The sequence below is a fragment of the Protomyctophum bolini genome (genome assembly GCF_963924005.1).
Source record: "Protomyctophum bolini genome assembly, chromosome: 21".
In the NCBI taxonomy this organism is placed as follows: Eukaryota; Metazoa; Chordata; class Actinopteri; order Myctophiformes; family Myctophidae; genus Protomyctophum; species Protomyctophum bolini.
In genome coordinates, this window is record NC_137882.1 from 25,136,304 (window position 1) to 25,208,392 (window position 72,089).

The following is a 72,089-nucleotide window of genomic DNA, read 5'->3' on the forward strand; positions in this document are numbered from 1 at the left end:
CACTCTTTATGTGATGCTCCGCAGGTCTAGCGACGCGCCATGCCTCGTGGCCCGTGATTAACCCACTCTGGGCAGGAACCCCTTTTGGTGTTTTAACTAAGCATTATGTTATACTTTAGCTATTGAAAAATAGCAGATCTACAAGCTGCTACAAGCTTGTATGTCTGCTATTTTAGAAAAATCGTGAAAATGTGGTCCAAATGTTTGAATATATATATTCTTTCAGAGCGACTGTTTTTAACTCAAATCTTTGCTTCTGGGGGGGGGTCCCTAGAACTACATATTTTGAGATTGTGGTCCGGGGCCAATTACATACAATTCTGGGGTCCTTGACATGAAATAGTTTGAGAACCACAGACAGAAGTGTTTTTGTGAAAACTGTCATGATTTAGAAGACATTTGTAGAATCGAACTTGGGTCAAAACGGGTTAAAGTGAATGTCATGATTCAAAGTCAAATCTACCTTGGCCGTGCAGCAGGAACCTGTCATCTCGCATGCTTTAGGAATCAAATGAGTTCCAAGAAGAAGCCTCCCCCCGTTCCCCTCTACAGTATACTGTACCATCGCAGCACTTAGTCAAAATGTTTTCAAGAGGCACCCAAGAGGACAAAAACGACAACATAGCCATTATGGGCTTTTCTTTTGAAACCTGAACTGCCGTCTTGAAAGAACTCCAAAGAGTCTTTTGGAGTGATTAAATAGCCATGATGTAACCCACAAAACAAGTTTTAAGAGAAGCAAGCAAGTCCGCCCGGCAATTAAGCAAAAGCACGGCTTTGTCAAAAAGCAAACACAAAAACAAAGAAAAACAAAACAGACCACGGTGGATAATGCATTTCACAAATGTTTAATTAGTCCATCTTAATTAAAGGCTTTCCTCTTCCCTTTCCGTGCATTTCTAACCCCCCCCCCTCCTCCCCCCCACGCGTGCTTTCTCTCTCTCTCTTCCTCTTCCCTCTCTTTTTTTTTTGCGATAGATGTGCAGCGTGACCCCCAGTTAATTGAAACCCAGGAGACTCTTCTTGCATAAAATCAGATTTATCTATCCATAAAAGGATTTCGTTAAAAATAGCCCAAATCCAGTGGCTCACAACTAAAGGCCTGCAGCTACCGAGGCGAGCCTGGCTCCAACCCCTTTCGCCCTCGCTCTCTCGCAGTCGTCATGCTGAAGCAAGTGCTGCCTACTGCTAACTAGCTGGGGACCCATTAATTAATTGCAGGAAAACACAGACATTATGTCTATGGGGCAGAATTGTTCTTCTCCAAAAAAGAATGGGAATTTGTGTGTGTGTGTGTGTGTGTGTGTGTGTGTGTGTGTGTGTGTGTGTGTGTGTGTGTGTGTGTGTGTGTGTGCGTGTGCGTGTGTGCGTCCGTGTGTGCGCGTGTGCTTCCGCACACAAGCTTGCACGCGTGCATGCATTCAGTATGCATGCATGCATGCGTGCGCGCGCGCATGTGTGGTGTCCCTCATCCAACTCTCTTTGGAACTGTCTCTTGAAAATGTCCCCCAGACAATAATAAGAGGAAAGTACCGATTGGATGTAGCGATAATGGGAAAACATGCAGATTCCATTGGACGGGTCAAATGAGTAGTTAAGGCAGCCCACTGTGCCTGGTGGCAGGCCATTGGTGGGTTAAGTGGTACATTATTAGTAGCTTCCTTGGGCCTTTCCCTTGATCACAGGTGAAGAAGACTTACTAAACAAAATGTCAGTCCACCCTTTGAATGTTGTCTGTGGCAGTGATTTGTAAATGTGTACGATTAACGAAGTTATTTTATTTCGGGAGGTATTTTCTTTTTAAATGGGATAAAATATCTCATTCAAGATGTTCCGTCTTATGTTTCCGTCTTTAGCAGGCCTACAGTATGTTCTGTCCGTGTGCTTGTATATTAAAGCCTGAATACAAGAAGAATTGGAAACCTAAACACAGGCATTGTATGGCTGACATGAACAAAATGAACACATACTTTAAAATCTAATTTGATTGTAAAGGGAAAACCTGTGACCTGTGACTTACTAACTATAAATTTGGAACCAACATGTCATTTGGTGACAAATTATATATTAATATCCCTCAAAATCAACATGTTTTAGACACAGTATATGATATGATTTTATTTTTTTATTTTTTTATTATTATTTATTCAATCCACATTAGCTTACTGTAGGCCTACTGTTAGAGCAGCTAGTACTCTTCCTTGGGTCTCAACCAGCATCATCATCATCAACAACAACACATTATTTATTTTATTATAATTTTAGCAATAAATATATTTATATATTACAGCATGATGAAAACATCCTTTGTGTGTGTTGCATACTGTTCTCTGCTGCATGGGGATGCAGTAGTAGTCAAAGGGAATGAAGCGCTGGAGCATCACAGATGATTAAATTCTTATTTATTGACATGGTGCTAAATGCTGCAGCAGTGAGTGGCGTTTTGATGCCAAGTGCATCTTCACCATGCAGAGCCATCTAATGCAGAACTAGTGTTCTGATAGCCTAGTAGGAAAGTCTGTGAAAGATTTCACGTAGATTGCACGCTGCATTCATGATTTGAGGCTTTTTGTTCAAAACGGGCAAATCCTGCAAACTTTGAAAGCCAATTTAGCCAATTAGGATGGAATATGAAATATCGCACATATCCGTCTTGAACACATGACTATCTGGTGTGTAACGATTTGCAGGATTTTTGGACAGAATCTGGAGGAGTAATATAACGTCGGCCTCCTGGTGGCGCTATAACAGGCCGTTCTGGAAAATTTGAGGCAGAGGTTCATCGTTGGCATCCAGGGAGTGTGTGTGCAAAGTTTGGCATCGACCGGGTTAACTAGCTGGTAACAGACCAAACATACTCTCTCCCCATCCCTTCGGCCTGGTGGAGACAATAAGGTAATGCAACATTTCTCAAATGATCAGGTCGGCAGGTAATTATCTGGCCACCCTAGTGAGGGTTTTAAGCACTTTAATTGTTAAACCCTATAAACTACATTGACCAGGTCTCCCACTGCCCAGGGGTCTTTACCCTTGCTTCTGTCCCTCAACACCACATCTTTCTACCGACAATAAGCCTACAAGCTCACATTGTGCATGTCACAACCCACCATGATGTGAGCTCGCGCAGATTGACTATTTTGGTCTGAATGTTCTTCTTTGTTTGTTTTTTGCCAAGTAAAGTGTTAGCCTATTATCACGTGCAGAAAGTAGGGGGACGCTAGGGGTTCATGTGGTTAAACCAAAAAAAATCCCTCCTGGGGTGGAGCCCCATACTGTGCAGTAAACATGCAATATATATATTTTGTTACAGCGTTCTATTGGCCATGTTGTTGTTTTTGGTGTCTTGCCAATGCCCCTGGGTGCCTACAGTAGTACCTACGACCACCGTGGTCTGGTGGGACCAGCAACCGTTTCTGGTCTACGTCCAAATACCTCTGGATTTATCATGCTACCGCATGACCTTTTCCTCTTTTATGTCTATCTATCTCTCTTTGTGTGCCCATTTCTCTTTCTGTCTCTCATTGTACCCCCCCCTCTCTCTCTCTCTCTCTGTCTCTCTCCCCCTCTCCCTATTGCTTTTCCTCCCATGGCGGCGTGCAGGGTGTTGTTGTTGTCTGGATCCGTGCCAGAGATACCGATGGTGTCATGCCTTCTGCAGTTGTTTGTGAATCAGGGGATGGGTCAGACGTTGTATACCTAATTACAGCGTACTGGGATTTTCCAGTGCATGCATATAGCAACGGCAAGCTAGGAGCCCCCTGCCTTGCCTGTGGGGCTTATTATTGATGCGAGGCCCTAAGGACAAGTTCCACATATGGGCCACTCTATCTCTAAGCCTTCCTTATTAATTCACTATCATTAGACATAATCCATGCCACCTTCCTCTCCTCTCCCATGCATCCACTGACATTGTGAGAATCAATGGCATGATTAAAATTGTGGTGGCGTTGTGTTTGCCACTACTTTGTGCATTTTCCCTATAGGCTTTGCGCATGCACATCCAGTCATCCACGTATATTTATGCACGTAGGTATGCTGTGTCTGTGAGTGTGTGCATTTTCTTGTGTGTGTGTGTCTTGTTGGGCTGCAAAGTGATACACGATGCGTCCATGTTGTCCCTCCGATCGGCGCTCATGGGCTCCCCCCCCTCCCGCTCCTTCTACGGGAAATTAATAGGCGACCGCCACTGATGCGTTAAATTGCTTTGCGTTCGGCACCGCAGACAACTAGATTATTTATTCTTTATACCCCCCCCCCCCCACACCCCACATTAGAACAACTGCCTTCTGCTCGGCTATTGTTTTTAAATGAGATCTCGTTTCCCCAGCGTTGCGTTAAAAGATGTGCAATTGTTCAAAAACATTCACATGGTTTAAGGTACGGCGCTCCGTCTTACAATGGTTGAGCGGATATTCCTTTTGACGTCAATAATTGTCGTGAGCTCTGCATTATACAGTACGTGTCTTCGGTGCATTGCTGAGCATTATGGTCTTCTACATTAATGTACAGCAAAGCTAATTCAAATGATTTTTTTATTGGTTTGATTTTTTTTTACCCAGGTTGCCTACATGCATGTGTTCAAAAGAAAGAAAAAAAATGACATTCAATTCCCACTCCCTGACGATTATCAGAGATGGAAAAAGATCATCTTTCAAAATGAAGCATCCAATTTAGTTTTCTTGTTTAATATATGTTATTTATTTGCATATATTGTACAATCTGAGACTTGTCTGAGGTTGAATGAACTGCCTGATAAAGTCTGTTTGTTTGGAAATGTACGAAACCAAGTAGAAATAAAACTCAATGCACAACATTGAGACACTTTGGACTTAGCTTTGGGCTAATGTCATGAATTTTATTTAATTTATATTGTGTGTGTTTCCTCTGTCCAGACATCCATTCCATTGTTGCATCCTGCCAGGTTGTCGATCCTTGTAAATAAGAATATACAGTATATTTTTAGTCCATTCTTGGTTACATAATAGTAAATTCTTTGTTGTTGCTGTTTTTTGTGGCTTCTAGTAGACTCTTATCCAGAGTGACTTACAAAGTGCAAGGTTGGAGTTTATGCCATGCCTTTTGTCATAGCCTACAGTACAGTACATGTCGTTGCTGTCGGGTGGAAACCTCATGTCCAAAACAGTATTTTTTTCAAATATAGCAGATCCACATAAAGCTCAAGCTGTGCGGCATTTTGATCTTGATTATAGCTATTTTGTGTGATATTGTAGTATGATCAAGCGGGCCATTAATTTACAAAAACACAAAGTAAACATAAAGTAAAAAGTGGTTTCTGCAACAATATGCGTACACTGTAGGAGTTTAGGCTAAGGATCTGCAAATCAAACCAGCACCCATCTAAAAACAACATACAGTACACATAGTATGTAGATGTTTAACCTACTAAGAAAACTCTCCTACACATACTGTGCTGTACTGTACCCTCCTCCATCCACTGTCACTGCCAAGCATCGCTATTGGTCTTTTTCCAAATCCTCTCCCTCCTCCTCTGCCCTTTGCTCTACCTTGAAGCCATGAGGGGCCATGCCATCCCTCCTCTCTCTGTCTCTCCATGTATTCAAAACCACCCCCTCTCTCTCACACACACACACACACACACACACACACACACACACACACACACACAGACACACACACACACACACACACACACACACACACACGCTTATTGCTTTTGCCATTCAGTGCAGAGGACCTCTCTTTTTTTCTTATCTTGCATGTGGAGCCCCCCCCCCCCCCCCCCCCCACCACACACGAGACACACACACACACACACACACACACACACACACACACACACACAGACAGACCACTGTCGTTAGGCATCTCCCTCAAACCTCTGCTGCTGCTGGCCCGGCCTAACACCGCCTCACAGCGCCTCTCCGCACATATGCATGTCATGCGGTGTCAGCGCTAAAGGTGGGCTCTGACGTTATGGGCCCTGATGGTAGCATATTCCCCAGCTGATAGTGGCAGATTGCCGTGCCCAGGTATCCGTTCTGTGCGTGTGTGCACGTGAGTGAGTGTGTGTGCGCGCGCGCTTCTGTGTGTGTTTCTTTCTTTGGCCGCGTGCGCCTCAGTGCCCTCTGAGTCCACCCTTCATGTTCTGGGTCTATGCCTGAGCCGACTGGCTGGCCTCTGCTCCTCTGTGTCTCTGCTCTGAGGATTCAACATGGCAGCGCAGGGTTTCTAAAGGCTGGTGACCTCCCTTTCCCTTGTTCTCCATGCTCTATTTCACCTGCCTTTTTTTTCTCCTGTTCGTCCCCCCGATTCTTTCTACCTCTCCGTCCCCTAACCCCTTCAGTTTTTCCAAATGGCTGAGCTTGGAGTAGAAGGGAGGTGACTCACACACTGCGACCAGTGTGTGAAGGATCACTGGGGCTTCGTTGCTCCATTTTGTGTCCCCGGTTGGGTTGAAAACGAATGCCTGGTAGGGAGGGATGCAAAACTGAATACTGGGGGGGCCCGGTGACATGATTAAAAAGGAAATGGTAGCTAGATAGATGGCATTGGTGAATCCCATGCCATTAAGACTTCTTTTCTGTTACAATTAGGACCACAATGCAAAGGAGCCTTGACTTTCATGCATCGCCCTTCATCTCATACATTTTCTGCAAATAGCACATGTACAGTTCGGCCAAATTGCCACAGCTAGGATAGAAAAGACCTTCACTGATCCATCTATAGCGCCATTGGGTGGAATCCTGTCAGACCTATATTTTAGACGAGAGCTATACAATCGGCTTTCCTTTTGTATTAAAAGGGAAGAAAACAGCGCTGAGTAATATTCAAGTTAAGTTTGATTTAATGCAAAGCTTAGTAGGAGATTCTCCTCCTCTCACGGTGCAAACCAGAGGGCACCCATGGGACTCTCCTCGCCCGTCGCTTGCCGTTAACCCATTCTGACCTGAGATCAGATTCATACGAGGTTTCCACTGGACACACAACTGGTCTGATTAACCCATTCTGACCTGAGATCAGATTCTAAAAATGTCAGTCGTTCTTCGATTTTTCAAAAATAGCAGACCTACAAGCTCACACCAAACACCAAAAGGGGTTCCCGCCCAGAATGGGTTAACATTCTGCATTGGTCCGCCCCCCCCCCGTAATTTATTGTATCTCATCTGTAACAGGCCGTCCGGACTCTGATTTATATATTGATTTGAAAAAATAAATAAAAAGTGATAGGAACCTGCATTGGGGTGTAATGATGGACTGTGTCGACATGCAGGAGTAGGGATATGAAACATTGTGAGGAAATTAGATATTATGCCCTGAAGACAACGGCAGCCGGCAGCACATTCATTATTGGCTGGATATTTATTATTAAGAATTCCTCTTCATGAGTGACTGCTGCAGAATATTTCGGCCCAGCTCTCGCCGCTGCTGAAGTCCTCACAGGAGCGTGCGTGCACATGCGCGAGTGTGTGTGTGTGTGTGTGTGTGTGTGTGTGTGTGTGTGTGTGTGTGTGTGTGTGACTGTGTGTGTGTGAGAGAGAGAGAGAATGTTTGTGGAGATCATTGCTGCTGTGTTGTTTGGCAGATGCTGACAGTGCAAATATCATGATGATTTGTCATATGCTCTGGTCCTTATTGTAACACAGACACGCATGCACACACACACAGCAGCAGCACTAGCTCCTATAGCTAGAGAATGAAAAATACTACACAGTTAAAAACTCCTGGCCTTTAGTAGTGAATTTTCAATGCATGTACACTACAGTAGCCTAGAATAAAGTTCCTATAGCAGCGGTTATGCAATGCATAATCACACATTACGCAAGTGTATACTTCAACTTCACTGGACCACATTCATAGAGATATGAGGGGAAAAAAGGAAAAAACATAAACTAGACAGCTGTTAAAAATGAAAAGTCCTTGCCAAGGAGTTTTCCTTTTCACCAGCTTAGTGCTCTGCAGCATTTTTTAATCACAGCGCAGTCATTTTCCAACAACGCTACAGAAAGGGGGCTGCGGTCCAAGCCCCCCCCCCCCCCCCCCCACCTCCTCGCTCTAACCCATTCTGACCTGAGATCAGATTCTATAAATGTCTTCTACATCCTGACAGTTTTCTGAAAAAGCTATGTTTCTATGTCGGTCGTTCTTCTTCGATTTTTCAAAAATAGCAGACCTACAAGCTCGTAGCGCGCCACTCGGTGGCGCGCTATGAGCTTGTAGATCTGCTATTTTTCCAATAGCTAAAGCATAACGTAATGCTATGAACACCAAAAGGGGATCCCGCCCAAAATGGGCTAATCCACTTCAATTATGTTTCCTCCCATTTCTCCTGATCACTTTACGGCGCGGCAGCACCTGTGCTAATTGTATAGCGGTGATGGTGGCTGATATGTTTTGCATCCTTACAGGAGTTTGAGAGAGGAGGATGATGGATAAACATTCAGCCCGGGGGCTTTTGGGAAGCATGGCTCAGCCTAGCAGATGGCCATCATATTATGTGTGTGTGTGTGTGTGTGTGTGTGTGTGTGTGTGCGGAGGTGGGGGGTAGAGACAGTGTTGCCATGTCTGCTTATTGTAAGCAACAACTTTGGGCTTCTTTTTCTGTAAAGTTGCTCGTAGATATTGGTAGTTGCGGTTCTCTATTCTTCAGGAAGGAGCTGAAATGAAACGAGTAAGGAAGGGCTGGGACAAAAGTGTTTGTTCACTGTGTTTCAGAGTTTGGCAACTTTATTATAATTTTTTTGCAATATACCAATCACATTAAAGGCAGATTTCATTAAAAAAGGAGTAAAAAGGAGTGCTACATGACAAGAATATGCAAGAAATGTATCTAACGAATAGGAGGAACAAACCACTGTGTGTGTGTGTGTGTGTGTGTGTGTGTGTGTGTGTGTGTGGCTTCAGTTCTGATATCCTAGTAGTATCAGTCAGATTGATAACATCTCCCAACTATCAAAAATAAATCAATAATACAGTCTAACCTCTGCGGTCGCCACTCCCAACAGTAAGCTACCTTATGTGCGAGTGTATCTCTTCTTTAATACCCTATCTGGGCCCAAGGACAAGTGAGACTGTGTGTGTGTGTGTGTGTGTGTGTGTGTGTGTGTGTGTGTGTGTGTGTGTGTGTGTGAGTCCACATAATTCCCCCAATGATCCTGTGTGCGTGCACGCATGTGCGTACAAGTGTGAGTGTGTATCTCTCACCTAGCCACTTTGCCCACCTCCCCCTCTCTGCTGAAGTGCCGTGCACCCATAATGAATGGGCTGCCAGCCCTCCCCGCTGTGGCCATTCCACTGGACCACATATTATATGGCAGCCTCTCTGAAGTGGACCCGCATATTATATAGCATCCTATTTGCTGCGGTGATGAGCCCCGGACAACCTCCCATTATTTATTAGGAAGGGCCACAGCCAGACGAGAGCAGAGGTCGGCTGGCCCAGGTAAACGGCTGACATTAAGAAAAGGTGTGTGTGTGTGTGTGTGTGTGTGTGTGTGTGTGTGTGTGTGTGCGCGCGTGTGCGTGTGCGTGTGCGTGTGTGTGCGCGTGCGCGTGTGCGTGTGTGCGCGTGCAGGCGGGTATGATGGAAAAAGGTGGAGTGTAAGAAGGATGAAAGGAAAGAGAGGGAAGGAGAGGACAGGGAGAAAATATGGGAGGGGAGGGGATGGAAGGCGGAAGGAGAGAGGGAGAGAGAATGAGATAGGGAAAAGAGATTTTATCAACACAATACCAGCCTTTACAGGTTAGAACTGAACATTCTAATGTAACTGTTGATTTCACAGTGGCTACTTTCCAGTTATAGACTGGTAGAATTACAAGGTTATATGTTTACGAGAAGGGAAGTGCTCATCCCATAATTGCCAAAATTATTATCATTAACTAAAACTCTTTGCACTATATCAAGACAAATTTCAGTGTGAACTGACATTAAAGTACTATATCATATCTACCGGTATTCTTGGGGGGGAACATTCAGCAAAGAAATGCCGATCTACACATTGTATATTGACAATTTTTGCACCAAGTACACTCTTTTTTTGCTGAGCTGGATATATGCAGCTCATCAAAAACTACCGTAATTGATTCCAGTGTATGACAGAGTAGAGGACATCTGCAAATATGATTAACGTGAACGTTTTGTATCACGGTAAATTATTATTGTCCCATCCCATATCTGGAACAGGCCACATCTTTCACTCTTTCACTTCGTCATGTTTGTAATATCAATGATTTAGTCAAAAGTTATGTTCATGTTCAATTTATATCCTCTCCACTCCACACATTTTGATACGATGATGAAGACGGACACGGTAGAACCCACAGAGGCATTTTTCCAATTTGAGCGACCTGGAGAAAATCACTCGAGTGATTACTGCACTGCTAGTCTTTTGCACGGCAAACAATGCTGTAAGAGAGGCCCTGACATGATTTTGAAAAATGAGCGAAAATCCGAAGCGTTCTAACAGGGGTCAGCCTTCTTTTGTTAGGAGGCGTGTTCCAATGGCGGCGAAGACAAATGATGTACTTTGCCGTGGGTCAACTGGGCATTCCTATCCCATAATGACCTTTCAGGGAGCTGGGAGAGGAATGACCCGTTCCCCCAGCATTGAAGAAGTATGGCGTACTGCAACTCTAAGGTGTGTATAATGGGACTGTGTAAAATGTAACACGTCTCCAGCACCAGTGGACTCTTTTTCTCAGTCGCAGAAAAGCATTAGTTTAGTAGACTACTACTACAGTACGGTGCATCATACAGCATTATAAAAAAAATAACTTGGGAACCTGGGAAATATGTTATTTTAGATACGGGACAGTATATGTGACTGCTAAATGTTCAGCCCAAACAAGCACACATCCCATAGCGATTTCGTGTTGTTTTTTTACCGGGTGACACGGTGCCAATGTGTGGAAAGGAAAGGTACTATGTTTACCCAGGGTAACTGGACTAAGCTCAAGAACTGGTTTACAGCCAGGCCCTGCTCATAGAACATTTCATGTTAGGGGTTCAATGCCTTGTCCAAGGGCACTTCAGCGGTGGTAATTTTAACGTGCCGGTCCGGGGATACGAACTAGCGACCTTCCGATATCAAGACCACTGTGAAACCGTATACTCATTTTGCGTTGAAACAAAAAACTGAACGGTCGTCTGTGTGTGTGTGTATATGTGCATTATGTCTTCTGATCTACTGTAGCTGTGAGCCAAGGGGCCCCTAGAGCAGAAAGGCCCTCTGTCAGCTTGTCATCCTGTGGAAGCTGCCAAGTTTTTATGAAAAACCAAATTACTAATTGGCCCAGTGTTGGGTTTCCCGCCTGGAAGTCAAGACTGTAATATCTGGGCCTCTATTAGGATCACAGACAGAGCCACGCTCTGCCACCCCCTGCCGAGCTGGCAAATCTCTGTCATTTCACACCAAGTTATGGCAGTCAGTCAGGGACATGCCCACACACACACGCCATCATCAAGGACAAAACAAAAGACTTTCTCAAACACTTCCAACCCCCGCCAACTCGATTATTTGCTTTGTTGGACCTTTTGATGGTTTACAACCAATTACTTATCACACATGCCTTGCTTGGCTACCATGTAATTAGCTTAGGACAGGGGATTCTTTTTTTTTGTTGTTGCCATTTTCAGGAACTGAATGAGAAATTGTATGTCACCTAAAACTATGTGGGTTCTGTAGATTATCAGGAGCCACAACCAATGTTTTACCTCAATCCCCTCTGGATCCAAACAACTGGATTAGTTCAACAGCAAGCCAAGGACATTATGTTCAACTTTGATTTTCAAACTTTGTGCCCAAGCCAGTTGGCAAATACAAATCTCAAGGCACAAATTCAAAAATAGCAAAAAAAGAATCAGGACTTCAATTCAAATAATAGCAAAATTTGCTGATCTATAAGTTCAAAACACGTCAAAGTGCGACGCGTTTTGAGCTTGTAGATCGGCTATTTTTGCTATGACAGTAATGTAATATACAATGTGGCCCTCTGGAGTTACTGTGGAAATATAGTGGCTCTCTCCATCGTCAAAGTTTCCCACCCCTGTGTCAGACCTCCTCCAGGATTAGTCTTCTCTCCAATCCCTCACACCAATAAGCAGATCAGCAAAGACACGGAGCTTTATCGACGCCATAATCCCAGAGAACATCGACTGCCATTGAAATGATGGACACACTGTCAATTTGTCAAACCATGAACGTTTGTGAACAAACACAAAGTGTTGATCCAAAAGAGGAGCAAAGCCCAGGCCCAGAGAATACTGTTTATTTTTTGTCTAGCACGGCTATCTTTTTTTCAGGACTGCTAATCAAACACGCCTGGGGCCAGCGGGTAGATAAACAGACACACACACACACACACAGTTTGGCAAAATTTCAACTCTTCTCTGTAGTGGTGTGTGGAGAGAGCAGGGGAAGGCTAGCACGTCAAACACACATTGATAAGCTCTAAAAATACATTTCTCAGTTTGTTTTTAATGCAAAAAGAAAAGAGTGATACCCTTTCACCCAAACAAATGATTAGCTAATTGTGTCAATTGACATGACTTCCTTCTTCCCAAAATGTTAATGTCACATATTTCATCAAGTTTTAACACACAGTCAGATATAAATTACAAATAAAGCATGAGAAAAGCCACTTTTATCAAGACTGATTGAATAAACCACCTCCCCTGTGTCTCTGGCACATGCAAATGTATGAAAATGTCTCCGATGGGGCTGGTATTCAATTTTAACACGTTAGATGAACAAGGCTCTCAGTTCTCCAGTCTTTCCTTCTTATATTTTAGATCTGTGCATTCTCTAAAGTGTACAGGTCACTTCCAGTGCAAAACTGTGCAATTTGGTTAGCTAAGGCTCTGGATTCCCTTCTTTTTTATTTTTAAATAGTCTTTATTAAAAAAAAAGGTCCCCAGGAAGTCCATCGTCCTCCGTTTTGGGAATGTTTCTGTAGAGCATCGTCTTTGACATTGACAGGTCCATGTTTAAAAATGTCACAGCCTCTTCTTCTGTTCTGCGCGTGGAATTAGAATTATCTTTGTTCCAATTCTCTCTGTATTCTCTTTGTACCGACGTTCTACACCCATGGTGTAGTGGCAGAACATGACGGGATACCGGCCCATCCCATCTTTATTTCATGGCCATGAATGGTTATTAGGCTGAGTTGGTATAGTCTATTTGGCAGAGTGAGAGGAGGGCATATCCTGTATGCCCGTCCGGCGTCTACACCGCTTGACTACGCCACTGGCCGTACTGTGTGTCGATGGTAATGAGGCTGAGAGCTGGGGCATAATCTCCAAAATGTCCCCAGAGAGAGGTGGGCGTACTCTGTCTGAGGAGATTTATGCCTCAGTACATGACTTTGACACTGTTGCTGCACGCTTCTATACGTTTTGCGACAGCAGTCGGACTTTCTTCTTGGTCAGCAGCCAGCTCCCTAGGTCCTTGACTGCAGGAAATCTGTCGCTGTTTTTACTGTAAACATTCAGGAAAATGCCAAAGAGCACCAGCAGGCCTCCCCAGATGTACCTGATGTGTGTGAGAGAGAGAGAGAGAGAGAACTTTAATGGTTTGTTCAACAGTCCTCCACCAGCGCACAGAGAGGCTTGAAAAGAGTTGAAACTTGAACAATTACATAATTTAATTTTAATTTTCAATTATTTTGTATGCTACTACCCTTTGTGTGAGTGTGTAGGTGTATGCATACAGTACATGTGTATGAATAGTATGTGCATGTGCACAGGAGAGAATGTGTGTGTGTTGTGTAGTAGTGATGGAGGAAAAGAGGTGGAGAACACAGGGTGCTCTTTGACTGCATGGTGGAGTGAGAGCGAGTTAGAGGCAGGTCAGTGAAGTTCAAGTTCGGTGAAAAACAGACTGAGGCATGGTTTGGATGTCCGGGGGGAGGAGACCAAGGTCAAACACTGTTTCCAAAAAGTGTATGTGTGGCAGGGCTCACGAAGTGCACATTCTTTAACAGACAAAAATATGGTCTTTCGACGTAGGACCAGAGACGAGGGCATGTAAGTTGTAAGTCGTAAGTTGAACTGGACATCTAGAGAAGGCAAAAAATAAAAAAATGTAGTAAGTCGTAAGTTGAACTGAAGATACTTACTGAAAAGTAAAGGGCTTTGCGAAGAACATGAACGACAGGACGACGGTCATGGCCTTTCTCCCAGTGGTCACTGCGAGGAGCACAAAGGCCAGACAACAGTTAGGAGATCAGTAAATTCACGTTAATAAAGATCAGTTAATTCACTTAGTGAGATGAACACAAAGAAAGCAGGAAAACCTCAATAATGGGGATTTTGTCTGTTGTTTTTAGATGTGCTGCAGTGAAGCCAACCGCATATTTCCACATGTCAAACATAATAAAGTCCACCCGCTGCCAGACTTGCTCCCACTGTCTACTGACAATAAACAGTGGGAGCAAGTCTCCACAGTCTGTAGTGCTGCACGATTCTTGCCCAAATGTGAATCTCGATTTTCCTCCACAGGAATTACGATTCAAACATTTTCCAGGAAAATATTTATTGACTTTTGTTGTGGCACCTGGAGCCAACTACTGTGGCTTTAAACAGACAACATCAAAGTGCTTGGCCTCTCTTAAAGTCCCTCTCTTCTAGCAAACTAAAGTAACTAAAATGAATCGACAGCAAACTTGTGCTGCACGATACCTGCTCAAATTTAGAAATTAGATCTCATAGGTGTCTGAATCTAGATCGCAATCTTTTTTCAATTAATAGTGCATCACTGTCGGTCTGCAACTTGCTGATCTTCTGTTTGTCCTGCACCAGAGTGGCTCTACATTTCTCAAATAGATATAAATATAGACAATGATGTTTCTATTCTACTCTATTTGTTTGGCTGAACAGTTTCTCCCACCTGTGACTGCAACCAGGGCCCCAAAGAGCTTGATCAATGCCAACACAAAGGACACGCCAAAATAGCCCGTAAGTGAGAAGAAGAATGCATAACCGTAGGTCTTCACTGGATGCTGGAATCAGAGCACACACACACACAGAGTCTGTTACAACCCCTGGATTCTCATTTTAGATTAAAAAGATAAATGAAAAAGATTCAACTTAATTTATATGCATAAGCTAGTATAATAATATAATGTATTACTAAATATATGATGACTCTAAAAAGCAACACAGACCCACTGGTTGACACTGAGCAGGCCCAATAGGCATAGAAGCTAGGTTGTACAAGAAAACAATCACCAAATAAAAACAAAATTAAAAAACTGAAAAACTGTGTTCTACCTGGAATTAACTGACTGAAGGAGTCATTCAAATGCACATGGAAACGTAACGGGAGAAACATACTCCAGAGGGTTACATTAACATTGAGAGTGGATACAGAAAGAGTCAATGTAAAAAGAGTAATGTAAAGTAATTCATTATCAGACCTAAATGTACCCTTTGTGCCCATAATGACTCGCTAGACACATGTTTTGCAGCAATTTGTAGCAATAATAATAGGCCATGAATGTCAAATGTTAAAGCATGTTGGAATCATTGAGGCGCCCACAATGTTTAGGTGCTGAGGGCCATCTATTCTGTTGAGATACACTCACCTCTGAGCAGAATGCCACTGCTGAGCCCAGCCCACCCACACTCGACAGGCCTGCCAGTATGTAGACGAACCCTATGGAGTAGGAATACAGTACCTGGGACACACAGGAAAAACACAATTACCACTTTCCCAGCCAAAGCCTGTTGACCACTTGAACCTATACAGTAGCATCCCTATTCTAGGGGGAACATTCACCAAAACATAAGATTGCACTTTGTTACATGGGTGGGTGTGCAGCTCAAGTAGACACCGGTCAACTAAGGTATTTGTTTTTGGCGCTCGGGTGACGTAGTGGTAAAGTGGCTGCCCACCACCGCGATGGCTGGGGGTTCGAATCCAGTCAGACCGCAGTGCATCCGGCTTTGTCGAGCGTCTGTGTGAACACATTTCGGCGTGTGTTTTGGGGGATGGAAGCCGTGCGGGGCGGGTGACATACTCTTACTGAATGGGGGCACCCGTCAGCAGGGATTGTTTGGCAGGAGGAGGAGTAGGACTGATGGTGGTGATTATAATACAAAAATAAAAATGATTATTTTATAGATGGTTTAAGTACCACAGTAACAAATACAGATAATTCTGGGGGTCCTTGACATGAAATAGTTTGAGATCTACATCCAGTCAGAAAACTGTCAGGATTTAGATTTGTAGAATCGTCCTCAGGTCTAAATATTTTATGTGTTTGAATAATTTTAAATAAATGTCAGGATGACATGGTAATTAATATATTGCAGGAGATTTGTGGTATTGTACGTGATACCTGCACCACGTACGTCGTGTGGTATGTGTGAGTCAGGTTGAGAAATAAGGACCACCAAGGCAAAGGAGGGCGGAACTGGACAAGTAAATCAAAATTCCATCAGTTGAGAGAAAGTATTTGAGTGTCTATAACAATGGGATGTAGAATACGCACATCGACAGGCTGGGTGCTGGGCTAAAGAAACTTCTGACAACGTTTCGATCTATTTGATCTTCACGGCATTCCTGACACTGCATTCCTTTAAGTCATGCCATGCCCTTCATTAAACACTCATCATGTATAATCAAGAAAAATATATATACTGTACCATTTCAGAGTTGGAGCCATTGTGGAGTTTCATGGCTTTCTCTTGCACGTTTCCAATGGCAGCATCTGCACACAGTGCCATGGAGATGAGGATAACACCTGTACCCCACACACACACACACACACACACACACACACACACACACACACACACACACACAGAGTGGGAATTTGAACACCTGCCACTGTCTAATCACAGAATGTCAACATCTAATATACTTTGCTGCGAGTAGTGCTTCATGCCAGAAATATAAGATCTACAGTACAAACTTGCTATTTTTTGCCACACGACACAAAATATAGATCTACGTTGCTTAAATATGGCTGTGCATTCCAGCAATGAGGTTGTTCAAGAGAACTGCACTTAGAACAAAGGTTTGTGCTTTCCGGTTTTTGGACAGACAAACCAACCAACTCATACTGGTTTCAGCTACAAAATACAAGTGAGACCTGAAACTGAAAACGATACAGCTATGAAAATAATCTGCAAGAATGCCATTGAACACAATATTAATCTAGTATTTACTATTACCATCTACTACAGGTCAGATACTGCTACGGGTCAGGCGATTATAATTAGACAAGTTTAATGTATTATCAATACAAAAAATAAACATAACGTGAGTTTCATTTTGACGTGTACAAGCAGAAGAAGTGCTTGTTTTTGCTGTGCGACTTCACAGTGGCCACTGCTTGGGAAGTGCCTACCTGTGACGTTGAAGTTGGGAGCTACTGTGGTGTCGGCTAGTGTGAACCAGATGAGTCCCAGACTCATGCAGAGAGCAGCAGAGATGTCAGCCACATTGTAGCGTTTACCTGCAGAATGCACAAACACATTCAATCACATCTAACCACACATTTTATCATAAAAGTGCTTCTGCAACCTTCACATCTGCATTATATTGTGTTTACTGTTTAAACACTTAACCCCTATATGGTTGGCTGGAATTAGTCTCGCATAGCGATACTAATATCACTGCATGGATATTAGTCTCGTCCCTCTCACCGCCCCATATTTGCATATTGGCCCATGATTGGTCATAGCCTGGTTCCAGACGAATCTGGTTGGCTTATCACCACTTTCGGCTGTGAAGTCGTCCCAGACTTAATGTGCCTGGATGTGCATTTCAAAGGCAGATGAAAGCTGGCTACGGGAGGCTAGGCCGGAATCACTTGAGGTTAACAGGATCTGTTATTTTTTCTGTACATGTTTTCCGCACAATATGCTAGGGTTCAAGTGGTTATTAGAAGCTACAGAAAACATTGCTTAATGTTTTGTGTGAAGCATTGTTGAAATGTGCACATATACATGATGTGCTATGCAAATAAACTTTCCTTGCACAGTGAAAGTTTATGCAGTCTGTCATTAGGTGAAAAACCATTGGAAAATATAACATTTTCTGTGTGAGAGAGCAAAAGAGATAATTTTGCAGCCTACTGTAGCAGCGTGCTCAATGGGAGTACATTTAAACGCTCAGACATTGGGAAACGTAATGAAACAAAAAATATAAAAATACAATTTACTATTTAAAAAATAAAGAAGAAAGAGATCATGAGAGAAAGAAGAGAGGCTGATGATGGACGGACGCCTGCAGGACAGCATGGCGACGCAGCATCAGGTTGGCTGTGGCCTCCTTTGATTCTAGAGTAGCCTTTGAAGGCCCTCACATCACAACAAAACCCCACGCCCCTCTAACTCTGTCTTCACGTCTTCTGCCTCTGCATTCTAAGTAAACGGGGTCTCACTGCGCCCCTGAGGGGACCAAGGTCCACTCCACACATCTAACCACCCATCCCTTGCCATTACAGGAGAGGAGGTACAAAACCTGTCTGAGGGTGAGCACAGGGAACCCTGTCTAAGAAGGCTGGCATGAGGATGAAAGAAAAGACAGAACCAAGATGAGATGGAGAGAGAGACGTGGCGTGGATGGAAAACAAAAGGTAGTGCATGTTGATATTAAGTGGTCGCTGCTTCAAAGAATTAGGTGACGACTGTCTTGAGATGTAGGTCATGCTATCTGGAAAGTTTGTCCCGTGGGTTCCAACAGGGTTAATACACAAGCGTCCCTTGTTGACAGTCAAGAGAGACATTGTCAAATCAAAAGGATCAATTGGCCACTCGTTGCTCGGTGTCTCGTTGCAAGGGTCTACTCTACACATGGCCCTCTTCTATTCACCCCCAGGGGTGTCAAACCGGTGGCCCAAGAAAGTTATTCAGGACCAGTTATCGTATGTATGCTTTTTTTCACAGAATGATTTCCTATTTTGACATGCCCAGCATGAGGTCACTAGTATTCATGAGTGAATGAGCCGACGACTCACCTTGTATGAACACTCCTCCAATCATGACGGGGATGAGTTTACAGCATTTGAAGATGACCTGTGTTGGGTAATTCAAGTATCCCAATGATGTATTGGATAGCCCCATGCTGCCCACTGTTAAAAAAGCTATGATCATATACGTCTTTCCAGGTATCCTGCCAAAGAAAAGAAAATTAATTAAGCTATTGCTATATAATACATGAGACACAATTGGTTCTTAGATTCAAATAATGTCAATAACAATTAATTCTCAAACCCATAGCAATCTCTATCTCTTTATGGTGTCTATGCGGCGTTTGTGAGACAGGGTGTTAGAACAAGCATGCTGAATCAACATCCCCTGGGTAAACAGAGGCTGCGTGAATAACAGGACAGGACACAGTCAATGACGGAGGGACATTGGACCATTGTTACGAACAGTACCTCCTTCGTTTGTCCTGCGTGAGCTGCAGTTCCACTAGGCCAAACATGGAGTAGAAACCAAACTGCACCAAGGTGAGGTACCACCCGAAAGGCTTGAAACCTTCCAAAGAAAATATCAGCTCCTGGAAATCCAAAAACAAACAGAGTTACAGATAAATACACATTCGCGTGCTGCTCTTGGTGTTTGTCTGCCAACTCTTGAAATACAACAATCCCTGCTTCAACATGAGTGTTAACACAGCAAACCAACAGCTCTATTCATGTTGCCTGTTTCGTTTTTTAAAGATTTGTTTTAGGCTTTTCTGCCTTTATAGATAGTATCAAGTGAAGACTGACAGGAAAGAGGGAGAGAGAGAGAGAAGGGGAGAGACATGCAGCAAAGGCAAAGGTCGTTATGAACGGGACTCGAACACGCAACGCAATGTCAATGTGCTTACATGGACAAACAGGAGAAGACACACAAAACACAACCCATTAATGCCTTCACAATAGCTCAGATCCTGCGTTACAGCATTTAAATTGAGACAGATTCGACCACATGGCATTTCACGGCGACACAAACACCTGCCCTTAAACCCATTTAGACCTTATTACGTTATTATACCTTTCAAGCTAGCTCCTCTGTGACTCATTAGTTGTTACTTGCTATACGTACATGTTGTAGCAACATAACTATTATTTTAATTTTTAATAAAAAACCTGGTGGAACCAGCCCCTCTAGACCAGAAATCATACAGGCTGGCCCAGGCTAGGTTTTAGAAGGTGGTTTTTGCCTCGAATCTGCCCCAGGTCTAAATGGGTAGGTTATCGAAAGCAGCACACCTGTCTGTCAAGAAAGACTCCCCGTGTTAAAACCTGTACCTGCAGGTATCCATAGATGAGGTAAAAGACAAACACTCCGGCCACGCAGATGAAGAACTGCGTGGCTGTGCTGAAGCTGCTCAGGCTGATGCCCAGGACTCTCAGCTCCTCCACGGACTTGATGTGGGGCGACATCATCACCTCTGTGGACGATGGCATGGAGATGGAGATGTGTTTCCTGGAGCTGTTGTAGCCCATTAGGCCAAATTTGCTCATAGTTTCCTTGGTGGGAGCAAGAGGAAAAACACTGATGAAGACTTGACTGGACCTTTAGAGCAACGTGTTAGTCAGTCTCTATACGTTTTCAATGAAGAAAGTGTTTTAATTCCGTTTGCGGCCGATTCTGTCGCTCCTATGCCACTAAAACGTGGAAGGCCCTACCAACAGCCGTTAAGAAATGTGAATCCCTAGCCTACTTCAAAACAATTTGCAATTGGAAACTGGCCCCTGTATACAAATTTAAAAATAGTTAGTCTTCCACCCCTATAATTCTATACTGTACATGTTTCTCCTCTTTTTTTTGTGTATCGTGTTGAAAATGGAAAGCCCTTATGTAAACAAGTCTTAGTGATTTTTCTGGTTTTATCCTCTTAGTAGATTTTGTATTGACCTGCAGTCCTGCACCCATTCTGCAAACTCTTATACAATTTTCAATCAATAAAAAGTTCCCAATGGTCATAGATGGCGCTTCCGGCGAAGGCAGGAATTACTCTCAACGGAAACGGGAAGTAAACGAGGGGGGAAATGGCGTTCTGCCACAAACGGGATTAAAACATGTCTTTATCGAAAACTACGGACTAGTACATTACACAAGAAGCTCGTAGGCCTCTCTAACATTTGGGGCAACAGGGTAAGCACCCCATTTAGCATTTGTACATGTTCGGGGCTCCAATGGGACAGCTGGTGCCGTTCCCCACACCTCAAATAAATTAACACTTAAAACTCGTAGATTGAAAATGTCAAAATCGATAAAATACACCTACGAGTACTCTAAATCTTGGGCTAAGATGTATTCATGGGGCAGACGACGAGCATAGCTTAGTATTTGCAGTTGAAAAACATTCAGACAGACAGGCTAAGTGTTACAGCTTAACGATACCTCGTTAATAAGCTAAATTGCTAGCAGTTAAAACACTAATGTCGCCATCTCAGCGTACGGCCTCCTCCACATCTACCGTATGCAATTATTAGTTTGGACTAAACGGGGTGGTTAGTATTTCCTCAATGCCAGATATAACTATCCTAGTATTCACACTTAAGTTAGCTATGTTAGCCAAGTAATGCTAACCTGCAGCAACAACACCTCCCTCCCTGTACGGGGGTTCCTTTACGAGAGCGTTTCCTCTTCTTCAGAGGCAAATAGCATGTCCCCGTTTGTCACAGCCTCATCTTTGGGGCGATCGGGACGTTTTCATGTTTCATCGTCCGATGACAAACGAACTGAAACGCGTACGGGTGGAATGATGATGATGGTGAATTGGTGACGATTGGTGTTGTTTAGCTTAGATGCTAGCTAGCTAGGCTAAGTTTGCTAGCCTGGAAGCCAACAACTTCCGCTCCGCTGTCAACTTTGATCTGTTCGCTCATTGGTCAGCCGAGGCCGTCAGCTGACCCAACAAGAAATGATGAGAACCAACTAATACAAACAAATGCGAAGCAGCACGTGTATGATTTGGCACGGAGTCAAAATGCTTTTTTTTACCATCACTTCAGCGTTTACAGTACCAGCTACATGATGAGGTACAGAGGTAGGCTTTGTTGTATTTAGTCCAAACAGACTTTTCCAATTTCCATTAACATTATTATCATAAAACCTAACATAAGCTCTCGACGACTCGACGAGACGTTGCTGGAAACTATAGGCGCCAAACCAAACCACAGGTATACTACCTCCTTGTTTGAAGGCTCCATCTCGAGTCTCGACTACTTCACAGATGTTTTGTTGGGTCTATTATATATCTCTTCTCTAGTATAGTGATACACCATGCAGCTGTCATGTGACATGCTCCGAGTCCACACAAAAACACATTATATATTATAATTCCGGAGGAGAGACTGACTGGTTTATCTGCATTTTTGCATATGTAGACACTCACAGGGCGTAGGCTACAAATTAATGTTTATTTCCTCTTGAGTTGCGCTCTGCATGAATAAGTTGGAGTAGGTCACACACACACACACACACACACACACACACACACACACACTGATACTATATTGTGTGTATGTTCATCTACTGTAATATGTTCATTAGTGGTACTGGTTGTATGGTCATGGGGATTATATTATATTGTTGGCAATATCCTCATAATATCAATAGATGCCCACAATATCACCTTATAGGCTGACCTATAACCATCCATCCCTTGCCATTACAGGAGAGGAGGAACAAAACCTGTCTGAGGGTGAGCACAGGGAACCCTGTCTAAGAAGGCTGGCATGAGGATGAAAGAAAAGACAGAACCAAGATGAGATGGAGAGAGAGACGTGGCGTGGATGGAAAACAAAAGGTAGTGCATGTTGAGATGAAGTGGTCGCTGCTTCAAAGAATTAGGTGACGACTGTCTTGAGATGTAGGTCATGCTATCTGGAAAGTTTGTCCCGTGGGTTCCAACAGGGTTAATACACAAGCGTCCCTTGTTGACAGTCAAGAGAGACATTGTCAAATCAAAAGGATCAATTGGCCACTCATTGCTCGGTGTCTGAAGTAGGGAAGTGAAAGGTTCCCAGTTCAATCCCTGGCTCACCGTTAGTGTCCTTGAGCAAGAGACACTGAACCCCTAGCCGCAATTTGCAACTCTAGATTTTTTAAATAATGGGATGAAATAGATTTGCAATACCATCCATTGACTCTCCATTCATCCTAATTTGCATCTGTGATCTGCTTGTTTTAAACAACGTCAAACTCACCAACATTGCAGCTGTAGGCAAAGCTTGGTTTCACCACCGTAGACATGAGCTACTTTTTGTCCAAAATATTGAAAGCATAATTCTGAGCTCTAAGTGTACCTGGTCTGTCAAACAGTGTGGGAGTGCGCTTGTTTGCACGTAAAATCAAAAACACCCAAAGAAGACGAGGACACAGGGGGTGAGTTTAGCGTCGTTTAATACAAGCAGATAGCAGAAGCAAATTGGATGAAATGAATGGGGAGTCAATGGATGGTATTGCAACTCTAGATTCATCCCATTATAAAAACATCTAGAGTTGCAAATTGCGGCTAACTGAACCCCTAACTGCTCCTGATGAGAAGTTGGTGCCATGCATGTCTTCCATCTCCGTCGGTGTGAATACATTGTGAATGTGGATAATCAAATAATAATAATGTACTAGGAGCTTAAAATAAACTTCGACCCATAACAAAATGAGCATACATTATATTTGGGAAATATATTTAGATCTCATGTTTTCTTCTCACCCACTCTCTCTCTCTCTCTCTCTCTCTCTCTCCCGACAATTCACACGTGAAATTCTCTTCTTGTATCCTTCTTCCTTACCACCCCCATTGTTCCTGCTGTGTCCTGCTGTGTTTGCTGTCCAAATTCACACACCCTTTTTTCTTCATCAGTCATGACATTAGTCTGTATATCTCTCTTTCTCTCTCTCTCTCATACTACCTCCCCTTCTCTCTCTGTCCTTCCATACCCCTCCGTTCCATTCTTCCAGTCTTTTACACCCCCCCTCCCTCCTCTCTCTCTCGGTCTTTCCTTCCCCAGCCAGAGGTTAATACACTCCAAGATGGCATTATTTCCTCCCTGGCCACAGCGACAATATAAAAATTCAGAGTGGACAGCTCAATCCCTCTTCCATCTCAGATTTGATTGTAATGGTATTGCCTCCTGTCCCTGGGAGGCCCCTAACTCGCCTCGCCAAGCCTGGCCTTTATGACACTAAATGGCCCCGGCTACAATTTTTCCATCTATTCAAAAAATTCTGTTAATAACTCATTTGGAATGAGACGTCTTGCACTCCCTGGGCCGACTGCGGCCACTCTCTGTGCACGAGGGGTCACCAGTCACACCACACCACCGACACGGCGCCGTACCGCAGAATGCGATGTGGGTCCTCTGGATCACACGAGTGTAAAGGTTTAATTAATCTCTCAGAATTTACCACCCCGCCGCACTCCATTCCCCCTGCACTCCAATTGACAGTCCCAAAGAGACACAATGTCATATTTACAGCCTCACGTTGGGAGAAAAGTATTCAGCAACGGCACATTAGTCTGGTACAGGCGAGGGCCTGCCTGACCACCCCTCACCCCCCCCTCTCCCTTTCTCTTTCTCTTTCTCTTTCTCTTTCTCTTTCTCTTTCTCTTTCTCTTTCTCTTTCTCTTTCTCTTTCTCTTTCTCTTTCTCTCTCTCTCTCTCTCTCTCTCTGTCTCTCTCTCTCTCTCCCCCTCTCTCTCTCTCTCTCTCCCCTGTCCAACTTTACAAGTGTACCCATTCATCAAGTGTGATGGATTTATGTAATAAAACCCATTTCCTTTTCCCCCCATACGATCCTATTAAATAATAAAATAATTATTTATTGATTATTCAAAAAGTTACATATGCGGGGGTAATGGCTTCGTACCAGACCACTGGACCTGCAATAAATAAAGCAGAGAGAGAGAGAGGGGATAGAGTGGAAGAGGCAGGGAGACCTAGAGAGAGAGAGAGAGAGAGAGAGAGAGAGGGATATATGAAGGGGAATGAAATGACTTCTGAACCAGTCAAATCTGGATCCAATGTGGCCTGCTGTTACAGCATGGATCAGGAAGGACATTATTCAATCTTCAAGAAGGCGGCTCAGATGGGAGCAGGACTTATGAGTGCTTTTGATATACTCTATGGACCATAGATATTAATAAAATGCATTCTATTGGTCACTGTGACCTCAGGAAACCCCCAGGTCTGTCTCTCTCTCTCTCCAATCTGACCGCCCTATTGATGTATTTGACAGCAGCAGGCCGGCCTTGTATAATCTGTCAATCATAATTAAAACGTCTCTGTGCGGTATGGCTTGTTATGACAATATGGATAATATGGAAAGATGTTTTGATTGTCATTGTTTCTTTCTAATATGTGAAAATCATGCCCACTATTACTGTCCATCCAAGGCCACCCGTTACAGTAGTATACTGTACATTAAGTGTTTTAAAATAGCTTTATCGCATGATAGATAGATTGTTATTAGCTACAGTATGGGAGCAAAATGTTTGGGACTTTCATATCTATATATATTCAACCCATTTATGTTTAGTGTATCCCCGGCTAATGTGCTCTCGTTCTCGGCTTGTCTCAATCCTCCTGCAATGCTACGGAAAACAGATGCTATCTCGGTTATATTACTTCTCGTGATATATTATATTGGTTGTGTTTAACTGTAGTCCTAACATCAAATAAAAAGAAAAGCTCATGTATCATGTGTGATAATTGGAGGTGCCCAGAAGTAGTGTTGGAAAACTACAGTAGGAAATCATGTGATTCACTCTCTCCCCACTGAAGCATGTCATGCTCCGTCAAAACCTCCTTGAGATTCCTTAGATTTTGTGGCATTGGTTTAAATTTATCAATGTGTTATTTTATATTTAGTTTGTTTGATGAAACAACCTATAGGACCGACATACCGGGGTGCTCTTATCATCATACGTCATCATTCATCATCTCATTCTGGCCAATCACAATTTGCGTCCTCACTTTTGTCTTCAATGTTTGCGTTTACACACTTTTGTCCTCAACGTTTGTGTTAACACAGACCCTCAAAACTGGACATAGGAGGGGCTAGCCCCTCAAGAACATCCAATGCAACATGTGACGCTGATTATGTGCGCTGGGCAGCTGATTATGTGCGCTGGGCAGCGTGCATAATGTGTAATGGGAGATGTAGTAATTTAGGTCATTTCGAAGCCTTAGAATTGCATTAGATTTGTAGTCAACTCTACTCTTTCTTACTCTTTGGATAAATTAGTATTTAAATTAGCGTCAACTTTGTCAGTAGATGCTTCATATCATATATGACCACTTGACCAGATTGATTTCGTTTTGTTTGTTTTGGAACATTAATCCTTTAAAAAGTCTATGGGTTTCTTCATGACATCAGACGTTGGTACCATTCCATACCTAAACAGTCCAATTACATACTCATAGTATCTAAATAAATCATCCTAGTGGAGACAATTTGGCCCAAATGTGTAGCCTGAAAAATACTACCATTGAAATTCCTGTAGTATTTAGTTGGATCCAGAATATGATCGTGCGCACAGCCGCACACACGTGTACGTAGTCATACATGCATGCCCCCCCCCCACACACACACACACACACACACACACACACACACGCACTCTCTCTATCGCTCTCTCTTTACCACATCTGTGATGATCACCCAAAATTGGTCATGAATATAATTTAAAAAAAGCCTTCCTCCGCCCTGACGATGGAGGAATGAGTTACTTTTGAAAAAGGCGAAAATGGCTTTAATGTCAGCCAGAATATTACATCGGAGGTTTCTTAATAACCCATTTATGTTTGCTTTTATCCCCGGCTAAAGTGCTCTCGTTCTTGGTTGTCTCTTCCCTCGGCTTGTCTCAATCCTCCTGCAATGCTACGGAAAACAGATGCTATCTCGGTTATATTACTTCTCAAAGCACTCATATCCTCTCCCATGTTTTCTTCTTTGATCTGCTAGGCTTGCTGCGCTCACATTTTTCTCCCCCCCACCACCCCCTAACTCGCCCCCATCCTCTGTGTGTGAGAGAGAGAGAGAGGGGAAGAGCGGCCGGACCGCTGGCTGTTGGACGCTCGGAATTCACCTCATCTGTTCTCTGTCGTCGGAGGACCGACGGACAGAGGTGCATTGTGGGTAAGAGGACATCAGAGAATTCTGTATGCGTTTACCATCGCAAGGAGCGCTGTCTATCTGGGTTGGGGTCAGTTCACTTTCAATTTAACTCGGTTCGAGAAATGTAAATTGAAACTGCAGATAGATCCTGCATTCTGGAGGATTTTGTCTGGGAAGAGGTTATAAGAACTCCTATAGGAAAAGTTGAAAAGGTTTTTAATTCTGAAAATAAAAAAAAAGAATAAAAAACCACACGATTTTATTTGAAAGTGAACTGACCTCGATCTTGGTTCACAGGAGTAAATATCTTGATTTCACCCTGTAATGTTACAGTGTGTTTCTACAGTTATTGTTATTTTGGACTATTCTGTTCTGTTCTTAGAGATAAGTGTGGTAGAAGTGCAGACAGTGAAGCTGTGGATATTGGCAGAAACCTTCTTATTTATTTTTTATTAAGTTCACAGCAACACAATGTGATACATTGTGATCTGGTAGATGTGTGCTATTTCCTCTATTTTTTTTTAAAATGTTTGCCTGACATGCTTCGGTCGCCAGGTTGAAACCGAAAGTGGTTCTCTGTCTGTCTGTGGGTGTTATTGTATTTAACCAAAATGCAAAGCATTAACAAGGAGCTTGTGGCTATAATTTATAATAACTACACTGGATCCATCGGAAAACCGGTTCTTGGGTTTTGGACATACATGGATATATAGACCTTTTATTGATCCTGTGGGGGAAATAAAGTTGTCATCATAGCAGCAAAGACGGTTTCCAGCATATTATGTGTAGTTTGACAACTTAACTGATTGTTGAGACCAGCTGAGCCATGAGTGGATTCATATAGTGTCCAATAACTATGCAGTTCAGGAGCTGTGCTTATTTGTCATCTTTGAAATTTCATTCTGCTACCTATACACTACACTTACTTATAAAAACTTCAGATTTTAAATAAGTTCCCTTATTAAAGGAAATTTGCCACTGGTCCTCTGGGCTCAACCATTGTAGCTACTGGGCCCAGGAACATTGTTTTTAACCCTCATAACGATGGGCTAATTAACCAGACACCAGACACCAGAAAACACCAGTATACCACAGGGAAATAATGTGAACTTAGTTAGGGCTGCTTTTTGTTTTAATAAGGCATTCATTTTACTGGCCCAAGTGAGCAAGTGGAAGGTGTGTTGTGCTGGCCCAGAGGGTCTAGTACAGTACTTCCGGACCAGTGGGCCATTTATAATGTCTATCACTGTGTTTAGCCCATTCTGGGTGGGAACCCCTTTTGGTGTTAGCATTATGTTATGCTTTAGCTATTGAAAAATAGCAGATCTATACAAGCTCATAGCGCGCCACCGAGTGGCGCGCTACGAGCTTGTAGGTCTGCTATTTTAGAAAAATCGAAGAACGACTGACATAGAAACATAGCTTTTTCAGAAAACTGTCAGGATGCATAGAAGACATTTTTAGAATCTGATCTCAGGTCAGAATGGGTTAATATCTGAGGCCCTACCTTATTATCTGAGGCCCTACCTTTGATGGGCAGGTATAGGTAAGACGTCTTGGGTCTTCTTGTGAGCAGCCAGGAGGGGGAAGCAACTCTCTTTGCAAGTCTTCTGGAAAGAAAATGGGAAAGAAACAAAGTAATTAAACAAACAATTTATTTGCCAGGAAAGGTGTGTCTGCTTATCCAATCTTCCATACCGGCATTTGCATTAATACATACAGACAGACAGAGAGGAAAAGGTTGTTTATTGTCTTGTGAGAGTCTGCGAGTGTTGGGTAAATGACACACATGTTTCACTGCCCATTCATTTAACCTGCGCTGTGCACGTGAAGGGAAAGGGATTGGGAAACAAATTATGTAGTGTCATTTAATTAGGAGTTTTGCTGTGAGCAATAATACTGTCCCCCCCCCCTCCCCCCCAATAACCTTTAACTACTTAATGGATTTGAGAAGCTATTACCTTTTCAAGATTTCATTTTTTAATTATTTGGAGTATTGTCACAGATATGAAATGTCAATCACATGCAGGGATTATTATTATTATTATTATTAGTGTCGGTTTGTGTGTCACGTCGTATATGGTTGTTGCTCCTGAAGCTGCAGGTAGTTAACCCATTTTTGGCGGGAACCCCTTTTGGTGTTTTAAACATTGTTATAATTTAGCTATTGAAAAATAGCAGATCTACAAGCTCATAGCACGCCACCGAAGACATTTTTAGAATCAGGTCAAAATGGGTTAAGTTGCCATGTTCAATGCACCGACCAGGGAGTCATGTCCTAATGCAGCAGAACTCTGCAGTCTATGCCTCGACTTTTCACATGGATTTGTCTTTATCCACTTTCAACCTGGCAAGTCCATTTAAAACAATTGGCAAAAACAGCTTGTACATACATGTCTGTTCATTGTATGACAAAGTACTAAATCCATGTGTGGCAGCTGAACGTGTGCCTGAGCATTAGAGCCATATTAATGATCATTTCCTTTACATGTAGATAATCATGACGATTATGATAATTAATCACTGTTTTATACTGTATGTCATGGCAACACATTTTTAATCTCTTTTTAGACTTTCTTTTGTTGTGTGTGTACAGATGTGTGTTTGTATACTGTATGTACACACACACACACACACACACACACACACACACACACGGCATGCACATACTGTACACACGTTATGTAAAGACTAGGCAATGTGACTTTAACTTTAGCATCTTCATTTTAGGCATTTCAGAGGCAACAATTTCAAAAATAGCAGATTTTACAATCTATAATCTTCAAGATCAAAACGTGTTCCATAGCTTTCCTTGTAGATCACATATGATGACTAAGTTAACTTAGTTAAAGATGCAAATATACAGTAGAAAGTTAGTTTAGTTCTGGGCTAGAGGACGTCGACCAATCCTCTTCAGTCTCTCTAGCCAGACAACTTTTCCACAATCTTTTCGCAAACGCTGTGGAAGGAAGCTGTCATCCGTTTTGTCATTCCTATTCACAAAATTATATTTTTAAATATTTTTAAACTATGGCTTAGATTTTTTTTTTTAATTGATAGACTTTGACTCATTTTGTTTTAAGTAGGACTTTTTCACTTTTTTGTGCGACCGCATATACGGCGATACGGAAGTGGGGAAGGCGGGACATTTTGAGCTTCTGCAGCGTACAGACTGTTAGGAACCAACAGTCCATCAGTCAGTCCGCTGTCAACAAGCGCTGTGACATCAGGGACTGACCTCAGACCTGCGCATGTTTGCATATGTGTACGTACATGTGCAATGTGAGGTCTTGATCTATTTTACCAGACATTTAAAGTGCCCTAAGAGTTAGATAAGCACAACTGTTTGTTTTTTTATCCAGGAGAATGGACACAAGTAGACTCGGGCAAAATAGTCTTTTTGAATACGTTGTATGAAAAAAAAAACTAAAAAACAAAACAAGGGGCATTATTTTGATTTATCTTATCTGACAATGGATGTTTCCATTCTCAAGAGCTGCGCAAGAGTCTCAAGACGATAAATCGAGCACACCCGAAGCGGTTTCAAACATCCAGAGCCATATTCAAATAGATGTTTTTTAGCTTGGTTTTGACGCTGCTCTTATAGAGACTGGCATGCCTGGCGTCCCAGACCCCCCATGGCACAGGCCATGTAATCATCATGAAAGTCTCTCTGGGTGTCTGTGCTCTCATAAAGCAGGGAAATGGATCGTGTGGTCCAGGAAGAGGGATATGAAAGAAAAGGAGAATGAAATTACAGACCTGGCTGACTGCACAAATCATGCATATCATGTTTTATGGCTTGCCAGAAGAATTCAACACCTGTGGATCACCGTAGCTATAATTGCGCGTGAATGCACCAGGATATAGGGAGGTGGGGGGGGGGGGGGGGAGTTGTGGTTTTTGGTGTGTGTGTGTGTGTGCAGTAGTGTGTGTGTGTGCATGCATCCGCTTGTATGCACGTGAATGTGTGGAATGTCACATGCATTTACTGTCTCTGTGTGTGTGTGTGTGTGTGTATATACAGTATTTGTGTTTCACTGTGTGTCTGCCCACCTGTGTGTGTGTGTGTGTGCGTGTGCGTGTGCGGTGCGTGCGCATGCGTGTTTTTGTTGGCATGGCCGAGGTTTGAGAAACGGGGAAGATGATAAGGGAAGATTACGGGAATGCCTGCCGTTCGCGTCCTCAGTACATCCTGGGTGAGCCTCCCGTCCCAGAGCCCACACGGCTCACTCACAGAGGCTCCATTTACCATTGTAATTACCCTGTTTATTTACCCTACCTGCTTTTGGTGGTAAAACGGGGCCAATTCATCAGATCAGGACGATTTGGCCCGGCTTTGGCGTTGCCATTTAGTTTAATTAAATGAGGCAATCAGTGAGTCGTAAATCACAGGCCGTGTGACCACCAGCCGGCCCTGTTTGAAACCCCGGCCCGGCCCTCCCATCCCAAAGCTGACCACGAAACATAGGCTACTGTAAATGTTGTACAGTGTAATTAGCAATAAGTGTCAAATGCTCGACGAGTACATGCTATAGCATATATATGTATTTCTTATGTTTGAAACAAAGCATCTGCTTCCCATGCATGTCTTATTATATTAAATGCATGAATAATGCATTATAATAAGGCCCGGGCATTACGGTATCTTTAGTAATGGTGTTTTCTTCTACAATTCTGCTGCAAAAATTACTTATTGTACATGGTTTTCAAAAAGGCTTTGTTTTAGAGGCCTGGATGGATGGAGGGAAGGATAAAGAGACAGATGTGACGAATGAAGCTGGAATTCTAAATAAGATAATATGGTTGTGATCCCCCCTCTCTCTCTCTCTCTCTCTCTCTCTCTCTCTCTCTGTGTGTGTGTGTGTGTGTGTGTGTGCGGTGTGGATGCTGATGTTGAGTCAAATTGATTACACTACTCCATCTGCATCATGACTGGCCACCTCCCGTGTCCGCCGCCTCTGCCTACAGCACAGAGTTAGTGTACAATTACATATAGTTTAATATATCTGCCTGAGCACCTTTAAACCATTCAGACCTGAAAAAAATGTCTTCTTAATCCTGACAGTTTTCTGAAATACCTATGTTTCTAGGCCTATATCACTCAATATTTCATGTCAAGGACCCCAGAAATGATCTGTAATTGGCCTCCGACCCCCATCTGAAAATATGTTGTTCCAGGGCCCCCCCCCCCCCCAGAAGCAAAGATTTGAGTTAAAAACGTTCGTTCTGAAAAAAAATATTCCAAATTTGAGGCACATTTTCACGATTTTTCAAAAATAGCAGACCTACAAGCTCGTAGCGCGCTATTTTTCAATAGCTAAACTATAACATAATGTTTAAAACACCAAAAGGGGTTCCCGCACAAAATGGGTTAAACAAGCATCACAAGTCCACCAGGTGATTTGTCTTCCAGGCCCATTACTCCATTGTACATCTTGATAGCCAGAGATCGCTCCTAGCTATGTTTAAGCATTAAATAGTGTATTATTATTTCACATAAATCAAGCTGAGATGTGAGGGGGGGTATTCATAAATTTTGCATTTCTCACAGACAGTATTTTAAAGCCTCTCCTTTTCTTACTCTTTTTCTCCCACCCCCCCTTGTGTGCTCTCTCTCTCTCTCTCTCTCTCTCTCTCTCTCTCTCTCTCTCGTTCCCTCCCTCCCTCCATCACTTGGAATTTGGAGGCTGCAGCTGTGCGCGACTCGCCTGCGTTGCTGCTAGTACATTAAAGATGGGGCATATCATGGAGGGGTATATTCAAAACAACATGTAATGCTGTTTAGATTAAGTTTAAGGGCCTCTTGACACATTCATCATGGCTCTGTTAGCATGATAAGTTCCCTCTTGCTACTGTTGGTGATGCCAGATGCAGCACAGCCTTGCCGCCCGTCACAGTACATATTGTTATTGTCTTGAGTAACGGGGTGGGGGGGAAAGTAGTGAGAAAAGCACATTTATCATAATGCAATGTATCTACGGGTACCAAATCTCTACCTACTGTAGTCCCGACGATGGCAGGATTGGATTTAACTTAACCCATTTAGGCCTGACGTCGAAATTTAAAAAAAAATCATTTTTTTCTGGAAAACCTCATGTTTCTACATCAGTGGTTCTCAATATTTCATGTCAAGGACCCCAAAAATTATATATGTAATATGCCGCCGACCCCCATCTGAAAATAAGATTTGAGTTAAAAACTGAAACACTGAAAGAATATATATTCAAAGATTTAAGGCACATTTTCACGATTTTTCAAAGATACTACGAGCTTGTAGATCTGCTATTTTTCAATAGCTAAATTATAAGTGTTTAAAACACCAAAAGGGGTTCCCGCCCAAAATGTGTTAAAGGGTGAACGTCTGCTGTTAAGCCCCCCACCCCCCCCCCGAAAGCTGTTGGATAATATTAGCCCTGTGTTTGTGCTAAAACGTCTGCGGAGGAAATGACTTCACTCAGGAAACCGAATGTCAACTTTACACACGGGTCGGCTAGAGCTCTACCAATGTTTTTAGTCAGGTCGACAAAAGAGCCTTTTCTCGAAGCCCTGCTCTCAGAATTAACTGTATAAACGACAACAAGTGACAACGGAGGAAATTGGACCCTACGTTGTTTTGGTTTCTCTAAGGACACCTTCGCACATTCGTTCCTATTTCCTGTCTCCTGGGCTGGTTTTGCTTGATTAACGCAGATGTACGAAGTGGAGACTTCAGGGCTTCATGGACTGGGCTGTAAACCCTGGAGCTGACATGCATGGGAACTGAGCAATGTCTCTGAACGTTTTATGTAGTTTGGAGCTTTACGGTGTAAAAACCAGGAGTGTACATGAGTGTAAAAAAAAAGGGACCACGTTTGGCTCTTCTGCACACTTTCAGAGTTAACCCATTTTGAGGAACGATTCTACAAATGCCTTTCTAAATCCTGACAGTTTTCTGAAATACCTCATGTTTCTGTATCAGTGGTGCTCAATATTTCATGTCAAGGACCCCCAGAATTATATGTAATTGGCTGCCGACCCCCATCTGAAAATATGTTGTTCCAGGGACCTCCCCAGAAGATTTAAGTTAAAAATGTTTGCTCTGAAAGAATATATTCAAAGATTTGCGTCACATTTTCACGATTCTTCAAAAATAGCAGACCTACAAGCTATGACCTTGTTTAATCATTTGCAGTTATTAGAACGGCGAGTGTGGATATAACTTGAATTAATCATTTGCAGTTATTAGAAAGGTGTGTGTGTGAATATAACTTGAATTAAAAATCTGCCTTTTTCTAACTACTAAATCTAGAATGACTCATAGTAAATTTACAAATACATTTTATATTTTATGATTTTGCTTCAAAACAAAGTTTCATCCTCTTAGCTTTTACACCAGTCAGGAACTGAAATATGCCCACAATGTTATAAAAATAATTCAGTGATAATCCCTTTAAATGTAAATCAGTTGGCCCACACAGATTAAATACCACAGCAGAGTCACATGTCCAGGTTTTTTATGATTTTATTCTCACAGTGCAAGAGAGAGTACAACAAAATTAAACCTAATTTTCACATTTTAAAGTGTGCTTATTTTCCACACATCATAATTACATGACCCATAGGCCCCGGGGCTTCGAGAGCTGCGTTGTTGTAAAAGTTCATTGCGAATTGGAAATTGTTGTAACGTCAGGACAGTAAGTTGAGGATTTGTGGTGTGCGTGCATGCATGCGTGCGTGCATGTGTGTATGTGGGGGTGGAGGGTTAAATGTCTTTGAACTAGTTCTCACCTGCAGAGAATATTGCTCCTGGGATGGTAATCTTTCTGAAGTGTTTCATGGTCATGTACATTAAGAATAAAATTAAGAGAAACCGCAGCCCCAAATGATCTGTGGCCACAGGTATTCACTTCACATGACATCACCTTGTGTCAATTTCATTACTTCATGTTTAAAATATATAGATTTACAGTTTATTTTAACCTGTTTGTACTTTGTGTCTGCAAGATTATTAATCTGTTTTATATACATAGGCTAAGAGAACTAAGAACATTTAAACGCACGCACGCACGCACACACACACACACACACACACACACACACACACACACACACACACACACACACACACACACACACACGCACACTCTATAATAAGTGCACAGTTGAAAATCGCACACGACCCACGGTAAGCCCAAGGCAGTATGTGTACTATTTATCAATGATCATCCCAAAATAATATATTTTTTCTCTTAGGGGGATAAAATTAGGTTTACTAAATCAAAGCATGGAGTTGATCAATTCAGCACAGCATGTGCACAGAATCTCTCGTCTGATTTGTTTGGTTGTACACTTTTGGTCTTGGTTTAATATATTTTACAGGTGGAACGTTCAGATCTTATCTGCTATAGTACAGCAGTACAGCCAAACAAGACATCAAAGTTATATTTGTTTTGTATGAGAACTCTCTGCCTCCTCCTCTCTCACTCCTTTGTTCTTTCACTCCCCCTATCGCTCTTCTCTTTCTCAATCTATATCTTTTTTCCTCTTTCTTTTTTTTTAAACTAATTTTATTTCAGAACCACCCCACCCCCCGACCCCCTCTCTCTCCTTCCCTTTATTCTAAAGGGTGAGCGTGACTTTCTTGCGTGATATGTGCCGGCTAGCTGCATGTTACTTTTCGCTGATCCTGGAAAATTCGGTTCTGTCATCTGTCTCTCTCTCTCTCTCTCTCTCTCTCTCTCTCTCTCTCTCTCTCTCTCTCTCTCTCTCGATCACCGGTTCACACAGGACGTATTATACCTGGGAGGGGTAATGCAAGGTTAAATTGAATAAACATAATCCAGACACACTCCGTTCCCTCCTATAGACCGTCTGTTGCAGCAAACCCTCATGATGTCGTCTGAGCTCATGCACTGAGACTCAGAGTAGTGCACGTACAATGACCAAATGTTAGCAGAGTTGCCAGCTTCAGGTTAGAGAGGTGTTCGATGCACGCACGCACGCACGGACGGGCACGCACGCACACAAAGACTGCTTTGTTTGATTTATCAATCCAAAAATGATGTCAGGGTTACGGGCTCCATAATTCACTCATTCAAAAATGTTTATTGGAAATTGTTCTGGAGTTCCGTACTCTATTACCTCGACCTCTACTTTTCTTTCAACAAAACGGTGTCAGAACGTACCGTTCTCTGTGCCTGGTTGTCTTCTCGTGTTGAAACAAAGCATGTGTGCCTGTCAATCATCAGGCCATCAGAACTGGAGTCTTTTTGAAGATAACTTGTGATGGGAGATGTGTGTCACAGGACAGGAGCGCTGTGGACTGATTGAAAGGCCTGCCATGAATGTGTTTGTGGGGCTCCCATTCAAAGGGTTTAGCACTCAACTTCTGTAATGTGTGTGTGACTCTGTGTGTATGTACTGTGTATGTACTGTACTGTACTGTACTGTGTGTGGATTATACAGTATCGGATAAATTAAATGACAGGGTGATCCATAATGACAAGTAAATACCCACCCCCTTCCCAAAACACGCGCACACACACACACACACACACACACACACACACACACACACACACGTGCGCACGCGGCACACACGCTGCTCCAACATTTAAGCGGTCTTCTCTTCTCTGTTATCTCCAGCTTCCTCTCTGCCCGTTGGTTAAACATTCTCTTGGCATGCATGATCTCATTTAACTTTGATTTCCTCTTTTTTCCAGGACGGCATCCACGATGGTTCCAATTTCCAGCCCATTCCCCAATTTTCAACCCCAATGAGATACAACACACGCTGAAATGGCTGTTTAGCTAAAGAAGGGACTTGGTAAGTGATGATTTTAAATGCTGTTTAAGATTACAAAAAAGACACAATACACAAGCGGTGGGTTTGGAGCAGATAAGGATTTGTCTGGGCAGGGGGGGCAGGAAACATGGGGGATCTATCTCGGTATCTCGGTTTGCTTGGCTGTGGGTGTGCTGGTACTGTACAGTACAGTCGCTGCAGTCTACAAGTGCAATGTTGTGTAGGGTTGGTATCAGGACCGGTTCTTTTTCAGGACCGGGTTCCCGAGATTTAAGAATCACAATCAGTCCCATCACATTTTGGAACAGTTTTTCTGGAACCAGCTGTTATCACACTGTCGGAGCTGGTACAGTACTACAGTGCTACTCAATTACAATACCAGTGGATCGCAAATGTTTTCATTTCACACTGAGATTAGTGACTCTCTGAGTTACAGAGAATCTTTAAAATCCTAACAGTTCCCAACTCTAATGTTGTGTTCCTTATCTTTTAAGGAAAATGTAGGAAACATTTATTACTAGTTTGAGACATCTTGTGTTCTGCCTTTTCATTCGTTCATTTCAAGGAACACAAAACCTATAAAACGATATTACACTGTTTTTAGTTGATGCGTTACAAAAAAAAGTATATGAAAAGAATGAAAACTAATTATTTATACTTATTTCATTAGAATACCTGTTCAGAACAGGTGTGACATCATATCTGCGTAAACTTCCTACATGTACCCTATAAAGTTGGGGTTTAATATATATATATATATATATATATATACACAGTTCATACACTATCTATCTCTGAATAACTATTTGTTTGTGCCACTATTTCTATTGGTTCTCAAACTTTAAAATGTCAAGGACCCCCCAACTATGAAATGTATTTTGCCACAGATCCCTATCTGAAACAATGTAACAGGGACGCCAAGGAGAGAAGATTTATGTACAAAAAAAAACGGACATATTCAAAATTGTGATTTTTGCTGGGGACCCCATGGAACCCCCCCCATGGACCCCTGGGGGTCACCGGACCCTACGTACAGAACCACAGCTTTGTTTGCCTTGATGTGAGTCTTGTAAACGAGTTACTGATGAGTCCTCCAACTATGGAGAACACGTTCAGGTTCGGTATTAAAGAGTAAAATGTTTCCACATTTATAGCAAAGAAAAGAGCTGAAGCTCACGACGCATTGCACCACGACGCGTTGTGTGTCAATGAAGTGGAGTAGTCCATACATAGGTGGTTAAGCTGTCTGTGGAATCGACCCTTTACCCAATACAGTCATTTAAAACATTCTGGGAATATGTTTTTCAGCACACTTTTAAGTAGGATTAAACCTACAAGAGACAGAACATCTCTCTCTCTCTCTCTCTCTCTCTCTCTCTCTCTCTCTCCCTCCACGATTCTGTCATGTAACCCATTTCCATATCAATCGGATTAGTTCCAAGATCAGGGAAGTAGGAGTAATGTAAGCAACCGTACAATTTTAAATATAAGACATCAAAAACATTGTTAGGCGTTTATTTTTTACTCATCTCTCTGTCTCTTTTCCTATATCTCTATCCAATTTTATTTATTTTACTTTCTTTTTAACACTTTATTTTAACTATTTAATTACAATCAATGAATGTACTCGACGGCTACCCGTGCTGCAGCTACATCACTGCCTCTTTCCAGAATACTGCATCAATGCATGTTCAGATGAACCTGCGTTCCAGCCAGAATCGCTGCGTTCTGTCAATCTGTTTCGTCCCTCGCTACTTCGTCTGGCCAGCAGGAGACAGCAGACTCACGTTTCATAACGTCACCCTGTTACGTTACGTAGCCACGTTTACGTCACTAGCCAGTGCCCCGCTGTCAATGTCTTTCTCACCGAGACTCCCTTGTAAACCTTGTAAAAAGTAAACACTCATTTCATTCAGTAGTAGTCCACTATGTCAGATTCAGTAGTACGAAAAAAAAACGGACGGCTGTGTGGGGTGAGTTTAGTGAATGATACGTACGTTGCAGCCTTGCAGGGCAACAGCAGTAGCTGCGCAGTGCGCATTGATATGACGTCAAACTGTTGGGGTTTCTTTTCCCCAACCCGCACCACAGACCAATCAGAAGCCACCTTTTACATGTCCTGCCTATAGCTTGGACATACAGTAGGACCCTTTCCAGACAGAACTAGAATCAACATTAAAAGTGCCTCCCACTTTGCCTCGTCAGTAGCTGTCGCTATGTGCAATGTGATTATATTATGCATTTTTACCAACCAAACTTTGGATACGTTCAGTTGCAGAAGCGTTTTGTAAATTCATCAGCTTTATCAAAAAACCTAAACATTTAGGTCTGTTTTACGCCATATTTTAGTTATCATAATTGTGTTGTACATATCCTGACTTTATGTATAATTTGCACACTGTAGCTGCACTGTCATGCATACTGTCGCTTTTTGCCAATGCAGCAAATATCTTCACAAAAAAATAGCTGATCAACAAGATCACAACGTGTCGATGTGTGACGCGCTGTGAGCTTGTAGATCTGCTGTATTCATAGCATGTTCGTGAAAACTAGACATTTCTAAAGACTTTGTAACCAAAGTGGTGAGGCAGTAGCCTTTCAACAGAGGGCAGCATACTGACATGGACTGACCGTTAAAGTGGGAGTTCTAGGGTTGATAAGTACTCTTGTCAGAAGTGTTGCTGTCACAAGCCTGAGCCATGAGATCATTCAAACACATCTAAAAAAAATAGTCTTGTCAATGCACCAGTAGAAAATGCTGACTGTGTCATGGAAAGAATTTCCGTATGGTGTTCATCTGACAATGATGACTTGAGGTGATATTACTAACACTCGCACGCACGCACACAAATGCGAACACATATTACACACACACGCACATAATTAGAGATATCAAAAACAGGCATTCCAACTTCACAGGGAGTATTATTATATTTCTGAATAGCCAACTTGTAACTAGTTAAAGTCGTTAAAATGATTGCGATGCTGTATTAACTAATTTTGCTGCAGGGCCCAATGGAGTATAGTGTACAATACATACCGTGTATGCACGTATGCCGTACAGTGTGTGTGAAGCGATTATTCAGCAGTCCCAAGACTTGCTGAGTGAACCGGCTGACCATTAGCTCTGTCCGTCTCTCTGGAGGGAGGAGTGATGGTCAGTGTGTACCCGCTCCCTCCGCCCTGCGCTATATCTCTCTGCAACTGAGAACAATGACAACACAAGCTATAGCTACGCCATGTTGTCTGTCTGGGGATATGTCCTTTTATAAAGCTTCTTCAAAACAGGAAAACCAATAGTGGGAATAGACCCTCCAATGTAATTAATTTGGGGGGAGGGAGGGGAGGGGGGGGGGGGGGGGTTGGTGGGGGTTGGTGGGTCGAGGGGGGGGGGGGTTGCACTATTATTGCAGGAGGAAGAATTCTAATCAGTTGCAGATTCCTTCCTGTTTGGTTAGCGTGACCGTGGCCAATTACCAGTGAACTCTGTGTTACAGTTTCACTTCCTGTGCTACTCAACAAGTGGCCAGGGCCGGCACTGCATGGGGGCGGAGAGAGAGAGAGAGAGAGAGAGAGAGAGAGATGTAACACAGAGAGAGAGAGAGATGTTTTATCCATCTAATATTTTTGGACCTACCTGTAGCTGTCCTTGCCGAATGAGCTGTTCTCGGGTCGGGGGCTGAAACAGTGGAAGCACATACCAAACCCAACTCTGTGGTAATGTCTAACTCAATCACTGCAGTGATAATATCAAAACACACAATTTGGCAATCTCAATTCCTACCCCCCCCCCCCCCCTAATCAAATAAAGCCACTGCAGCAAACTAGCTGAATGACAATTTCTAAGAATACCTGTATTTTGCATAATTTCCTGGGTTGATTCTTTTTCTTTTTTTCACCCACCAGTATGAAGAAGTAACTCAATATGTCACGGTACTTCCTGGCACATTTTCCACACCTATTAAGCCAGATACCACATTTGTTAAAGGCATGCCGAGCCGGTAGGTTACGCCATATTACAACAACATGCCCCACATGTCAATCATCCTCTGTTTTTTTCCCCCTCAGTCGCAGTGATTGTTTTGTTTGTGTTTTGCTGTTCCTGCATTACTACATAAATCTACAAAAAAGATTTTGGTCTAGAGCCACAGACGGCAGAAAGTCAAAGATTCCACGCCGCCACAGAGCTCTCCGGAGCAAATTGCTAACAACCTGACCTGCCAAAACGCTTCCCTTTGGCTTCACCCAGGCTCCTCGCTTCTCCTTCTCCTCTCTCTCTCCGGAGGGGTCTTTTCCCATCGTCGCATTCTATAATAGTTTTATAGCATATTACCCCCCCCTCCTCGTTCGACCCCAGAGGTCTCCCATAATTCACTTTTGATATCATTGTTTAGATGTAGAATTAGTGGGAAAGGGCACCCTGGGATCAGGCGATTGGGGTTGGCAATGCGACATTAATTAATTTATTCCAGTTTGATTTGATGGGTGCCCCTGTGACCCTGAATGAATCACCCAGCTTTGGATTGGTTATCTGTTCATATTTGAACTTTTCATGGGGTGACGGTTGCATTGTAGCTTCCTGTGATGCCAATAGATCATCAGTGTTTTGAGTATACGCCACTTGGTTCACTAGAACTTTTTATTAAATATTCAGAATATTCTGAATACACATACATTTCTATGTAACAGGCTGTCACAATACAATAAAAAAATAAAAATAAAAATACTGACGGTGCCAAAACAAATTATCCTCTCCAATAAAATGCTGGAAATCAGTTTTTGTAAAAAAAATCTGAGATGCTGAACATGCAATTTATTTTCATTTTCCAAACAGAACACAATTCATCTCAAAGGAGTGGAATAAACAGCTCATAACTCATTTGGGGCGGGAACCCCTTTTGGTGTTTTAAACATTATGTTATAATTTAGCTTTTGAAAAATGGCAGATCTACAAGCTCATAGCGCGCCGCACTACGAGCTTGTAGGTCTGCTATTTTTTTTAAATCGTTAAAATGTGGCGCAAATCTTTTAATATATATTATTTCAAAGTGAATGTTTTTAACTCGGGTCTAAATGGGATAAGCTGTACATGGGATGGGATAATGTACAGCCAATATAAATGTTTGTTCCCTGGGAACTTGGAAGTCTGTCTCTCACTCACTCATACTCATACACACACACACACACACACACACACACACACACACACACACACACACACACGGTACAACATGAGAAATGGGCCGTGTGCCATCCTATTCAGTGAGAACAGGAGGGCCCAAGTCGCTAAACTAATCCCAGTACCACAGGATCTCTTCTCCAGCCTCGCCGCTGCCTGGGATCATTTCACAAACACAAGGTATTCCAGGAAGAATTGATTCTGTTAGATAGTACATTGATCACACACATCGCCCGCGGACAGAAGATGGCTTTACAAGCAATAAGATGGGAGACAATTATATTATCCCATTTTGGTCGGGAACCCCTTTTGGTGTTAGCATTATGTTATGCTTTAGCTTTTGAAAAATAGCTGATCTACAAGCTCATAGCGCGCCACCGAGTGGCGCGCTACGAGCTTGTAGCGTGTAGGTCTGAAAAATCAAAGAACCACTGACATAGAAACATAGATTTCTCAGGAAACTGTCAGGATGTAGAAGACATTTTTAGAATCTGATCTCAGGCCTAAATGGGTTATTTTAGTGAAATAAGACAGAGTACAAGAGGCGAGTGCCAATAGCCCGAGAAGGGGGGGTTTGGGGGGGTGTTGCTCACGCAGACCCCCTCTGCCGTAGCCGTGCTTGTGTTTGTGTTCCATCCTCAAGTGGCACACGGTAATCCACTAAACTTTCCTCCCCGCCTGCTTCTCTCAATGCAATCAGGATGCGAAGGCTCACCAGTGATTGCCTTCATTTGTAAAAGCATCCACGCCAAAATTGAACCCCAAGGCTGATAAACTATAAAGATGCTGATCAGATCGCAGCTAAGGAGACCAGACTGGAGGGCACGAGGTGTCAGGGCTCGAGCCAAAAGACCAATGACTCTGTATGCCTCACTCCCAGCCAGACGGCCGCCCTGGAATACAAACAAGAAGAGAGAGAGAGAGAGAGAGAGAAAACATAAAAAAGACAACGAGGCTGCTGGAGGACTTTTCATCCTCCTGCAGCACCTTCCGGAGAAGAAGGCAGGCATTTTGTTGTATAGTAGATTAACAGTTTTAGATGCTAAGGCTTTACCAGCCTTATTATTGCTTTTATTGCTGGAGCTTTCTGCAATGAATTGTTGTGTATTGATAGGCTCCGACGTGTGAATTTCACAATCTCCTCTCAGAGAATGTAGATGCTTAGAAGAGATACCCTCCAAGGGCCAACTGATCTCCAGCTTTGTGACTAAATGTAAAAAAAAATATATATATATCGTTGTTAAAAGCATACATAACTGTGTCCTAACTGGCCATAGTTCTTGGAGCATTTGGGACAGTGCTGCACAACGTTCGCCTCCATATGGCATTTTATTTTATTTGACGCATTCCATAGTACTAACAACTGTTGTCATTGCTCTTTAAAAGTTACCACGACGACCACAACGTTTTGCCCTCCCTACGAGATATATTTCTCACAGTTATTGCTCACTCTCACGCTAAACGAACAGTGTCATTACTTTAAACATCTCCCTCTGCTCAAGCACAAAGATTGAGGACAGACAGACAAGAGAAAGTGAAAACTGAGGGTGGAGCGGAGGGGTGCATCAGGGATGTGTGTATGTGTGTGTGTGTGTGTGTGTGTGTGTGGGGGGGGGTGTTCGGAGCCTGTTTTCCCCTCTCCATCCTCGTGGCCCCGGCGCGGTAAATGTCAAAGAGGAGTCAGCGGGAGAGACCGATTCCAGGAGGCGATGTGAATAGGACGATTGAAGACCCCCCTTTGATTGACAGCTCTTCCTCTCTCTCTCTGCCCCGGGGGTGATTGACAATGTGGTTCATCTCACATTTTGTGACTGAGCTAATCCACTAAATTCCTAACAGACGCTGCAGAACTCAGCAGAGACCCTGCTGCCGTTCCTTTCCCAGGTGGAGTTTTTATTTTATCTCTTCCCTCCCTAAAATAAATATGTTTTTCCATCTGTGGCACTGAAAACAAACCACGGATGGGGTGGTGGTGGGAGGGAGGGAGGGAGGGGGGGCTATAATTAAGTGTAAGTACATAATTAAGCAAGTTTAGAAAAGTGCTAGTTTTTCGATGAATTAAAACGTAGACTAATTACATATGGGAATTATCCTGCTGTTGTGCAAGTGATTAATATTGTCATAGGTTACCGTCTCAATATGCCGCCAGTTAGAAATGGGATCACCTCGCTGGAACGATTGATCTCTTGCCAAGTTCAATAATTAATTGACTCACCGCTCGCTGCCATGCGACTGTCTTCCACACGGTCCGGTGTGTGCCCACAAGGTCCCTGCCTCGTCCTCACGACCTTGCACCTGTGTTTTTTGGTGCTCCGCCCTTTTCCCAGGCCGCCGCGGCGCCGCTGCCTCGTCCCGACACACACCACCACCACCACCACGCAGCTGGCTGTTCAAAGAGGAGCCATGATGAACACCAACACGGTTAACCCATTCTGACCCCAGATCAGATTCGATTTTTCAAAAATAGCAGACCTACATGCTCTTGGCGCGCTATGAGCTTGTAGATCTGCTATTTTTCAATAGCTAAAGCATGACATAATGCTAACACCAAAATGGGTTCCCGCCCAAAATGGGTTAACCCACCCATCATGACACTCTTGTGTCTGTGCTGTGGTACAGTATACGTACGTAAGCGTGATTGTCAGTAATAAGGGCCGCCAAACCGCCAAGCCGTCGTCACTTCTCGGCAGCCGCATTAACAAAGAGAAATATTTGATGGTTTCATTAATCATCATTCCTAAATGATTACTCAATGAGGCCATGCATTTAGGTGTGATTAATTGCGGAGCGAGGCTAATCAAGTGCTGAATTACCTGCCTAACCTTTTGAAGAGAATGTGGTTAACCCCAGCACGGAGCAGTGGAACAGAGTGGTTAAGTGTGTCATGAAACAGTCAAAGGGACAACAATTGCTTTGTTATAGATAGTGACACATGGCAGATCCTCAAAATGAATTGAGGAATGGCTACGTCAGTCGATTATTTTTTAGAAACGGTAATTTCTTTGTATTAGATACTTGTATACATAAAAACGATAGAAGATATTACTATAGATGCATTGTATTGTTTTTGGCTTTGGATGAACTGCAGTGAGGGTCTCTCAACCTCTTGAACAATTCCTTGAAGAATGGCTTGTCAACTCGATGTTATATCTTGGTCGATGTTGGCAGAATCATAGGTCAAAGATCATACACGTCATACACGTCTTTTCTGCTTGCATGACGTTTTGTATGACCTCATTCAATAAAAAAACGGTTGATTGCAATTGAAAATATAAAGTGCAACAGGATGTGTTGTGAATGCTAGATTCTAAAAGGGTTCATTTTAACCAGCGTTGTGGCTATGCATGCATACATGTAGGAGATGCTGCTCAAAGCATGAGGACAATAGCCCAGTGTGTGCAGATCAGGTGTTGACCGTAGAGGCATGATGAAAGACCAGCCAGCCCGTTGTGACAATGGAAAAGTGAGATAATAGCACACCAAGATGAATTGAGGATGACTTGTACAAGCGTCTAGCTCGCATTGAGGCATTGCACACTTCAAATGGTATGCCTTTGAAGTCGCAGAGAGAGAAGACCGAGGGGTGTGGCAGACTTTGTCTATTTCAACGCAACATTTTCCATCATTGGCTCTGCTTACGCTGACACAACAGTACAATTTGTTATATTCATTATTCACACATTTTTGCCTTCACGGAATTCAAAGTATATGAAAATGCGACCCGAATCCTTGATACACGCAGTTAAATCCGTGTTAAAATGTTACGGGCAGGCTGTGGTTGTTCTGTTTTTGACTGATGCTTCAAAGCCATATAGCTTATTAGAAGCAAACATTTTGCTTTTTCACACACCCACACACACATACAACACACGCACGCATGCACGCGCGCGCGCACACACACACACACACACACACACACATGCAACACACGCACATCCACACACAAATGAGGCCTCGTAATTGTGCCATTTTATGCACAATTCAAATTCAAATCATTCCTTCTTGACACAGCCAATACATCTGTCACACCGTGGCTCGTTTTTTTTTGTTGAATAATTAAAAAAAGAAATAGGGAAACATACTAATGAGAGAACCTTTCTTGAGGGCTTTCCCGCTCTACTGACTATCATATTAATGTATTCCTGTGTGAATTAAACGCATCATCAAACACCTAAGTTCCCTCCATATTTTCCTCTGAAGACAAGGGCCGGACACCGGTGTCTACCTTGCCCTCTGCCGAAATGAAGGGCATTCCTCATTATTGCAACCTCTTGTGATTACTTGTTAATAGTCGCACAACATACCGTAGGACCTCCTCCTCCTCCTCCCCCCAAATCGTCAAATACATTAGGATTTTTTTTGTCTTTTTAAATGGAGTGCCTGACATTGTCTCGGTCAATGAGTAAGTCACGAAGATCTGTTGAAGTAAAGTCTGTGTGATGTATTACTGTCATCCGGGCGGGGTTACCGACGGACTACCAAAGATGTCATTGGAAGATTCTATAACAATTATTTATTTAAGAGTTATTACGTCTGTGATGGTATAATCTGTCGAGTGTATATTGAAAATAATGAACGTTTATGCAAAACCCGCGCGGAACTGCAAACCTTTATTATCGCCTAGATATACTGCAGACGTAATGACACTTTTTTCTTTTCTTGAGATGAACCATCATGGGTGTGATCGCTCCGTCTTTCTCTCTCTTTCTCATTTCCTCTCTCAGTCTGAGAGACTGCCTGGAGCTTTGGTGACTACCAGCGCAGTCTGTTCATGACCTTTCTCCACCTCCATAAACCACTCTCTCTCTCCTTACTTCCCTCCCTCCTTCATCGCTCCATCCGTCTGTCTGTCCGTCCATCCATCCATCTATCCATCCGTCCCCTCTTTGAGATTGACAGCTTCCAAGGGTTCTTTTCTCCCACTGGCTGACAGCTTGAACCGGCTCATTATCCCATTTAGGCCTGACCTCAACATTTTAAAAGATTATTAAATCTAAATCCTCTGGTTCTGAAACAGTTTCATGTCAAGGACTCTTTATGTATTTGGCCGCCAGACCCCCATCGGAAAACATGTAGTTCCAGGGACACTCCCAGAAGCAAAGATTTGAGTTAAAAACGTTCACTCTGAAAGAATATATATATTCAAAGATTTGTGCCACATTTTCACGATTTTTCAAAAAATAGCAGACCTACAAGCTCGTAGCGCGCCACTCGGTGGCGCGCTATGAGCTTGTAGATCTGCTATTTTTCAATAGCTAAATTATAACATAATGTTTAAAACACCAAAAGGGGGTTCCCGCCCAGAATGGGTTATAGCAAATTGGGGGGAGAAGGGAGCGTCGGGCTGAGCACTGAGAGGCCGCTCCGTGACAGACCCAAACATGCCGGCTCACGCTCCGTATAATGGCTCTTCCTCCAGTTAGAAGAAATATGTTAGATTTAATTATCATAATAGGCCATTAGCGCCCAGGCTTTTAAATGGGTGAGGTCTCAGAGAGTGCACCACGGGACATTTATTTTCCACTCACTCAGGTATAGTTCTGACTGACACAAGGATTCTTTAAAAAAGAAAAAAAAAAGTTAAGAAAGTTCAAAATATTGTTCATTGAATTTAAATCATGTGATATAGTCTTGGGACGAGCGTTATGTGAATGAAAATATCAGGCATAATCAACGGTAGGTATAATGCAGCTAGTCTTGAGCATTTTAATACATTTGCCCATAGTAGTTAGAGAGTGGCGGCGGGCGACGTCCTGATTGATCACGTCCCACGGGGGGGAGACAGCCACAGTGCCATTTGCACACAACAAATGGCACCGGTGAGACTGAACTAAGCTCACACAACCTATGCAGATTGCACAGTTCTTTCATTTTAACATGCGCATGCTAAACCTGGCTGATAAACGACATGCCTAGCAGCACTTCCGTCCATATTTTATCACGGGGAGACAACGCTCTGCTGGCGGTGTCGCCACGTGTGCATCCTAGCGCTCCTCTTCTCCTTGTTCTGCAGCACCTCTGAACAGTTGGGCTCCCGTAATTAACTTTCACAGGACGGATGGAGGCAACAGATAATATAGAATAATAGTATTGATTTGACTAGTAGAATAGAACTGAACGGAATATAAAATACTGAATGGGAAGCGATACAATTATAGAAAAGGTTCAGCACATGCAGACGTCATACAGGCAATGATTATTTGCAACCTGGAGGTCGCAGTTGACTATGAAACCTTGCGTTTTTGCGACACCTAACCCACAATCCCCGTCACTCTGTCACGTCACCTAACTCAAGTCCCTGTCACTCACCCCAGGCAAGCCCCCAGGTCATCGTGACATCAGTCCCCATATGGTGCCCAGGTCATTGTGATTTATTGACCAAGGCGACCACACTCGCCCAGCAGTCTGACGTCACCCAGGCGGATGCGTGCACACGCCCAGCAGTCTGACGTCACCCAGGCGGATGCGTGCACACGCCGATCTGCCCCAGCATTATACGACCTCCACACTCTCACGGAGGTGACGCAGTTAAGCCCAAATATGGAGAACCCTGATGTCATAGTAAATGTGACCTGCTGTCACGCAAGTAAGCCCATATATGGAGATCCTTGCTGTCACCAATAATAGTATATGGATATATGTCAGAACCTGTTCTGATATTCCATTATGTTGATCCTTCCCCATCCATCCTTCCTCTAAGCCCATATATGGAGAACCCTGATGTCATAGTAAATGTGACCTGCTGTCACGCAATTAAGCCCATATATGGAGATCCTTGCTGTCATCAATATTAGTATATGGATATATGTCAGAACCTGTTCTGATATTCCATTATGTTGATCCTTCCCCATCCATCCTTCCTCTTCGATATCTCCCTTTTGACTGATACCTGTACATTTAAACTCTAGATGGGCCTGCCCCAAAGTTATTTGTGCAGCCGTGCCTGGCAGCTGGCGAAAACTAGAGTACTCAACAGGCCCAAAAATTAAGGCCCGGCCCTACCTGGGCCCTCATCAAACCCTGTACACTCAATACACTGCCCCCACTGCCACCCTTAGATCTCCATATATGGAGCTGACCTGTTCTGACATTCCATATCTTGATCTGACCTCATCACACCCTGTACACTCAAGATACACTCCATATATGGCCAGTGAGGTTGCGTGCACGCATCCGCTTGGGTGACGGCAGACTGCCTGGGTGAGTGCTTCCGCTTTGGCATGGGGGGGTCAGACCGTCAGATCAACATTTGGAATGAGCATGTGTTGAGTGCACAGGGTTTGATGAGGTCTGGCCATAAATGGAGCGTTTCTTGAGTGTACAGGGTTTGATGAGGTCAGATCGGGTCAGCTCCATATATGGAGATCTAAGGGTGGCAGCGGGGGCAGTGTCTTGAGTGTACAGGGTTTGATGAGGGCCCAGGTAGGGCCGGGACTTACTCTAGTTTTTGCTGGCTGCCGGTCGCAGCTGCACTAATAACTTTAGGGCGGGCCCGTCTAGAGTTTGAATGGACGCACGTGTCTGCACTCACGCATGTGTCTGCACTCACACACGCGTCTTCACTCACACATGCGTCTGCACTCTGCACTCGCACACACGTCTGCACTCACGCAGGTGTCTGTACTGATGCACACAAGTATTTGACAGACATCTTGTTATTGAAGGCAGGCGACTGACCTGCTCCTTGTCCACACCTGTCCCCACACACACACACACACACACACACACACACACACACACACACACACACACACATATATTTATGTCGTCATTTCCCCTCTTTCATCCCTGACCAAGCATACGACACTGACAGCATTTTGTCCCTGTGAGATTTGAGTACGTTTGCCAGGTGCGTCCACTGCATTCGCAAAAGAACATTTTGAATTCCGGACTTTTACTTGTAACAGAGTATTTCTACATTGCAGTATACTGATACTTTAAAACATTTTCCACCACTGCACATCAGTCAAAGTGTAGATGGTGGACATGTTATTGTACCTGACACGGTTCACACAAACATCCTTGCCTGTCTCTTAACAACGGGGGGGAACAGCAAATTGGGACGTGTGCCAATCATCACCCAGGAGAGCACAGAACATGGTTATCCTATGTTAACCCTAAACAGACAAACGGAATCTTCGTCCGCACGGGGCCCCCAAGTGACTTCCTGGCCGTCTGCGATTGGGCAGATCCCATGCGTGGCTTTTGTTAAAAGGGGATCATTAATAGACCCGAGCGTCGACCTCTGACCATCCCTTTAAATCGTTAGCCATGCCGACTGCTGGTTTCCATTTCAGCGTCCCCACAGGAGACCTGGAAGGCTCTGTCTGAACATCATCATATCGAGTGACACGAGACCATGGGAGAAACTTGTTGTTTGGGAGCTTCTCTCTTTGTGAGCACAGTGAAATCCTCAGCGTTTTTTTTTTTTTTTTTTACGTTTTATTTATTGCTTTTGACAATACAAAGTGAAGTACAAACAAGTACAATATAGCCCAATAGAGGGTATGCGCGTGACATCATCATCATACCAGGAAGTTATGCGGGGACGCCTATTGAGTGGCAAAAAACTACTTTCTGGCCTCGACAGCCCATACATCCAAACAGAAAAGTCAGATTTCATTGCATGAAATGACTTTAAACAACATTAAATTCACTTTGTCACTCACTTTGCCACTCAGTTCGCCAGTCGATCTGCCATTCACTTTATGCATGCGCATACCCTCTATACAGTAGCCATAGGATGTCAAAAGTATTTTTTCCCCTTTTTTCCCCTTTGTGCCCTTACATCTCCCCCCCACCCTTGGTACAACATGCAACCTACGACAAAAAATACATACAATAAAAAAAAAAACTAAGAAAACAAATCAAATAACAATTATGATGTGTCTCGCTATCCCTCCTGGCACATTTAGTATACCTTTTAACGTTGTTTTAGAGCTTGTCAACATGTGGAGCTGATGGTAGTCTCCTGTAGCATCTTTAGTTCAGTTATATGTTTAATCATAGGGCCATACCTGGTCAAATTCTCCTGGTGTTCCCCTCAAATTGAATTGAATTTTCTCCAAAGTTAGATACATCATGAGCCATATAGCTTTAGGGGCCAGTTCTGATTTCCACAATTTGAATGGTAGTTTTGTCTGCAATGTTCTATCTTGTAAAATAGCGACCTACACGCTCACAACATTTGGCAGATGTGCCGCATCGCAAGCTTTTACGTTGGCTATTTTCGGTTTTATGGCAATGTTTAAATTGGGCTTAAAAACGGTTTAGTAAAATCCTCAGCGTTAATTGAACTCTGAGCGTGTAAAATGGGACAATTTTGAGAGTTACATTAACACTTTTTTTTTACTATGTGAAATTGTAGGCTGTGTAGTGTGTACTGTTGCCGTAGTAGAACATACATATACATAGGATTATGTAGATTATAATATAGTATATAGACTGAAACATTAATCAGGCCACACACACACACACACACACACACACACACACACACACACACACACACACACACTCCATTCATTCCAATGGTCCATGACTCCACCTGCCTCGATGCCTCAAACCATACCAGATCTGGCAGTTTACACTGTTGGCACATACAGTAAAGCAACAAAAACGAAAAATATATATACTTTTCAGTTTAGATAATTTGTATGAAATAGAGAGAATGCTAGATATTGTGATTGTCCTATACTGACTCTTCTACTACTATACTATCACTGTTTGTTTCTTTGATCTGTTCTAGGAATCTGGAGTACAGTTCTGAAAATTAAACTAAACTAAAAATAAAACTCTAAATAGGGATGCTATAGCCTATGACCAGGGTTTATGTGGTTAAAGACTAATTGAATTGCAGTTCTGAGCATCGCGGTACGTTGTGAGCTTGGAGATTTGCCTATTTTTCGCAGATTTGGTGTAGAGGTAAAAAAGACACAAAATGTGTTTTTCTCTCTGTTTTGTGCTTTTCTCCATTTATGTCTGTATATCGCCGATGTCACGTGGAAACCTACTAAGTCCCATAGACTGTAAAAAATATGGACAAAGCGTTCCGCGGGTCTAACATGAACGTAAAATGAAGCCTGTCAGTCCTTGCAATGGAAGTCGCCATCTTTCTAGATCCGTTTGGGCCCAGCTGGCCATTGGCTGGCCCAGACAACGAGGCGGGACTTCCCCCCTTCTTCTTTGTTGGTTTTTATTTTGACTCGAGTGGGTGGGGGATCCCGTTCATAGACTGTAACGGTAGCCACGCCCCTCAGAACATGCGCGACTTTATGGTCATTTTTTTAATAAATGGGACCATAATTTTCCAAAAAGAATATTATGACATTAGAAATGAGACTTTAAACTAGTGACTGGAAGCAAAAAGTATTCATGACCATGTTTATTAAGGTAATACAGTCTAGGTGAAGTTGGGCCCAAATACATGGACTTCTATGGGGCTATGGGTTTTTTTGAGCCCAATGACAGCGCCACAACAGGCCATTATATGAACTTTCATTTCCTTAGTGGCTTCACAAAATATCTGTCTGACTGCCCCCCTGCTAAGTCCCCAAAACGATTTAAACTAGTCAAAATAATAACCCCACCTACTGTACAAGCTCCTACAAGCTCACAGTACCTTGCGATGTGAGGCGTTGTGAGCTTGTAGATCTGCTATTCTTATTACTTTTGCGTGACACTCTTGTAAGCTGAAGTGGAGCATTCATTTACAAATAAAACATAAAAAGTTGATTTATGGAGATACAAGATTTTTGCCCGACAGCGACGATATCACAGATAGGAGCGTTCAGCTCGTGTGTGTTTGTGTGTGTGTGTGTGTGTGTGTGTGTGTGTGTGTGCATGCGTTTATGTGTGTATATAAATGAGATAGGAGGGGAGCTCGCTCCCGTTCAGTAACCTATCACTTAAATCAGGCTGCGGGGCACAAAGTCCATTTGTCACGTTACGCTTTTGTTATCGCACGACTGTTCACAGAAAACAAACAGCAAAGTATACAGAAGACCTCCGCACAAAACTGCTGCCTCATCTGGCCCTGATGTTTATGGCTGAGATGATGAAGAGAGGAGGGAGAATATAGGAAGAGGAAGTGTGTGTGTGTGTGTGTGTGTGTGTGTGTGTGCACTGTAAACGTGCTTGACACTTGCATGTGTGTGTACTATATCTAAATTGATGTGTGACTGAACATATATGCAAGTATGTGCTCATGAGTCTGCCGCATGGGTTTTGTTCTCACGCTGTGTGTGTGTGTGTGTGTGTGTGTACTTGTTTATGTGGGTGGGTGGGTGGTGGTGGTGGATGGGGTTAGATGTGTGGGGTGTAGGTGGGGTCCCGGGGCCCTGCTTTCCCGCCCCGTGCTTAAATCATGTGTACAAGCTGTTTCCAATAAAGTGTTAAATTTGATAAAGAGGTCCCGGTATTATATTACAAAGCCCAGAGGGCGCTCGGACCTCTGCTATCATGAATACATTTTGCCCCGATAATAACGCTGTGACTTCAATCGCTGCCACAGGAAAAAAGGGCTCCCGCTGCCCTCCTGGAAATCAAGTCAGGGGGGAGTGTCACACCTGTATAAATGGACAGGCGATGAGATTATAATATATTTATGCCCCCTGCGTTGGCGTTAAGGGACTCCTACAAGTGAGTGGGAGAGCCACAGAGCGCCACAGGGGGCCAAATCACTCCCTGGTGGAAAAGACCACCTTTTATTCATGAGGCTAAAAAGATGCTGAGACATGCACTGCATGGTGTTTTTAGCCTTCATTCACCGTGCTGATTTACTCATGTGAGAGTGTACAGGATATACAGACATCTTCATCTTGAAGGTGTTTTTTTTCTTCCCTGTTAACGTCTTTACGCACCGGGGGCGTGATGAACAATTGATTAAGATACAAAAACTAAATCATTCTGTGTGGATGTACTCATGACACAAGCAAGATTTAATTTTTTGTTTTTTTTACTAATTCATCGCACATCAAAACAACTTTGTAACTTTGTGTAACTGACTGGGGTTGTGTCGACCTTTTTTAAAGGTACAATAGCAACCATAAAATGGAGACTCTTGAGTCTCTGAAACATCACAGAGGTGTTGAAAAGTTTCCTCGAGTGATGTTACTGGGGGTAAATCTGTGAATGTAAAAACTACAAGCCTTTGCTTCCTGTTTTTAGCCACTTCATACCCTCCAGTCCATACTCGCTGTTTTTATGGCAAAATAGTAATAATGATACATATGCAGTTTGTTAGAACTTTTGGATATAAATAATATGTATAGGACGGTAACATACATGCATATTTGTAATTGTTTGAGTGTAATTACAAAGGGTTCTGAATCAAATATGAATGTAAAATGGATATACTGTAGGCTAAGATTTCAGCCTACACATTTCTTTGCTCTGGTGATTAATTGTGATTAATTTATCATAAATCATTTGTTATTTAATTTATTTAAATGTCTATCTAGAAAAAAAGATATTAAGAAAGGAAAAACTAAACTGAACTGAACTAAACCAACATTAACAACGTGTCACATTGCAAGAGATTTGGGGCTGTATTTTACTTAAGTACCAGGTCTTATTCCCTAACTTGAGTAAACTAAAGACCTGGAGGCGTGATCAATGCTCTTTGGCCACTCAGAATAGCCAAATGGCATTGATCATGCCTCCAGGTCTTTAGTTTACTCAAGTTAGGGAATAAGACATGGTACTTAAAGGGACACTTCACCCTTTTTGCAAAAAAATATATGTTAATGACGTTTAGAAGCTTTAGAACACTTTCCTGGGGGTCTTTATGTGTGTAATGTGTGGTTTTAGATATTTTAGATTGTAGCCGTGAGCCCGGTGTATCTGATGTCATGGACACTGGTCTCACTACCTTCCTGGACTACAATTCCCATAATTCTTTGGTGCACTGCATGCTCCTCCTTGCGGATAGGGGGGAGAGCTGTCTTACTGAGACAACATGTAGTCCAGGAAGGAAGTGAGCCCAGTGTCCATGACATCAGAGACAACAGGCTCACTGCTACAATCTAAAATATCTAAAACCACATATTACACACATAAAGACCCACAGGAAAGTGTTCTAAAGCTTCTAAACGTCATTAACATATATTTTTTTGCAAAAAGGGTGAAGTGTCCCTTTAAGACACGCAAAATACAGCCGTTGGTGTAGAGGGGCGAAGGCGTCCATTTTGCTAAGAATAGAGGGCTTTGGGTGGATAAGCGTGAGCAGCATGTCTGTCTTTGAGAGTTAGCAGGTGTGCTAATTGCTATTTGTTGCTGTCGGGCAGAAACCTCTCATCTCCATATTTTAACTATTTTTATTTTATTATTTGCCAGGTGCTTGAAAAGCGCCTGGACTACATTTGATAGCACCTCTGGTAACGACCGTAAAGACGACCGTAGTGGACTCTTTTTCATGATTGGCTGCCTTTAGGGCCAACGGGTTAATGACTTACCCATAAAACCCATGGTCTGAACGGTGCAACGTGTCTGCAAGATGAACGGACGGAGCGAGAGTGGCAACAGAAGCTAATGTCATGAGCTAACTGGAGATAAAGGAAAGCCATAACAAAACACAGTAATTGAACCAACAAAAAAACGTCAGAAGCGAACAAACAATGTCCGCAAGTTGTTTTTGTAAATGAATGCCCTACTTGATCATACTGCACTACAGTGTCGCACAAAAACATAAAAAGTTGAAAAATCTGCAAGCTATAAATGCGGCGCGACATGTTTCTAGCTGGTAGATCTGCTACTTTGGATGTTTTTGCATTAAAATCCTGAAAAGTAGTAGAAGTTTTGTAGAATCCGACAGAGACGCATTCACTGCAATGTTTTTTTCCGACTGTACGTCTGTGGCCTTCACGCGGTATGTTAGCTAGGTAGCTAGCTAAATACGGATAGGCAAAGTGATGACTGTTCAGTAATTGGAAGAGTTCAGTGGTAAAAGATTCAAATCCATGACAGTGAGAAATGGCAGAGAGCCCCGGGGGAAATCTCAGGCGGAGAGGAAGTGCATCCATCCTGTCTAAATAACAGATCACACCTCCACTCGGTCACTTACACACAACATACACTCGGATATTAGAAGTGAATGCCACCATGTAATCATAGTATCATACATTATTGATTGTTATGCAAGCATTGCATTGCAATAATACGATAATAATACATACAATACTACTACTACTACTACTACTACTAACGAGTAAGACGCGCGAACGCGGGAAGCGAACGCAGATCGTAAATTGCAATAACAATTAGAATAAATTACGAATTAGTGTCACTCAGCTCCATATATGGGCACAAAAGGGGCCAGGTCCACAACAAACAAATCACTGGCCCCTTTTGTGCCCATATATGGAGCTGAGTGGACCTGGCCCCTTTTGTGCCCATATATGGAGCTGAGTGATTGCTGATGCAACACACTCCATATTTGGATAGCGGGACAGACACACGGACAGACAGACAGACAGACAGACAGACAGACAGACACACACACAGACATGATCTGTTAGGTCTCATAGTAAGTGCTCACTGCGTTCGCAATAATCTAACTATATGTATGTCTGTACGTCTGTAATCCTTGTAACTCGGGAACCGTTCGCCCCGCCTACTTCAAATTGGACACACACGCTCCACCCCACCACAGGGAGTGCAGTGCCTGGTGTCGAGTCGGTCGGACCGCCCCAAAAGGCCTCTGCCCAGCGTCCATATATGAAACTGGCCTGTTCTGACATCATTCTGACGTCTGCATAGACTCCAATATTTGGGCATGCTTGACAAAGAACTGCATATATGGGCATAAAAGGGACACAGACATAATATCTGGGTGGGGCATTCATTTCCAACTTGCATTGTTCCAAGTAGGCCTGCTGTAGAGGCCCCACGGGCACCTCTCTAGTTGCGAACGCAGTGAGCACTTACTATGAGACCTAGCAGATCATGTCTGTGTGTCTGTCTGTCTGTCTATCTGTCCCGCTATCCAAATATGGAGTGTGTTGCATCAGCAATCACTCAGCTCCATATATGGGCACAAAAGGGGCCAGGTCCACTCAGCTCCATATATGGGCACAAAAGGGGCCAGGTCCACATATACAGTAACAGCGGGACAGACAGACATGACAGACAGACATGATCTGCAGGGTCTCAGCTGCGTTCGCTTCCCGCGTTTGCGCGTCTTACTGGTTATTATTATTATTAAGTAGCAACTCGTTCCTATGCGCCCACTTTCACAGCCTCTACAGTCTCTCTGCAGAGCAGATTTTCCGAAGGTCCAACTCTTGAATGTGTTTCTCATTGTCTGTACTGGACTCTTTACCAGGTGGAGTCGGAGACGGCCTTGACGGAGCTGAAGCTGAGCAACGCCACCGGTCGTCTGGTCCAGCTTGAGAGAGAGGCGGGCCTGCTCCGACAGAACCACCTGGAGAGCGGTCGGCTGGCTGACGGGGCCGGACAGATCACCGAGCAGGCCACGAAGGATGCCGACACAGCCCAGCAGGTATTATTGCGAACGCAGTGAGCACTTACTATGAGACCTAGCAGATCATGTCTGTGTGTGTGTGTGTCTGTCTGTCTGTCTGTCCCGCTTTTGTGCCCATATATGGAGCTGAGTGATTACGTCACCATGGCTCAGCCATAACCATATAAGGAGTCCCCAAAGCAGCTATACGTCCAAAACCCAAATATGTACGAGCTGCGTTCGCTTCCTGCGTTTGCGCGTCTTACTGGTAATAATAATAATAGTACAATATCTACTAGAAAACGAATGATTCTCAAGTCATTGGCTGTTTACTACAGAGGTACCACCTACCTCATCCTGACTGGTATATGCAGTGGGCTGCACTGACCTCAACCGCAAAGCAAGCCAGCGGAGTGGATGTGACTCCCCCCCCCCCCCCCCCCCCCCCCATGTCAGCTTAAAGCTTACATGCTTCTCAAAGATCCTATCCAACCACAGACTGTCTCAGATGCTGCCACTTGTAGCCACTGTGTAACATGACACATGGAATATCAATACCGCCAGCACAAACATAATGCCCACCATTTAACATACATTTAATATGATATGCTGTACTTAAACGTAAAGATACGGGGCAGATATTATTTATGCACACACAGTGCACAGTCCACACTCGGCCCAATTCTGTCTTCTGAAGTAGAAGACATACAGTATGTAGGCTGTAGCACCTTCAAGCGCCCCTCAAAGTGTTCTACTGTTAACTATGCTTCAATATTTATTTTTTATTTGTTATTGTCGTCCGTCAGTCAGTCCGTGGACAGCTAATCTCCGGCACCGTTAGCTTGTTGTTGTTGCTGCAATATTGCAATTGTGCAATTGTGTGTGTGTGTGTGTGTGTGTGTGTGTGTGTGTGTGTGTACGTACATGCATGTATGTGTCCATAGCTAATCTTTTGACCAATCAGCGCCAAATATCTTTGCATGCTGCCAGTAGGCCAACTTAGTTCCTCCTCCACACTTTATGTTGGGTGTTGGATTTGGAACCCTTCCCTTGATTTCTGACAGCAGATATTTATTGCTGTGAAAGTTTTATGCAACAAGAAAGAAAAAAACAGTTTGGCAGGTACTGTATTTCAAGGAATCACTCCTCAAGTGGCCAGCTTTTATAAGTGTGGTTATGATTCAAATGTGATTATCATCAGAGTTGTTATCAAGTGTTGGGAGTGTTGCAGGATCAACAGCAACTTGTTTGTGTGTCTGTCTGTGTGCATGCATGTTCTGTCGTTGGGTGTTAATATTTGTGCGTGTACTGTACATGCACACAGTCTTGCTTGTGTCTATACAGTGCTATACAGTAGGGCCTACTGTATGAGCTGTGTCAGTCAATCAAGTCAACTTAATTCTTGGCAGATGATGCCAAAAATTGTTTTTATATTTTAAATTAAATATTCTTTGGGGGCATGTCATGTGATCTACCTGCACAGCGTTTGTAATCTGCTGGTAGATCACGATCTACCGTTTGGGCACCCCTGCAGTAGGCCTACAAAACACATACATGTACAGCATGTGTTTTCTCATACTGTATGTTTTCCCAAACTCCTTTTCTTTTTGCAGCCACATATATATATTTCCACCACTTGCTCTGCAGGTCTTCTAATCTAGCTGTCATAATTTCATTACACCACAGTTTGACACGGCTCCACTTAGCCAGTCAGCTCTGAGTCGCAGAGCTGAACATGCCGTATCCCATCCAGTGTGAAATGTCAAGAAGCCTTTTTTTTTTTTTGAAGGCCAACAATCTCGCAGGAGATTACCGACACCGGCGCACACATTAATTGCCCTTTAAAAAATGTTCCTTCACCCAATCAGGAGTCAGAGACCAGAAAGTGTAGGAGCCTGACAATTATTGAGCAATCACCCTCTTTTCATGTAGCTGGCATCCCTCTCTCTCTCCTGTTGGAATATCACATTAATTTATCCAACAAGACTGGACCGAAAAGAAAGCCCTTTGAAGTGGGTGTCTCTGCCTTGAACATATTATCTTTGGTCTTACTGTATTATTTCTAGAGGTTTCGCAGATGTTGTTAGTTTTATGACAATGAATAACGGCAGCCTTTAAGAATGAAATGCTTTTACACGCACGGCATATTTTAACGGCGTTTTATCAGATTCCAAACTTAGACATAGTTACATTGTGTAAATCATCAAGGGTGCTTACACAAAGTAACACCCGTTGGGTATTTCCCCCGGCTCGAGAATGGGCCAGATGTGTGAATAATTCTTGTTTGACTTTCTGCAAATAGTCCTTTGAAAATGTGCTATTTGATAATTTCTCACTGTCAACATGGTATGTAAACAGCAGGGTATGACAATGGACAACAATTTAAGGCATTGCAGATTGGATGCATTACCAAAAGTTGCCAAACGGGGCACAACCAGCGTGTGTGTGTGTGTGTGTGTGTGTGTGTGTGTGGTGGGGGGGGGGGGGGGTCAATATCTAACAACGTCAATTGTTAGATATAATGGCTGGCAAAGTCGACATACTTTTTTGTTGCCTCCAGATATTGCTCATGTATCATGGTTGTGACTGAACGAATAAACAATCTAAAGTGACCTGGATGATGATAAAGTACACAGGGAGTCGAGATATACAGTACGAGCCGGCAACAGCAGTAACAGTCATTTTAATTGCACATGGGGCCAATAAACAGCTCGTAAGCTGACCAAACAACAACAGCGTTCACTCTGTACACTTCCTCCTGAATTAAGCCAGACAAACACAGACCGGACGGCCGGCATTAGCTTGGACAGTCGTAGGTCCCTGCATTATTAATGGCATGATTACTGTAAGGAGAGGGGGGAGGGAGAGAGAGAGGGAGAGAGAGAGAGAGAGAGGAATACAGTGAGAAAAGTGCAGAAAGGGGAAAAAAGAAGGGATGGACCGAGTGATATATTTTAGAAAGAGACTAAATGACATCCCCTTCGGGGGCCTGCATGGTGAAGAGGACGTTTCTCCCCTGTTTTGGCTGGCCGGGCCTTCCCTCCTTAGTTAATTGGAGTTGTCGTCTCCATCCCTCTGTCCCGTACCCGGTGCGCCCCCCAAGGTGCAGGGAATTACCGTGTCTGCCTCTCCCTCCCTCTATATTTAGGCCATTTGAGGTTGCGTTGGTTTTAGAACGGGAAAGTGAAGAGATGCCATTCTTTATGAATGTCTGAGGATATGAAATGGGTCGCCTCTCCTCCCAGCTTTGCCCCCCGAGGAGTTCACCTTTTCAAATATAACGAATGCCTCAATTAAAATCCCTCTCAAACACCCTGCTTATTTTTTGATAACAATCGTCCGGTGCTCTCCTTTACTTTATCTCTCTCTCTCTCTCTCTCTCTCTCTCTCTGCTCTCTCCATCTGTCTCTCTTTGACATAGCGGGAAATACAGGGTTGAGGATAATGTTGTGCTAAGAGGTACAGAATGAACACCCCGGGCAATTTTTAAGTTGCTCAATTCAGTATTTAGATATATTGATATTCATTTTTATCAGACACAGCCCCTTCCTATACAATCCCATTGCAACTTCAAACTCCATTTTAACCAATTGTTATTGGATTTGGAGCTTATTTATTTATTTTTCATTTTCCAAAACAAATAAATGCAAAAAGGAATTGTAAAAACATGTCCCCCTCACATATTAGGAGGGCAGTATTGGTCACCAGAACTATTTGGATGAATTCATCATGGTTAAAATAAAGTTTGAAGTTTGTATAAGAAAAGGGCTTGTCTGATGAAATTAATATCTAAATATTGAGACAAGCAACTTAAAAACTATCTGGCGTGTTCACAAAAGCCTAATGGACGATAAAATTACCACATTTGTTTTGTAAAGGGAACCAAGTAAAAACAATTCTCCAAGAAGAGGGGTGTACATTTAGCTTAAGCGAGGAAGAGAGGGACATGTGAAAGGACAGAGACAGGGAGAGGGAGAGAGACCGACAAAAGACAGGAATTCTGATAAATGACCTGGTGCTGATTTGCTGAACACTGAACAGTAGTAAAGAAACAAAGACAAACATAATGTTCAAGATATTATAGCAGGTAAGAGATTCAGCCAGACGGATAGAGAGACATGCAGATAGAGAGAGAGAGAGAGAGAGAGAGCTAAAATGATAGTCTGCATGCAAGACCTAGATGTTGTGAGCCAGCAGATGGCAGGGTAAGAACAGTAATATGACCACTCTCTCTCTCTCTCTCTCTCTCTCTCTCTCTCTCTCTATCTCACACACACACACACACACACACACACACACACACACACACACACACACACACACACACACACCAAACAGGGGGTCAGTGGGGAGTCCTCAATCTAACACGCAGACTTATACTGTACACACATCTCATGTAATTGTAACAAATGCACTCAAACATGCATGGGCACATTAAACATACAGGTGTGGAATGCACACTTTGTACACGGAAACACATGTACAGATTTATGTGGCATGCAAGCACTCAAGTATGTCCAACTTCACATGTTGTGCGAGCGCACGCACGCACAACACACACACGCACACACACACACACACAACACACACGCAAACCCAAACACATTTCCTCTCTCATTTACAGACAGAAGGCAGACACACAGCAGATCCAAATCTTTGACTTGCCTTTTAGAAGGAAACATGTTTAGTTTGTTTTTGGTCGTCATCATGACCTGACTCTTGGGACCGAGGGCACATATTTAACAAAGTGTGAAATGTCACAAATTCCTTTTGTAGAAATTTGATTTGTTCTCTGCAGGCTGTTTGCTCCATATACGTTACTGAAAACACTAATATTATTGTTAGCGCAGCGGTCTTTTGTTGAAAGGTTGCGGGTGGTGGCGTGCCTTACACACGTTAAAAGCTCTAATGGGTACAAGACAGTTTGTCGCCATTTGAGGCTCTAAGGGAAATTAAACTAATGCTGAATAATGCCCTTCTTAGGCTGTCATTAGTATTGGAATAGTGAAATGCATTAGGGCCCCTATATGGAAGATGGCTGGATTTAATAAAAGACCACTTAAAGATGGCAAACTACAGCAAACAAGTAAATGTAAAAAACATGGGGCTGCATGCTCGCCGAAGACCTACGGACATTATGAGCTGCGTCTGAACTGGATGGCAGCAGAGATTAACTGCCTGTTGTTGTTTAGCTTAGCTCCTCTTGGCTGCGTTCGATTAAGCTCTGGGGAGGAAACCAAAGACAGACTTTTTCCATTCAGTAATATTGACTAATTAATAATTATGTCAATCCCCTTGTTTCCAGCTTTTGGTTACACGCTTACTCTGTGGCGGCGACCCGTGGTCGCTGTCCTTTGACGGAAAAGCACGGAGTGCACGCACAACAACTCTGTTTACTGGCTCTTAAAAATGTGGCTCTACCATATGTGCATTCAAACAAACAAATAATTAGACTCCAAATATATTACGGTTCAGTTCATGCATTGCATCATGTGTATTAAGTATTGGCGCAGTGGTAAAAGCTTCATCATCATTCACCCTTTGGAAACGAAAAAAAAAAAGGCAATCTTTGTCTTGGATTTCAGGTGGAGCGCCCTACTGGTTACATGCCAAGAGGCTTCAAGCTGTCTCTGCCTTTTGCTAAGAGGCAATATACAGTCACTGTCTATGTCTAAAACCCTTACTTTTCAGGAAATGGAAAAAAATAACCTGCGTTCCAATGGATCCAATATTACTGTATTTAGTCACAAGCTCTTTGTTAATACTTTTTATTGGTTAAATATTTATAAAACTCACAGACAGACTTGACCACGTTCGACCTGACATCCCTACCTATTTTCGGCATGTCAAAATCTCGTCTTGTGGGCTTGTGCATCGACTACTTTTGCATGCAAAAGTAGGTAGTACGACGATGTATAAAACATGCCATTAATTTATGAAAAAAACTAAACGAAAGGATGCAATATGGATATACAAGGTTTCTGGCAGACAGCAAGGATATATTTCTGCATCTCCTTCTATGCCCCCCACCCTCGCCTTCCCCTCCTGTATTTCAGTCTCCCTGGTCCTTTTCCACAGTATAACCCATGTTGGGCGGGAGCCTCTTTCGGTGTTAGAATTATGTTATGCTTTAGCTATTGAAAAATAGCAAACGACTGACATAGAAACATAGCTTTTTCAGAAAACTGTCGGGATGTAGAAGACCTTTTTAGAATCTGATCTCAGGTCGAAATGGGATAAACCATATGATGTGTGGAGAGTCTCAGTAATGTCATTTACCACACAGACATCCCCTCCTGCCTGTTGGCCCTTTCTGCGTCCCACTCCTGAGAGTGGGGAAAGGCAGATAGCCATCCAGAGCGTCTCCTGACAATTTCCAAAACACACTGTAACGCTTTGTTTATGATTATCTCCTGTTGAATTTGTCTCATTTCTGCTGACTGATGTTGCTAGAGGAGCGCAGAAATTGGATGGTGAAACCCCTGGTGATTGCGGCCTCCTTGCGCCCCCGCCCCAACACCAGTAAATAAATCTCAAAAACTGCAATAAAAATATGTTTGTTCTTCGCTATGAATCAACATGTACTGGGTTACATGATATCCAACGGTACCGTGTTGGCTGCAGGCTTTTTTGTTTTGTGGGATAACTGTGGAATAGACTGACTCTACGACGGTGGATGTCAAACTTTCTGCCAACATGTTTTGTAATAACACAAAAAAAAAAGATATGTTTAGAAGCTCTTCTGAAAGCCCAGCTCATAAAGGTTACCACCTTTTTTTATTACCTGCTAACTTTCAGCAGATGCTTCTTGAAGTCTTCATACCATCTAGGTAGTAATGACAACACAACATAGATTTTCTCTGTAACAGTTTTGGTAGTGAGTTTCAGCATAATGACTTAAAATCTTGTTTTACTATTATATTAATTATATCTGGGACATGAGAGCCTCTCATTTTGGACACCGTTGTTATTAACAATTGTAGAAAATAAAGTTCTGAGATTGCCTTATAATGGCAACAGTGATTCAAAGGTGTCAGTTCATTACAGATGTGCGTTAAAAAAGAAAACAAAAGAAAAAAGGATGTCCATTTTCTTGCACGTCATTCAATATTTGGATCCCAAGCTAAGCTTTGGAAAACTACCGAAACTCTTGTAAAGCAGTTCTATAGAGCGTCAAAGTCTGACGTCACTTTCAGTAGAGGGCGCCAGTCCACAGGTTGGGTCGCGTCATATTTTGAAAAATAAACCGATCATCCCGGCCTTTCTGTCAGGGGGGTGGCTGTGTGTCGTTAATGATGTCCATTAATATTTGATACAGCCAGTTTCTGGAGAAAATGGAATGAATGTGGCCGCAAAACCCTTGAAACTACAATGAAAGCAATGTCGCTGCTAATATACGTTCCCACACATTGCGTTCCTGAGATTCCTCGTTGACGTAAGCTCAGCTGACTCGACTCGTAGTAACCACGAAACATTCAGTTTCTGTTGTGCGACGGGCAGCTGCAGTCACCCCGCCTACCCGGAAATGTAGTCTCTGGGTTGTTTGACTCGTTTCTAGCGCTTATTTTGTTACTCTTTGGGCATATTTGTACATTTCCACCTCCAGTCGATGCTTCATATCCATATGAGTGAAAAGGCCGGGATGATCGGTTTATTTCTCAAACACAGTTCTTACGTACATGAAGAGATCTAAAATCCCCCTATGGGGATTTCAATGCAAATAAAAAGTACACGAACCTGTGGACTGGCGCCCTCTATTGACAGTGACGTCAGGACTTCGGTGCTCTATAAGCAGGCCTACAACCCAATTTGTGCCCAAGACGTCTCCAGACATCCTTAGAATTATCCCACGGTGTGCCCAAGACGTCTGTACATGTCTTAAACCAGCTGACTGGGGTAGTGGGGTACCCCAGAGGGCTATATTGTATATACCGGCTGACTGGGGTACCACAGAGGACTATACTTCGTCCCCTAAATTTCCCCTCTACACTAATTCTCTTTGCAGAAAACAGCTGATCTGCTATTTTGGCAAATGTTTGCCTATTATGTCATGCCCACAATAGGGCTGCTTAGGGTTCATGTGGTTAAAGCACTTATATTTATTTAACAATTCTGCTATTCGTTTTTGTGATTGATCGTTACAATCCCTCCACCTTTCACCCCTTCACTTCAACGTCACTCACTCATCTATAACATCCTCGTCTCTCCTAAATTGGCCTAACATTATGCTCTTCAGACCAAATAGCGTTTTTTAGCTAACTGCTTTTCACTTTGTCGGGTCACAATAAAGCGGGCGTGTTGAGGCTAGACCTCCATTTAAAGACGGTGAAAATGTTTGGGTGGCTCAACCCTTTCAAATTAAATGGATGGCATCCCAGGGAGGCCTATCAGAAATGATTAAAAAGGGTGGAAGACAGCGTGTGTGTGCAGTGTCAAGACGAGTCGACACAGGCCAGCCGACCTGAGAGCCAGGGAGCTTATTAGCATTTCAGCGCATAGCAACCTGCCTAGCCCCGAGCACCGGTCTCAACACAGTCTGTCCAATACTACAGCACTCTCTCTCTCTCTCTCTGCCTACCCTCAAGCACTGATCTCAACACAGTCTGTCCAAAACTACATCACTCTCCTCCCTCTCTCTCTCTCTCTCTCTCTCTCTCTCTCTGTGTACTTATTCTCTCTTTTTCATTCTTTTTCACTCTCTCTTTTAACTCAGTTTTCACTTTTATTCTTTCAGTCCTTGCGGCCTTTTGAAAAGACAACGATCTTACGTTTGCTGGCTTGTTCAACATGAGTGTGTGTGTGTGTCTCTTGCGAGTGTCAAGTTGGAGTCTCAAGACAGTGTTTGTGTACAGTATGCAGAAAGAGATTGAATTGGTTTAATCACGTTCAGATGCCTATCTGCGGTGGATAATGTTAAGACTCGAGATAACATAACAAAATACTTTAAATGTTTTAAACTGATTATAGACTTTAAATCAATATTAGGCAAATAGAACATTGCATTTGTTTATTTCGTTTTTTTTGTTTTCTTTTACTACCGGTAATTAAGAGATAATTGTAGAGTTCATATCTTGTGGCTTGTGTCACATTATCCAGATCCATGGAGGGTTTCAAAGGCAAATGCCACCAACTGTGTACAGTAATGTCTGTTGCATATACTGTAGCTCAGCCTACAGTATATGTTGTAGAGTATATACACATGTACAGTATAGGCACTGTATTTCATATAAATGAAAGTATCAGTTTCTGTCAATGAATACACCACATGGTATTGTGTACTGTACTGTACTGTAGGCTACTGTACTGTAGGTGGACGAACACGACATAATCGCAACGTCCCTGTTCTTCTGGCTTCCGGCTGCACAGGACCTGTGTCGCATGCGCCTCCCTCTCCATCTGCATTGTCTTATCATTTCGTAAAATAAAGCAAAAACTGTCCAAATGTATTAAGTTTAGACTAGGCATTTATTTGGTGGAGAACTTTTTTCATTTTAATATCATGAAGTTCTGACTGCGATGAAGTGCAGTGAAGTTGAGTCACAGTAAAAGGAGGGGTTTTGATCAAATACCGCCAAAGATTACTTCGGTTAGAAGAAGAGACCAGCCGGGCGCCGCAGGCTAAAAACCACTATCTGGACAAAAAGTGGCATTGTCTTTCATTTTTAATCTCTGTCATTCTCTCCTCTCATCTCATCGTCTGTCTGGGTCTGTATCCACTTGACTGCTGGGAAACAGTGGCCTTGTGACTTCCCTTATTCACAGAGCTTTTAAGGCACAGAAAGGTGACAAAGAGGGACATTTATCTATAAAATATAGTCTTACTATTATCACCTTTTGGTGGTGCTAGAGACATTGTAGCTACAAAAAAATAAATAATAATAAGATCTTCTTATTCAAAATGTACAGTTTTAAATAGATGAAAAGTAATTATAATGTCTATATTCAAAGTCTAACACAGTTTAGCTTTATATGAAGTATCATATAGTGAGATTCACAGAGCCACAAACCACTACCTCCTCGTCTGGGTAATATAAAACCTCTCTCTCTCTCTCTCTCTCGCTCTCTCTCTCTCTCTCTCTCTCTCTCTCTCTCTCTCTCTCTCTCTCTCTCTCTCTCTCTTCCTGCCTTCCTTTCCTTTCTCCTAAGAGTTTCCGAGAGCATCACAACAGGACCTGAACGCTTAACCCATTTTGGACTAAGGTCGATAAATCCTTCTTCAAAATCTGAAAAAAAATCTGAAAAACCCATGTTTCTATGTCAGTGGTGCTCAACCTTTTTCATGTCAAGGACTCCCAGAATTATCTCTATTGGGCCGCGGACCCCCATCTCAAAATATGTAGTCTGGCACCCCCAGAAGCCAATATTTTAGTTAAAAATGTTCGCTCTGAAATATATTTTCAAAGATTTACACCACATTTTCACGAATTTTCAAAAATAGCAGACCTATAAGCTCGTAGTGCGCTTGTAGATCTGCTATTTTTCAATAGCTAAAGCATATAGCATAATGCTAACACCAAAAGGAGGTTCCCGCCCAAAACGGGTTAATCAGTCACCGGGCCGCGGCACAGCGCGCCACGCTCTGATATGAGGGCATTTCATATGACTTTATTGACTGGGACTTTTATGCTCTCTTCTTCATCCTGACAGTATAAAGAATGGGCTGACTGCGCTCTTCTGAGATTGGAGGCCATTTTGTGGCTGAGCTCTTGTGCTCAACCATGTGACTAATGGGAAACCCTCCAGGTCTTTCTGAGGTATCACTCAAAAAAATAAATAATACACAAAATAAATAAATAAACACAAGGAAGTTTGAAACAGAGGGTGCAATTGTGCGTGTGTGTGTGTTTGTTGTTTGAGACAAACATGGAAAGCGAGAGAAAGATTAGTTTACAGTTTAACCACCTCAGTCGTATAAAACAACAAGAATAGCCAATGCGACGTGTTGTGAACTAGCTATTCCTGTTATTTTCAAAGATTTTCACCCAATAACATGCTCAAAATATGCCAATAGGTCAAAGTGGTTTAACTGCTATAATGAAAACAAGTTTTGTCGTGAAATGAACAGAGTTGGGTGTAAGAAGCGTTGGTCTCTGTGCTCTTAGCATACAGTGGGGTATCCTTTGTCCCTAGACTAGCTTGTCTCAGTGAAGCGACCTTGGGAGGGGGAGCTCTACCTTTATAGCTTCCAGCTCTCAACAAGCCCCCACAGAGCATCTCATTGTCTCAAATTAAAGATGAGACCTGCCTTCTCTGTGTACGCTAGCTACCCTACCTTTGGCATGTGGTCGTTGCTAATTACTTTGAGCTGTTAAGGGAGACATATCTGGGGAGATATAGGCAGGAGGGAGAGACCTACAAACCCAGTTTAAAAGAAGAATCTGATTTTCCTTATCGCGCTCCCGATGGCTTTGTCTGACCTGTTGGGTGTTGCATTGTTCTCCGACGGGCCATTCTGGGCCGGGTAGTACCGCTCGCGTGTCTCTGCCCGGAGCCAACTGGGTGTATAGTACGGCAGGTGCATTACATGGTCTGACTTCATGAATCGCAATCACGTTTTTAAGACATATTTCACTGTACTGTACAGTACACTACAGTATCTCTCCTTACGGATAACCAGGCCTAATATGTATAGTCACATCTGTCAAGCTTGGAATATTGGTAGGTCAGTCCCTTTAGTGTTTGCGCATGTTTGTAGTTTGTCTATGTGAGAAAACGCTGACTTGTTGTGCTCCGTGCACAAGCACCGTGTTCAGCAGCTTTGTTTGGTGTCACTCATCATGCCTGTGCTCCAGCGTGTAGCCTGTGAACAACAGCCAGTAGTTGAACTATTCCCTGCAAAACAACACCGCCAGTAACCCTGGCCTGTATTTGTATTAAAAAAAAGGAAAAAGGGGAAATAAAACAACAATAGAGAACATTGAGGAACATAATCGCCCCTCGGCGAAAACAATAATTAGCTAAAGCAAAACAAAAGTGTCCATAATCCTTTTAAAGCGTTCAAGGAGGAGGTATAAATCAGGGTCCGGAGCTGCAGCCAGCCACAGTGGTAATGTAATGTGGTATAGTGTGCATGCTGCCTGGTAAACTGCTCCATTTAACTCCCCTCCACTCCCACTGGCTCATTGCTAAATAAGGATATCAATTAGGCTGAAGCACTCGGCAAAAGGCTCCCAAGTTAACCATCAGCCCGGGCTGTGAATGGATCTTGGGGGATATTGACTGCTGCGGCAATAGCTTTGTAAGTGGGCTGACCAAGGGGTAATTAAAGCAGCATTATCATGTTACGCCGCCGTTTATGGTACTTCTGTTGCTCCATGCGTGCCGTCCGCGCACAAGCAGGGATGCTAACGACGGCTAGCAACAAGTCAAATAGAAAAACAAAACAAAAAAAACACCACTTTGTGCGCCATAATGGTCACATAATGTGCAGAGATAGAGATGGTAATAAATAATAATGTGAGTATTGTGTCATGACAAATGACGATGGAAGAAACTCTCTCTGCCAGTGGTTCCCAGGTGCAGTAAATAATGCTGATTATTAACCCATTTTGGGCGGGAACCCCTATTGAAAATAGCAGATTTACAAGCTCACCGCACTACAAGCTTGTAGGTCTGCTATTTTTGAAAAATCATGAAAATGTGGTGCAAATTTGGACATGTATTGCTTTGCTTCTGGGGGGGGGGGGGGGGTCCCTGGAACAACATATTTTCAGATAATACAGATAATTTTGGGAGTCCTTGACATGTTTGAGAACCTCTAACATAGAAACATAGGATTTTCAGAAAACTGTCAGGATTTAGAAGGCATTTGTAGAATCGTTCCCAGGTCAAAATGGGTTAATTGTGAACGTTGGTGTGAATGTGAATTTGTCCACTCCAGCTCTGTGAGGAAGAGTAATATCTCTTTGTGATGCGAGCAAAGTGATCAGCACGGAGCCACGTGCGTGCCTGCCCGCTATGTGAAGTGTCCTTGATATATGTGCAATTACAGCATAATTATAGAGATAATTACTGTATGGACAAGATTAATAACTTTATTAGCTTAAAATGGTTCACTTTTAAAAAGAGAGAGAAATGTATATACGTTGTTCCTGCGCAAGATCTAAATTTGTTCAAAGTCAATTAACAGGCTGATTTTGTATCTCATTACTCACTTTATTTCACCTTGGAAAGGCACCTTGAAAAGCTAAATTTAAAATGTAAAAAAAAGGTCAGGAAGTCCCTCGCACAATTAAGCCAGGAGTTGGTAAAGAATTCCATCATTATCCAGGAAAATGACAACGTGTCTATTTTGGCCATTTCTAACGAGGTAGGGAGACCTACTTGCGTTTCACTGTCGGACCGGCTTCTTATCTCAATTACCAGGAAGAGAGTTAACCACAGTCTCCTGTGACTCAGAGTTTTATAATCCCTCCCCCCCCCTGTCAATTTAGGATATTTTACAGTTGTTTTTTCTTGACAGGGATTGGCCATGGTCCGTGGCTCCGTGCACTATGTTGTGATTGAACAACAAACGGTCCCCCCCCTCCCGAAGCTCCTTTTTAAACAATAACAACTTCTCTTTCATTTAGCCAACTGAGCCGAGCTTGCGCTGAGCTGTTGACGGGGGCCAGATTTGTCTTATCGAGACCTATTAGCCATTTCAGTTTTTCTTATTAAAAGCAAACTGTATAATTTGTGATTTCTTCCCAACGTGATGTAATTATGATGTATCATTTCCCTCAAATAAAGGCCCTGTCCTCTCTTGGTGTTAATTTGAGCGTGTGAACTTTATACTTTGAACTAATTGGTTGGCTGTCGAATTCCCCTGAATGTGAGTAATTCGATCAGGTATTCCATAACCACTGTACAATTTAATTTGAGTAATTTAATTGGATTTGACTGTTCATTTCTGGGCCGCTCTCCGCTCAGTGTTCAAGAACTGCAGGGCTGCAGAACTGTCCCGAGGCAAACACGCACGCACACACACACACACACACACACACACACACACACACACACACACACGTCACACACGCGCACACGCAAGCTACCACAACTCACTCACACCAACAGAGCCCAGGACTTCCTGTTAGATAGAACAACTGGATTAAACCTTGTGCAGCTGTCAGTCATTAGTCATTACATTATGCATTCTGTATGGTGGTTTTAGCCAGAGAGGAGGAATTGTGAGTGACTCAGTCATAACGCAAAGTTGTCCCGTTCGTCCAAAACAGTGGTTCGCCAAACTTTTCAAGTCGAGACCCAACAGAGGAATTAGAGACAAACTAGTGAAAATAGCAGAGCTATAAACTCACAACGCACAGCTTCGCGTCACGTTGTGAGCTTGTAGACCGACAATTTTCACTACTAGTTTGTACTACACTAGTTTGTTTTATCTCTTGAAATATACAGCAGAGACAAATATCGAAGGAAAGCAGTGTCCGCACCCTGGTCCAGCTCCAAGGTGTCTCGAGTCTCGACAATAAAATGTCTTTGGAGCTGGATCCAGTGAGTAGAACGTTTTTCCAAGCCTTATCGTAAGCAATATTTCATTTTAAATAAGTTTGTTGTAGGTGGTACTGCTGGTATATTAATGCCGTTACTTATTATACTTCCATGTACAGTATGG

At 43.0% G+C, this 72,089-nt stretch overlaps 1 protein-coding gene across 1 annotated transcript; it reads right to left on the reverse strand.

Moving 5' to 3' along the window:
* Positions 1-12,230: 12,230 nt before the first annotated feature.
* slc35b3 (solute carrier family 35 member B3) lies at positions 12,231-21,770 on the reverse strand. Its single transcript, XM_080793585.1, has 10 exons — positions 21,518-21,770; positions 20,230-20,451; positions 19,369-19,490; positions 18,946-19,100; positions 17,332-17,439; positions 16,625-16,722; positions 15,562-15,654; positions 14,865-14,976; positions 14,095-14,164; positions 12,231-13,508 (listed from the first exon to the last, which is right to left on the reverse strand). Exons 2-10 carry the CDS (start codon positions 20,443-20,445, stop codon positions 13,364-13,366), a joined length of 1,119 nt encoding a protein of 372 aa, XP_080649711.1. The 5' UTR covers positions 20,446-20,451; positions 21,518-21,770; the 3' UTR covers positions 12,231-13,363.
* Between the last annotated feature and the right edge of the window lie 50,319 nt (positions 21,771-72,089).

Bases quoted from the DNA above. Each gene is read 5' to 3' on its own strand.
- slc35b3 (XM_080793585.1), bottom strand. From the start codon at position 20,445: ATGAGCAAATTTGGCCTAATGGGCTACAACAGCTCCAGGAAACACATC. The intron at 15,655-16,624 runs GTACAGTATATA...TGTGTGTCCCAG, and splicing joins ATGGCTCCAACTCTGAAATG to GTACTGTATTCCTACTCCAT. The intron at 13,509-14,094 runs GTAAGTATCTTC...CACACACATCAG, and splicing joins GCAAAGCCCTTTACTTTTCA to GTACATCTGGGGAGGCCTGC.